The sequence below is a fragment of the Pecten maximus genome, chromosome 12, assembly GCF_902652985.1.
Source record: "Pecten maximus chromosome 12, xPecMax1.1, whole genome shotgun sequence".
Classification (NCBI taxonomy): Eukaryota; Metazoa; Mollusca; class Bivalvia; order Pectinida; family Pectinidae; genus Pecten; species Pecten maximus.
In genome coordinates this window covers 8,321,556-8,393,644 of record NC_047026.1, presented here as the reverse complement: position 1 = coordinate 8,393,644, position 72,089 = coordinate 8,321,556, and the positions used below count along the sequence as shown (strand labels likewise).

Below are 72,089 nucleotides of genomic sequence, written 5' to 3'. Positions count from 1 at the left end.
GTGATGGACACTTACAATACTCTAAAGGTAGGTTATACTCGAACTCTGATGTGATGGACACTTACAATACTCTAAAGGTAGGTTATACTCGAACTCTGATGTTCTAAAGGTAGGTTATACTCGAACTCTGATGTGATGGACACTTACAATACTCTAAAGGTAGGTTATACTCGAACTCTGATGTGATGGACACTTACAATACTCTAAAGGTAGGTTATACTCGAACTCTGATGTTCTAAAGGTAGGTTATACTCGAACTCTGATGTGATGGACACTTACAATACTCTAAAGGTAGGTTATACTCGAACTCTGATGTGATGGACACTTACAATACTCTAAAGGTAGGTTATACTCGAACTCTGATGTGATGGACACTTACAATACTCTAAAGGTAGGTTATACTCGAACTCTGATGTGATGGACACTTACAATACTCTAAAGGTAGGTTATACTCGAACTCTGATGTGATGGACACTTACAATACTCTAAAGGTAGGTTATACTCGAACTCTGATGTGATGGACACTTACAATACTCTAAAGGTAGGTTATACTCGAACTCTGATGTGATGGACACTTACAATACTCTAAAGGTAGGTTATACTCGAACTCTGATGTGATGGACACTTACAATACTCTAAAGGTAGGTTATACTCGAACTCTGATGTGATGGATATGTACACTTACTATACTTTAAGGTTGGTTATACTCGAACTCTGATGTTCTAAAGGTAGGTTATAACACTCTGATGAGGTGGACATGAAGGTTTAATGACCATGATTTATTTGATGATAGATGCAGGATAAGGACTGGGGTTTCTCACATGCTTCACAGGGTTATCCGGTGGTTTCTAGGGAAAAGATAAATCTATCTTTCATGGGGGTAAAGACAGCCAGCAAGCGCTATATGACGCTGCTCACAATGATGTAACCATGGCATGATGAAAAACTTCCATTAAAATTAACGTATGCAAATATTGATCTCTTCCGTGGACAGGGATATCTCAACCCTCGTGTAAGAGTTTGGCTGGCCAGCACTCTGCAAGCCTCGTGCTGACTTGCCAAACTCTTACACTTGGGTTGAGATATCCCTGTCCACGGAACAGACCCATGTTAGATTCTATTAATCTTCGAACATTTGGTCATATGGTCAAATATACACATTCTATTCCGAATTTCCTCAAATTGAGGTTAATAACATGTTCATCAAAGTATGATGGCGATGATCTTATACAATGTAAGATAAATGTTTGCTTCCTATCATCATAACAATGACAGAATGCGAGAATACAAAAAAACAATATTTAGGAAGTGAAAATATTATGGCTTTAAAAAACAATTACATGTATTGTTGACATTCAGGGCTTTGTCTCACTGGTTTGGTATGGGGCATTTTTTGCCTCATTATTAGGAGCAAATTGGTGAATTTAGAAAGATTTTCTCAGGAGTAAACTACAAACTTTGTGAAATTGGTTTAAATATTGAATAATTTTAATTTGGAATAGGGCCCATTTATGCCCCCCAAAAGCCCTGTACAATGTATATATGTACATTTCCTCGCCATGAAATGGAGGAGGCATATAGCCCATTCCATCACGTCACATCGCCTCTAGATCTCATCCTGTCCCAATGCAATGTAACTATGGCTTATCTCACAAACTGCTGATGCGATCCTCATGAAACACTGTTTCGGGGTGTCAAGTGGCAGCGGGGGCATTTATGTCTTACAGACGTTTTTAAGTTTATAATGTTTCAAGGTATACATGTATTTATACTTATAGTAGGTAGAACTGAAGGCATCTGAATCACAGTAATTCTGTATTATTTTTAAAACCTATGAAATGAGTTTTATGTAGGTAAAAAAAACCTATAAAGTGTGTTTAATGTATAGGTAATGTATTTCTGTACTTGCTTGTCCACAGCTAAAAGCCATGTTCCACTGAGGATCAGAGTTAAGTTACCGGAGAAAGAATTCGGCAGTCTGTCTCCCGAGAGTATGAAAGAGCTAGAGAAGCTACCTAGTCATATAGAGGAACTACGAGGCCTCTATCTACAACTTGCCATCGAACTCACAGCAGATACGGAGAAATATCTGATGATGATGCTCTGTTTGAAGGACACGACAGTCAAACACTGAAAGTTCCCTTGTTATCGATACTACACAGGCTACCCAGAAAACACACGAAGAACAGCTACAAAACAATTATTTACTACCGAATGGCATAGGCTGTCAAGAAAGTATGTGAAGAACAGCCAATCTGCGATTACTAGTCATTGATTTCACTCTGGTTAGGACATGCATGATTGTTGGTCGATGACGACAAATTTGCAGTCGTTGATGACGGATTTGCAGTCTAGAGGACATCAGTCGATGACCTGATATTTGTAATCTAGAGGACCATGTACCACTGTCAGCCGATGACCACGGAATTGTAGTCTAGAGGTCGACGTACCACTGTCAGCCGATGACCTGGGATTTGTAGTCTAGAGGACCACGTACCACTGTCAGCCGATGACCTGATATTTGTAGTCTAGAGGATGTACCACTGTCAGCCGATGACCTGGGATTTGTAGTCTAGAGGACTGCGTACCACTGTCAGTCGATGACCATGGAATTGTAGTCTGGAGGTCGACGTACCACTGTCAGCCGATGACCTGGGATTTGTAGTCTAGAGGACGTACCACTGTCAGTCGATGACCTGGGATTTGTAGTCTAGAGGAACGCCATTGATAGTACATCTGTACCGACATCATTGTCTTGTTACACCCAGATTCTAGTAATATTTCATACCTACATATGTATACATATACATATAACCTCCTTGGTCATATTTGTACCTATTGTACCAACATGTTAAATAGCGACCCCGATAGAGAGAGGTTTCGTGGACTAGTCACTGAATACAGAGCTTGTGATTATTTGACTGTTATGTATGTTACGGTTTAATTTATAAATTTCATTTTAAGTTATTGGAGAAGTGGGAGATTTCACATTTCATTCATATTCATTTTTTCTAATTAATATGTGTTGTATATGTAGAGATAATGCAGTGTGTGGATTGTCATGGTGAGGAGAGTATGTAGTGCGTTAGTTGTCATGGTAACAAGAATCATAACAGGATGTGGGTTGTCATGGTAATGCGACTCGTATTAGTATGTGGGTTGTCATGGTAATGATAATCATATATTAGTGTGTGGGATGTCATGGTAATGATCGAGAATCATATATTAGTGTGTGGGTTGTCATGGTAATGAGAATCATATATTAGTGTGTGGGTTGTCATGGTAATGAGAATCATATATTAGTGTGTGGGTTGTCATGGTAATGAGAATCATATATTAGTGTGTGGGTTGTCATTGTGAAGAGAATCATATATTAGTGTGTGGGTTGTCATGGTAATGATAATCATATATTAGTGTGTGGGTTGTCATTGTGAAGAGAATCATATATTAGTGTGTGGGATGTCATGGTAATGATCGAGAATCATATATTAGTATGTGGGTTGTCATGGTAATGAGAATCATATATTAGTGTGTGGGTTGTCATGGTAATGAGAATCATATATTAGTGTGTGGGTTGTCATGGTAATAAGAATCATATATTAGTGTGTGGGTTGTCATTGTGAAGAGAATCATATATTAGTGTGTGGGTTGTCATGGTAATGAGAATCATATATTAGTGTGTGGGTTGTCATGGTAATGAAAATCATATATTAGTGTGTGGGTTGTCATGGTAATGAAAATCATATATTAGTGTGTGGGTTGTCATGGTAATGATCGAGAATCATATATTAGTGTGTGGGTTGTCATTGTGAAGAGAATCATATATTAGTGTGTGGGTTGTCATGGTAATGATTGAGAATCATATATTAGTGTGTGGGTTGTCATGGTTAAGAGAATCATATATTAGTGTGTGGGTTGTCATGGTAATGAAAATCATATATTATGTGTGGGTTGTCATGGTTAAGAGAATCATATATTAGTGTGTGGGTTGTCATGGTAATGATCGAGAATCATATATTAGTGTGTGGGTTGTCATTGTGAAGAGAATCATATATTAGTGTGTGGGTTGTCATGGTAATGATAATCATATATTAGTGTGTGGGATGTCATGGTAATGATCGAGAATCATATATTAGTGTGTGGGTTGTCATGGTAATGAGAATCATATGTTAGTGTGTGGGTTGTCATTGTGAAGAGAATCATATATTAGTGTGTGGGTTGTCATGGTAATGAGAATCATATATTAGTGTGTGGGTTGTCATTGTTAAGAGAATCATATATTAGTGTGTGGGTTGTCATGGTAATGAAAATCATATATTATGTGTGGGTTGTCATGGTTAAGAGAATCATATATTAGTATGTGGGTTGTCATGGTAATGAGACTCAACTGTTGATGGGTTGTCATGGTAACGAAAATTATATTGTGTAACATGAACTGTTTGTGTGTTTTTTCCTCCATAGTTCAGAGCAATCAAACTATTTCATGGTACAAACCTTTGTGGTTAGCCCATTAGAAATATTTGTTGTTTTATATTCGTAGCAACCATAAAAACAACGAAAGGTCAAACACAACAAACGTTTCATGTTACACAGTAAAAGTGTGAGTTGTCATCTTAGCTTAAGTCATAATATTGAGTGGGTTGTCATGGTAAGAAGAATATAGAGTTTTGCTTGTTGTGATAAGGGGACTATTTTGTGTGGGTTGTCATAGTAACGAGTCATGGTAGTGTGCCGGTTGTCATAGTAACGAGAATTGGGATACTGTGTTTGATCTGTTCCCTGGATGAAGCTTTATAGCTGTCATGTGATTAAGAGATGCTGTACTGTGATCCATACCTATGTTGTATACTTTCGTATTTCAGGCAAAGTAACATTTTCTACACCCCCATTCCATCTAGATTGATTCCATTTAGAATGTACCACATCAAGTGGCACATACAGAAGGGTTTTTATAAACTTTTTTTTTCTATGTGCGTCAGTTGAATGTATATTTTTGGAGAAATTTAATATTTTGTTTATTTTATTGGCCTCATAACATAACTTACAAGTTCCTAAAATGTCTAAACTTAATTGCTGACAGTACTCGAATTTGCGTTGTGCTGATTGTGTTCGTAGTCACGTGTTGGTAAATAGCTTTTGTTAACAGTACTCAAGTTTGCGTTATGCTGATTGTGTTCATAGTCACATGTCGTTTAGCTTTCGTTAACAGTACTCAAGTTTGCGTTACGTTGATTGTGATTATAGTCATATGTCAGTTAGCTTTCGTTGACAGTTCATGTGTTTGCGGTATGCTGATTGTGTTCGTATAATCACATCTTGGTAAGCTTTCGTTGGCAGTACTGGAGTTTGCGGTACGCTGATTGTGTTCATAATCACATGTTAGTAAGCTTTCATTGACAGTTCTTGTGTTTACGGTATGCTAATTGTGTTCGTATAGTCACATCTTGGTAAGCTTTCGTTGACAGTACTTGAGTTTGCAGTATGTTGATATTGTTCGTAGTCATGTGGTGGTAACGTTTTGTTGACAGTACTCGAGTTTGCAATATGCTTATTTTGTTCATAGTCACATGTTGTAAATTGCACTTTGTACTCTTTTCTTGCTTTCCTTGTAATTTTTGCAGTGTTAACATGTTGTTATACCCTGCCTGACACGTAGTCCCACTTTTACATAACGGCAGACAAGTTGTCTCCCAGGTTGATGTATGAATTGTACCTGTTTCCTTTGTTTACCTGTTGATTTCTCACCGGTTTTCTCACATGTCTAATTTATGACAAAGTTAAAAAAACAATGGTTTTATGTTGTTATTGAACAAAGCCACTCGCCATATTCATCTGTCAATTAACCCGTGCTTGGTAATTGTATAATAGCTTGAATTGTCATGTCTACATTTCAGTAAAACACTTTGTCTGGCAAAGCCATGTTGAGTCGATATGTTTGGTATAAAAAATAGATATGGTACATTTGTTTTAAAGGTTTATTAGATAAGTACGGTACACTGGTGTTAGAGGTTTACAGGATAAGTACGGTACACTGGTGTTACAGGTTTACGGGATAAGTACGGTACACTGGTGTTAGAGGTTTACAGGATAAGTACGGTACACTGGTGTTAGAGGTTTACAGGATAAGTACGGTACACTGATGATACAGGTTTACGGGATAAGTACGGTACACTGGTGTTAGAGGTTTACAGGATAAGTACGGTACACTGGTGTTAGAGGTTTACAGGATAAGTACGGTACACTGATGATACAGGTTTACAGGATAAGTACGGTACACTGGTGTTAGAGGTTTACAGGATAAGTACGGTACACTGATGATACAGGTTTACGGGATAAGTACGGTACACTGGTGTTAGAGGTTTACAGGATAAGTACGGTACACTGGTGTTAGAGGTTTACAGGATAAGTACGGTACACTGGTGTTAGAGGTTTACAGGATAAGTACGGTACACTGGTGTCAGAGGTTTACGGCATTAGTACGGTACACTGATGTTAGAGGTTTACAGGATAAGTACGGTACACTGATGATACAGGTTTACGGGATAAGTATGGTACACTGATGATACAGGTTTACGGGATAAGTACGGTACACTGGTGTTAGAGGTTACAGGATAAGTACGGTACACTGGTGTTAGAGGTTTACAGGATAAGTACGGTACACTGGTGTTAGACGTTTACAGGATAAGTACGGTACACTGGTGTTAGAGGTTACAGGATAAGTACGGTACACTGGTGTAAGAGGTTTACGGCATTAGTACGGTACACTGATGATACAGGTTGATGAGATAAGTACGGTACACTGATGATACAGGTTTACGGGATAAGTATGGTACACTGATGATACAGGTTTACAGGATAAGTACGGTACACTGATGTTAGAGGTTTACGGGATAAGTACGGTACACTGGTGTTAGAGGTTTACAGGATAAGTACGGTACACTGGTGTAAGAGGTTTACGGCATTAGTACGGTACACTGATGATACAGGTTGATGAGATAAGTACGGTACACTGGTGTTAAAGGTTTTATGGGATAAGTACGGTACACTAATTGTACAGGTTTACAGAATAATTACGGTACACTGGTGTTAGAGGTTTACAGGATAAGTACGATACACTGATGATACAGGTTTATGGGATAAGTACGGTACACTGATGATACAGGTTTATGGGATAAGTACGGTACACTGATGATACAGGTTTACAGGATAAGTACGATACACTGATGATACAGGTTTATGGGATAAGTATGGTACACTGATGATACAGGTTTATGGGATAAGTACGGTACACTGATGATACAGGTTTATGGGATAAGTACGGTACACTGATGATACAGGTTTATGGGATAAGTACGGTACACTGATTGTACAGGTTTACAGGATAATTACGGTACACTGGTGTAAGAGGTTTACAGGATAAGTACGGTACCACCTTGAGAAATATACAGACAGTTTTGCCCTGTTGACAGTTGTCAGTTCCTGTCTTCATTTATAAAAGGTGTATGTGATTATTTTTTTTTTACTTTTGTATATATGTTGACAGTCACAGTGTTCATGTATGATGAAGTATGCTATGATGTTGTTCAGTTTCATTAGTGTTTTAATAATTTGAATTATTGAAGTTGTCCTATACATATGTACATAGACCAAAAAGATATGTTGATTTTGTGCAAAATTTTCATATTGATATCATGCAGCTGAGATGGGTAGGTCCTGACAAAGAAATATTATCAAGACTCTTGTTGAAGTTGGGGTCAAGTTTTGTTTTAAATGATTACATACTTGCTAAAGTTAACATCTGAAGATGTAATTATGGAACTAACAACAAGCATGAAAATGGATGAGGTATAGAGAAATTAACAAGTTTGATGTAATTTTTATCTTTCTTGGGGGATGAGATAGGTGACCTCCACCTCACAACATTTTCCAAGGGGGCTAAGGGGCTTGGCCTGATGGGGAAAGAGAAATGGCGTGGCTTCCACTTTTCCAAGGGGGCTGAGGGGCTTGGCCTGATGGGGGAAGAGAAATGGCGTGGCTTTCCCTTTTCCAAGGGGGCTAAGGGGCTTGGCCTTATGAGGGAAGAGAAATGGCGTGGCTTCCCCTTTTCCAAGGGGGCTGAGGGGCTGGGCCTTATGAGGGAAGAGAAATGGCGTGGCTTCCCCTTTTCCAAGGGGGCTGAGGGGCTTGGCCTGATGGGGGAAGAGAAATGGCGTGGCTTCCCCTTTTTCAAGGGGGCTAAGGGGCTTGGCCTGATGGGGGAAGAGAAATGGCGTAGCTTCCCCTTTTCCAAGGGGGCTGAGGGGCTGGGCCTTATGAGGGAAGAGAAATGGCGTGGCTTCCCCTTTTCCAAGGGGGCTGAGGGGCTTGGCCTGATGGGGGAAGAGAAATGGCGTGGCTTCCCTTTTTCCAAGGGGGCTGAGGGGCTGGGCCTTATGAGAGAAGAGAAATGGCGTGGCTTCCCCTTTCCATGGAGGCTGAAGGGCTTGGCCTTATGAGGGAAGCATAGCAAATTCTTTAAAATCATTTTTCTTCTGAAGATCGGAAAACATTTAGTCCATATTTGATCTGAAAGTCCTTGAATAAAGGGGAACGAATTGGGTATAAATGAGGTTCCCATCCCGCCATCTTTGAAAGGAAGTTCTTTAAAATCCCTTTGTAAAAATAATGGGATTTTGTGCAAATATGGTAAAGCACCCTTGGAGGAAAGAAATAGAGGGGTAGGCATCTATGAGGAAAGAAATAGAGGGGTAGGCATAGCAAATTCTGTGAAATCCTTATTTTATGATGTATTCTCTGGTATCAGAATATTTATCGGGTTTCATAGCATGTTCTCACGGCAGTATTGGCTATAAACGATCCTGGACTCTACATACTAATGTTTATATAAATCTTATTTAGGTTTCTGGATTCATGTTTAATTTGTAACAGTGCTTTTTGTTGATTTTCAGTGAAATACTTAAATGTTGTTTTTTGTGGTCGAATGTTTTATGTGGACGTTAATTATCACTGATTTCTTGACTCTGCAGTGACATAACTAATGATTTTGTTTGAGGGTTAATTTCCAGGTTGGACAGTGACATAACTTACTGTTGAATGATTTAGTTTGAGGATTTATTTCAAGGTCAGATACGGCTATTATATATTGCTTAACTTGAACTTAAACACGAAATTATATTGTTGTTGAATCATGAAGAAAATTATATGAATGTTAAAATTGATTATAATCTTGTTTTGTAATCTATAATATAGATGACATATTTTGAAAGCTCTGGTTTGTATTTATAATACATTGATTATGTTTGTATCGTTATACTAAAATGCCTGTGTTGACTTAAGTCCAATTGCACTTCATGAGAAGCTCAACAAATGGCTGAAAAGCTTAATTTTCAAAATGGAATGTTTGAGTGGTACTCCCGGACATTTGCTTTTTTGCCTATAAATGCGTGCCCATTTTAAAGCAATATTGTCTAGATTAAGATTTAATTGTATATGGAATTTAAAAAAAATTTAAAATGAAAGAACGGTTTATATCATGCAGTTGTCAATTTAAAGTACATGTAGGGCCCAGCTTTGGGTTATACAGATATGATTGACAGCTCCTTTATCAACAGAGAATACTAGCTCAACCCACCTATTGTTAATAAGTGTGAAAAATGTCGTACATTTACCGACCATGTTACAGAAGTATGGAATGGAAATGCTAGTTTTATAGAAAGTTTGGACTATTGAACTACACATCTGGAGTTGTGAAATTACGTCAGTTTGAACAAAACTACCACCATGACCTTGTCGAAAATGTTCGCCTTAAAGTATTTTAAATCGATGAAAAACGGTATGATTAAGTCTTAAAACAAGTATCTATGTGATCAGGGATTGAGCATGTTCTATTAAATACATATACCATTTCAACAGTTTTACTGGAATTGGAATCAAAATTCGCCCCGTATTGATTTTACCAGACATATAAATGTCTCTGATTTTACTCTCAGTGGCAAGCACGAGTTACGTGGTGGTCCTACAAAGTGTTAATTGATTTTTGAGGTAGTTACGTAGTTTACATCAAATAAAAACTCAATCCTTTGTTATCGTATGCATCTTTTGTTTACATTGTAAACATTATAAAAGGCTTATAGGACGTATCCCGTATATATTCAGGAAACTTTTACACAGGTGAGGATTTTCATTGGTTAAATCTCGAATTCTGCTGATAAGTCCGAAATGGTTGAAATGATGATTTGGTGCAGTAAAAAGATTTACTTATCCTTTAAGTATCAACGAATGAGATAAAAATGTCCACTTACATTTCATTTTGAATTATTTCCGCTTGTTGAGGTGCAAGTCTTGATTCTATAGTCGCTCAATTTTGTAATTTTACCACTGATTTATAGATATATTCATATATTTCCTTTAATAATTATCATACAGAACTTTTCTGGCAGCGAAAAATTAACATTTGCTTCTTGTTATCCAATTATATTAAAACTGATAAGATAATCACTACTTTATTTTTACATTTTTGTATGCTTAATCAATCAAACGTATTCTGGAAATGTATACATTTGTAGAATATTGATGTGTAAAGGTACTCATAAGTAGAATGTATAGATGGATGAAGCTATTTTGTTTTTTCATATCTTGGAAATTGTTATACATGTTTGAATATTGGATATTAAATTTTTTATCTAAGTGTTGAAAGAGATATTTGTTCTTTTTCTATTTATTGAACTTTAAACAATTTCTACATAAACTTACCTATGTTGGTAATGAACATCAAACCAATGTCCAGTGATCACGACATATTCACCTGCCGGTATTCATCACACTTGTGACACAGATCGCCACCTTTCAATGGCCATCGCACATATTACCAGCTTCTTGTGATCATCACAAACCTCTTCCAGATTGCCAGCTTCATGTGGTCATCACAAACTTCTGACACAGATTGCCATCTTCCTGTGATCATCACAAACTTCTGACACAGATTGTCAGCTTCCTGTGGCCATCACAAACTTCTGACACAGATTGCCACGCGAAATATAAGTGATTTACAGTAGAAAGAAGGACCTTTTAAAGTAAAATTGTTAAACTGATGAGTTTGTGGCCTTTTTCTGAAAAAGGCATATTTTATCCCAAACTTAAAAGTTTCACACTTAATTCTAAAAGCAGTCTTCTTGTCGTGTCTAGAGTTCTTTATAGTGTCTAATAAGACCATTTTTGAAATACCTCCTTATATTGCTATATTTGTGTGATATTCACAACCGCCATTTGCATTTCAAGGTCAAAATAGAAACAGTATTTATACAAATCATAAAACAAAATCTGGTCAAACCAATGCTCCCGTTTTGTACTTTAGACACTTGTGAACATAACGGCATGACTATTCTGTGCAATATATGCGATACAAATGAGCTAAGTTTGTCCCCTTGAATCATGCAGTCCTACGGTTTGCCATGATACAAACTAAAAGTTCATGAAGTTATTTCTGTTAAATTGCATCATAATAGGAATTTATAGGCTTATATTTACATTTACACTGCAGCCCCGCTATATAACTTTACCAAGCTCACTTGAAGTTCACGAGTCCATAAGTTCCTAATCTTTATTATGACGTCATTATTATAGTGATGCTATAATTGTCACTTCGGCGATAACGAAAGATGGCTGTTGAAAAGGCTGTTCCGTCTTTGACGAAAATAATTTGTTTATTCATCGTCGGAGCAAAATTCCTGGATATAGTCTTTAAAAATCGTTGTCAAATGTAAAATTAAGCATTGAACTGCTTTCATTTGGAAGTTATGGGTTGATGAATGCCAACTAGATAAAGACAAATTCAACATGAAGCGCTAGCAACACGCTTCATTAAATTTGCATTTGTCCAGTTGGCATTCATCAGCTCATAACTTCCAACTGAAAGCAGTTTAATGCTTAAGTAAAATATCACTGTTTTGACTGGATTTGCTGTTTAGATGCCCCTTAAACAATCAATTTCAGTCCGTGATGACACCATTAGCCTGAACAACTCTACACTGGAACACCTAATGCAGATTTATATCCCGGCGACCGATAATATTACATCTAATGGAATTAATAGACATCCATAAATAATCTTGATATCTCTGGAGCGCCTGGCCCAGACCACATAAAACCCAAAATACTTTAGGATCTGGAAAGAGAAACTCCCCACTTTCTTTGCCCTATCTTTCGAAGGTAGCTAGCCTCCGGTGATGTTCCGACTGGACAATAGGTATTATTGCCCCAGTTTGCAAACTTACCGTACTATGTAACTTGCCTATGTTTGTCGTAAGGTCCTGGAACATATTTTAGTATGTAACATCATGAACTATGCTGATAATAATCCCCTTTCCCTAACAACATGGTTTCAGACAGTTAATGTCATGTGGGAGTCATTTGATATAATTCTTTAATGGCATCTCGAGCAACTTAGAAGAAGGTAAATAGACAAATATATTAATCATGTACTTTAGCAAGGCGTTTGATAAGGTGGACCATTCCCTCCTATATCCATAAACACTGTTCTTGTCAGGGAGAGTTCATTAAGTGTGTATTTCGTTGTTAATTAAGGGGAGGTTTTGATGCTTAATTCAATACAAGATGGTGGCCCCCATATAAAAAAGGTTGAAATGGGTAGAATGCTTAAACATTCTATTTACAAGTTTCCGAGATGACATTCTTCAAAATTATGGCTAGTGGACCAGTGTTGAAAGCTCCATTTAAGCAGGACAGCGGTAAACGTTAACATTATCGTCTTTGGGAAATCATTTGGTTCCGTGGTTCCTACAGGCTTGGGTTTCAGTCCCTAAATATATATAGAAGAGGCGCTTTTCAGGAAGAAGCTGAAATCACGGATAATCCCGACTGAGTCCATGGCACTTGGCCCTAATTATCATTGATAGCATATGGCTGACTACCCCCACTTTGTTCACTGAAAATGCTCAGATTACCCTAACAAAAAGTATTCTCAATACTGACAAATCGACCTTACACACACTCTATTACTGTTGGTCGGAAATTTGTGTTTACATCAGAACTAAGTAGATCCTGTCAGATTTTGAATATGCTTGATGGTCTCTTTTAGGCGTTGTTTTTTCTTTTCGTGTGTTTCTTCTGACACTAAGCTTTTTCTGATGCTTATATTGTTCCGTTCCTTTGTTGATCAAACATGGAGGTCTTGGTAGATGTCTGTTCCATATTGTTGTCTTCTTTAACATTTTCAGGTAATTTGAAAATCGGCTACATAGTTTGTTTCATCATTCTCAGTCTAGTCCGTAATGCAAAGGACCTGAAGTGTCGATGTCTACAGGAATTGACGAGGAAAGCCAAGATAGGAGGAATGAAGTGATGGGACTATTTGACAAAGTACATGTTTGAATTTCGCATTTTACTACCACCTATGTTTAACAATAGTTATTGACTTTCTTTTTGTTGCAGTTGTATTTACAGGTATTTACATCAGAAGAATGAAATGAATGAATCAAGTGTAAAGAAAGCATATCCCATATATAGAGGTTTGGCAAGCTTAACACTGCTTGAAAGTGTAAAACGCCTGGAATGATCTAGACCGGTGTTATCCAAATATACTAATGATAGACGCTTGACCTTTGACCGGAATACTGAGCAAAAAAAAAAATGTTCCATGGAAATTTTCAAGAAATTTAAGTAATCCTTAATAAACATGGACTTGCTAGCTACTTCAAAGTAGGTAATATTCGATGGGGTTTAGCTTCGCTATATATTCGCGGTCATTAAATATAGCGCAAAAGAAATCAAGTGAAGATATAAAGAATCATTTAAAGAAGATACTAATGCCTAGAAGTGATTACTGTAGAATGTTTGTGAGGCGTGGTCGTACTTGATTTATTATCCGCAAACTGTCTGATGGGACAACCGCGAAATATTAGGCCCGCGAAAATTCACAACTCATGAATTATAACTACGTGCTGTGTATTACAACCCTGTCATCGTAATACTTCACAGAGCCTTGTTATCATCAGACACACTACTCAGATACTACCAGTCATCGGGGCAAAGAAAACCGTTTAATTCATCATAAGCATTAAAAGATGACAGCAAACATCAGGAGAAGTCTCGATATCAGTGCAAACTGATAACACTCCATCATGTCAAGATATCGGTCGCCCATCCTAAATTTCGAAGTCGGTGGAATTTATCGTACTTTTGCAGATATTTCGTCTATCTAGCACTTATAACGAATCCACTTTTGAATGGGTGATATTTTTCTTTCTTTTGTTTTGTTTGTTCGTTTTTGTTGTTGTTGTTGTTGTTTTTTGTTTTTTGTTTTTCTGATTTTGTGAACTTGTGTGAACTTTATGATTATAAGATATGTATGTTCTCTTACCCTGGACAGGGATATCCGCAGTTTTACCGGGGTGTGATTTTCTTATCTCACGTGCTCTTTGAACGTGCTCTTGTTCTCGATAGGGTGACGTCACTATGACCTAACCCGGAACGTTTGAATGTTAAATATCAGTTTTATTCACAAACGACGTACGAAATTAAAATAAGTATTAATCATCAGAGTTAACTGAGCGTTTGGTGTTTTTTTGACAAGCTTATCGGAACTATATTTTGTATGAAATCAACATCGTAAGGTGTAAAGCGTCTGCTGCAGCCTTATCACAATGGTCATCCACCGTCCACGTGTTGTTGTTTACTTTGTTCACAATTCAATTGGAAAACAGGATAAGGGAAAAATAATCATTCACCCCATTTTGGGATGATATATGGGGATCTCAACCCTCGTGGGGGGATTGCTAAGTTCCCAAACACTCGACAAGCCTCGTGTTTGGGAATTTAACAATCTCCCCCTTAGGATGAGATCCCCTATCTCACCCCAAAAGGGGTGACAGCTTATATTAATCTGTACCAGTGCCAATATAATTAAGAATTGAGGTACGTGCGTGTACTAAATCTAATGTATCTTGAGACAAACTTTGGAATATAGTACATGTGTAGCGAAAATAGGATTTTATGAGTTATGATAAGAGTGTATTTGTGTATGTGTGACAGTATATTGTTTAATTATAATTGAATAATTGATTGTTAGTGTTTAGAATGTAAGGCATATATAGTATGAGAATATGTACTTAGTTTGAGAGTGTTTATGTATTTGTATATTGGTATTGTAATTTTATGCTAATTCATGTGCATCATTGTGAATGCAACAGTGTGGTACTTTATATGTGTGATTGTAGCAAGAATATTGATGGAGGTATTTGGATGACAGTGTAGAAACCATTGGCTGGCACTTCCTTTGTAATGTCATATGTAATCTTGTACTTTCTTGTAATACGTTTCTTACCTAAGCATTTACTACTTGTTGTTATATTAAGTTAAACTGGTCATCTGTTTGTATTTTGATTTTACTTGTAAATACATGGATGTATGTAAATATTATTTTATAAAAAAAAGTCATTGAAAGACGATTTAGTTACACTTGTCTAATAGTGTTATAGAATATTTTTTTTACTCTGTGGTGCTTTCTATTATGTATATGCTTTCATTTAATATATTTTCAATACATGGTGTCTTTCAAGTCAAATGAACCTGGGTTGTACGTAAAATCAACTCTTACACATGTAAGACAATGAATTGATGTATCGCAAGGAGCCTTGCAGATAGCAGACAGACAGGTGCAGGTGTAAGGCTTATGTTGAGTTACCTGGGAACTGTCATTGCTAACGGGCATATGATAAGTGAGGCGGGGTGGAGAAGAGGGAACAACGTGAGCTTCATGTCAAGAAGGTCTTGACGCGAGATCAGACGTGACCATTTTTCCCGTGGTGCTCTTTCCTCCAGAGATAACCTACATTTATCTACATACTTTAAAGTTCAACAGTAACCTGTATGAGCCAATCATTCCTGGCTGTTCTCTGTGCAGCGTTCAATAGATTGACTCGTGAAGACTCGCACAACAAGTGTCACAGATAGTAGGCATGTTGTGTCCTTTTCCAGCTTGGCTAATATCCTTATTTAGTATTTTGAAAGAGCAACCAAATGTCCATGGTTTGATAGAAAACCACATAACGTAAACACGTTGGTAATTGGGCAATACATGGCGATGAACCAATGAAATTTGTCGTTACATCAACGGCAAGGTTAAAAATACCTTTAATAATGAACAAATAAACATGTGAATAGAAAAATATCTTTATTCAGAAACGTATACACAGTCTGCATAACAGCATGATAAAACATCTTCATCCATGGGTGCGGTTTATTTTGAAATAATTCATTATGATTCTGTTTGGTTACGTCTCATTTCTTTGAAAATATGCTACATTGGGTTAAGTTTTAACTCTATGACATGAAAATGAATGAATCCTGTTTAATGAAGGAGTAAGGAAATCTTAAACATGCTTGACAGTTTTATGGGTGTAGAATGTATTCAGTAGAGCATTTCATTCATATTACATCGTGTAATTTTTACTAAAACATGTAATTCATATTACATCGTGTAATTCTTACTAAAACATGTAATTCATATTACAACGTAAAATTAATATTGAAATACGTAATTCATATTACAATGTGTAATTGATATTACAACGTGTAATTAATATTAAAATACGTAATTCATATTACAATGTGTAATTAATATTACAACGTGTAATTAATATTAAAATACGTAATTCATATTACAATGTGTAATTAATATTACAACGTGTAATTAATATTAAAATACGTAATTCATATTACAATGTGTAATTAATATTACAACGTGTAATTAGTATTACAACGTGTAATTAATATTACATGTAATTCATATTACAATGTGTAATTAATATTGAAATACGTAATTCATATTACAATGTGTAATTAATATAAAAACACGTAATTCATATAACAACGTGTAATTCGTATAACAACATAATATTCATATTATAACGTGTAATTACTTACATGTAATTCATATTACAACGTGTAATTGATATTACAGCCTGTAGCGTGTGATTCGTATAACAACATTTTGTTCGGAACACACAACAAATCAGTGTTCATGAGCAAAGGTTACATGTATGTTGCTATGACGACATCAACCAGTATACTGGTGTGAGGATTCCTGTGTGTCGTTAATTATTATGAACTCTTATATGGTTAGACGTACGGATGCTTGGAGTGTAAATTGAAATAGTTAAAGATAGAACTTATTGCTAACAAACCAATTATAGTATCCTAGATCTGTGCCATATCATCTCACTACGACTTTAAACTGATATCATTATCAAATTAAACGTATGACCTTTCTCATGTTTGTTGGAAAATGTCGATATTTGCATAGAAATGATAAAGTTTTCGATGATCACAATAAATTCGTAAAACCGAAAGAAATCAGAAATTTTACAATTTTACCAAAAACGTACATAATAGATAGTTGGATTTTATTGGGAATTTGTCCGTATTTTTTTTATCAAGAGTGTTAAATCAATTACCAATTTGTAACAGATTTATTTTATTGATAATAAGGATTGCTTTTTGTTTTCTATTATTCGTAAATATATTTCTCGCTTATCGTTTGCGTTTTTGTTTATATTATCATTTAAATGTTGGTATCATTATGCAAAACTTTCTATCGCCACCTCTGGGTATATTTTTTTCTAGTGGATTTTCTGGATCAAGCGTGCGCTTGTTTTGATTTGAGAAACAAGTTTAAAAGCGTCTCGGCAAAGAATAAACAAATCAAAGATTGCTGTCATCTGCAGGATATGGATATGAAGATTTCTTCGACACAACAGAATAATAACGTGTAAAAATAAAAAAAAAAACCCGTTAAAATGTATCTATTACTGTTCTCAGCATGGAATAAAAACATTTCAACATACTTGACTTATACTGTGTCATTCTAATTTTTCTCTCTTTTTTATTTTTAAATATTTCCTTTAAAACAAATTACTATAGATTTATTGATATAATTTTCAACGCATCATTATCCTACCTACAAAATTCTTTGTAGAGAACATAATAAAATTTATCCAAATTTAAAAAATTGTGGAACTTGCTGTGCTTTCAAAATAGACTCAATCAGGGATTCACCAGACTTATTGGTAAACATTATAAAAATTCAATATAAAATGTACGCATGGTAGATCTGATACATACTCATTTAGACATCGTGGAATGATTGTGTCAACACAAAAAAAATGTAATAAGTATGTATATCATTCTCGATATGTGTGTACACACGTTGGGACATTTTGAAGTACCGAAAGTACATTGACTGCATTAATATGTGGAGTGATATTGTAAATATTAATATAATGAGTACGTAAGATATACAAAACGAAAGATTCTGAGATAATTTGAAATGATTGGCAACACTTACAATGCAAAATATAACACACAGTAAACAAGAAAAACAAGTGCTGGTTCTTAGGGACTTAGTTAAATGGCCGGATTGCATACAATTGTACAATCAACACTTTATAACATAAACAAACATGTAATAGTATATAGTCTCTTAATAAATGTTCAATATTAATTCTGAAACCGGGAGCTTTATGTCCTATTGAGAGAGAGAGAGAGAGAGAGAGAGAGAGAGAGAGAGAGAGAGAGAGAGCTCAATATCTAATAGGCTTAAGGATGTTATAAAAGCAAGATACATCATAAGTATCAATGAAATGGACTCTGTTATCACTCAATTAAAACAAGGATATAAATGTTGATTTTCTGTCCATTTCCGTTATTGATGTCTATCTTGTAAACTTGTGCACTTACCGATCTCTATTACTCAGTATGCTTGGACGGAGTACGATAACAAACAATGTATGTAAAATACTATAGATAACTATAAATATTGTTATACTCATTTAACATTGCTACAGTTTTGAGGATAACGTTAACATTGAAACATGTAATTGTATAAGTTGTGAAAATATTGAATAAATAATATTTAAGTGTGAAACACAGCAAGAAATAATACATTGAAAGTTGAAGGGGAAACAAATATATATTTTCTTTTGCAGATAAAATTTTCAAACGTTTGGTAAGGCCGGTGAATTAACACATACGATAAGGATAGAACATATATTTTAACACATGAAGCTATCTTATCACAAATCAATTTCTAACCACATAGAAATATAATATCACAGATGACCACAAGGCATATAAATATAGGGAGCAACACGATCGATTATAACTGACCATCGTAGGGACACCACAATGATAACGAGTTGGGAGCTGACCATTCCTACATTGCTTAGGTACACGTTCAAATGCATAGTCAGATATATATATATATAAACTACGGACACGATCGGACAGTTAACATCGCGCCGTACTTCATTACCATGCCAATTCTGCTAATGATACACACACAAACATTAAATTTCATCGTTAATGTATAAAGGTCACAACAAAATATTGATTTGTACAAATTTCTGATCGAATAGGTGTACAGTTAGCAATAGTTTGTCATACAGAGCAAGTCATATGGCGTTCATGAATAGGTTAGAGGTGCATTGATGTACCAACAATGTAAGTCATGTGACGTCTATTAATAGGTTAGAGGTACATTGATGTAACAACAATGTAAGTCATATGACGTCTATTAATAGGTTAGAGGTACATTGATGTAACAACAATGTAAGTCATGTGACGTCTATTAATAGGTTAGAGGTACATTGATGTAACAACAATGTAAGTCATGTGACGTCTATTAATAGGTTAGAGGTACATTGATGTAACAACAATGTAAGTCATGTGACGTCTATTAATAGGTTAAAGGTACATTGATGTAACAACAATGTATGTCATATGATGGCGATGAAGGTCTGGGCTTGACTTATGACAACAGTTGAAACAGTTTTAATTCGGAACATACCAGTAAGTTACATAGGGACGGAGTGATGCATGCTTATGTTGAATATGTGCGAAACACGTAATGAATGTCTGTCCAATGGTTGTCGTGTTTAGTATAGATGACTGTCCAATGGTTGTCGTGTTTAGTATAGATGACTGTCCAATAATTGTCGTGTTTAGTACGGATGACTGTCAAATGGTTGTTGTGTTTAGTATAGATGACTGTCCAATGGTTGTCGTGTTTAGTATAGATGACTGTCCAATGGTTGTCGTGTTTAGTATAGATGACTGTCCAATGGTTTTTGTGTTTAGTAGAGATGACTGTCCAATGGTTGTCGTGTTTAGTATAGATGACTGTCCAATGGTTGTCGTGTTTAGTATAGATGACTGTCCAATGGTTGTCGTGTTTAGTATAGATGACTGTCCAATAATTGTCGTGTTTAGTACGGATGACTGTCAAATGGTTGTCGTGTTTAGTATAGATGACTGTCCAATGGTTGTCGTGTTTAGTATAGATGACTGTCCAATGGTTGTCGTGTTTAGTATAGATGACTGTCCAATGGTTGTCGTGTTTAGTATAGATGACTGTCCAAGGGTTGTTGTGTTTAGTATAGATGACTGTCCAATGGTTGTCGTGTTTAGTATAGATGACTGTCCAAGGGTTGTTGTGTTTAGTATAGATGACTGTCCAATGGTTGTCGTGTTTAGTATAGATGACTGTCCAATAATTGTCGTGTTTAGTATAGATGACTGTCTAATGGTTGTCGTGTTTAGTATAGATGACTGTCCAATGGTTGTTGTGTATAGTATAAATGTCTGTCCTATGGGTGACATGTATAGTATAAATGTCTGTCCTATAGGTGTCTTATATTGTACAAATGTCCGTCCTATGATTGTCTCATAACGTCGTCTAATACTGTATAAATGTCTGTCCTATCGTCGTGGTATATTGTATAAATGTCCGTCCTATCGTCGTGGTATATTGTATAAATGTCTGTCATATCGTCAACGTATATTGTATAAATGTCTGTCCTATCATCGACGTATATTGTATAAATGTCTGTCCTATCGTCGACGTATATTGTTTAAATATCCGTCCTATCGTCGTGGTATATTGTATAAATGTCTGTCATATCGTCAACGTATATTGTATAAATATCTGTCCTATCGTCTACGTATATTGTATAAATGTCTGTCCTATCGTCGTGGTATATAGTATAAATGTCTGTCCTATCGTCGACGTATATAGTATAAATGTCTGTCCTATCGTCGACGTATATTGTATAAATGTCTGTCCTATCATCGACGTATATTGTATAAATGTCTGTCCTATCGTCTACGTATATTGTATAGATGTCTGTCCTATCGTCTACGTATATTGTATAGATGTCTGTCCTATCGTCTACGTATATAGTATAAATGTATGTCCTATCGTCGACGTATATTGTATAGATGTCTGTCCTATCGTCGTCGTATATAGTATAAATATCTGTCCTATCGTCATGGTATATTGTATAAATGTCTGTCTTATCGTCGTTCTTCATTGTATAAATGTTTGTCCTATCGTCGTGGTATATTGTATAAATGTCTGTCCTACCGTCGTGATATATTGTAAAAATATTTGTCCTATCGTCGTTCTTCATTGTATAAATGTCTGTCCTATCGTCGTCGTATATAGTATAAATGTATGTCCTATCGTCGTGCTATATTGTATAAATGTCTGTCTTATCGACGTTCTTCATTGTATAAATGTATGTCCTATCGTCGTGGTATATTGTATAAATGTCTGTCCTAACGTCGACGTATATTGTATAAATGTCTGTCCTATCGTCTACGTATATAGTATAAATGTCTGTCCTATCGTCGTGGTACATTGTATAAATGTCCGTCCTATCGTCTACGTATATTGTACATGTCGATATCTCTGTTACAATCACGTGATGTCATGTTATCCTCCACCTGGTTTTGACGCGGGCTCTTTGGAGGTCCGTGACTTTTAGAACAAAACTTCGCCACCAGGATCTGCAATAGAGAATCGTACCAAAAACGTAGTTTATCGTCATATAACATCACGATAGCATCACGATAATATCTTGTCCCTCAAACAACACAAAGATATACGAGAACGTTAATTAATTTGTAAAAATCAGTTGATCATTTTCTGAATGCTCCTAGCAATATGTAATGGTGTTTATGATTTATATCTAAATGTAAATATTTAATTGTAACAGCAATGTATGAGTAGTATAGATAAAACATCATTTACTATAAAAAGAAAAGCCTTGTTCGTGTATACAAGTAAAAATCATAACGACACGGAGCGCAGCTGAAAAATCGCCTATCGTTAATTGAAAACTACATCCAGGCCACAGATATGTGTAGAATAGGAGAACATCTATTTAAAGCCATGCTTTTCATACAATACACGTGCCAATTAAACACATGGCGTGTACAACCACAGATATCATTAATTGCTATAACCGGGGATTCTCACTACACTATGCCTCATGTATAACAAAGGATTATTGGAAGTTCTGCTTTATTATGTACGAGGGAAAATGGTATTGATAAATATTGATCACGGTGCCATACCTACCAGTATAATGACAAAAACTACGGCGGCACATATCCCTATGTACCAGTGTTGTGTTAAAAAGGTTTTCAGGGTCTGGAACACTTCTCCATCCAGAAGAAGTTTCTTCAGGGCCAGCAGGGGTCCCGTGGGGTCAACCTTAACAGAGAACAGAAATGCGACAAAAAACTCAAAATCAATAAAATAATGAAACAGAGCCGCATGGGACCCCAAACCCCATCCCTAAAAAACCCCCCAAAAAAACAACAACCAGAAGCTATAGAATTGCAAGCGTCTTTAATCACATCGACAGTTGCCATGGATTTTTTTCTGTTATTTTTTTTTATTCAATCATATTTCAATCATATATGCAATTGTTACAACAAGTAATAATATATATATGGATATCCAAATCCACTTAGACTAATTTGGTCATACAAGTATGAATAATTAAGTGATTTATATATAAGTAATACATCAATACACATATATAATGTTTATAGTAACTTATATTTCACTTTCTAATTAGTTATCGCATTAGGAAAAGTCGATTTACTTTTGATTATGTCCCTTTTCTTAACATTGTACGCGTATATACCAGTTTCCTCTTCTTTCTTATAATATGATAGATAGATAATATAGGTATACTTTACCACTGAAAAATGATTGAATAGTCTACCTTTGCTTTCAATAGGAAAAGGAAAAATCTTAAGAGAAGCAATAGAAATTATTTCGTATTCTAATCTAGCATCACTTACCCAGACAAGTACTTAGATAGTTGAATGTTACTTCAATACCATGTTTTATTTGTATAATGTTAAAGCGAAAACCAAAAACACTTTATAAAGCAACATTCCCTAAATAAATGTAGCATTGTCTCTCTTCCATCTCCACAAAATGTAACCATGTTTTTTTCAATTAGTTTAACTTGCATTGATTTAACATTAGTGTGTATCATTTTTAAATCGACACATTATTATACCCTCTCAGGACTAGTTTCCAATCTCTTTGTTAAAAAGGTAATCTTATCGTAATTCTTTGTGAACATTTCAAAAGACATAAAACAATTGTTTTCTGTAGAATCATTAATAAAAAAAAGTCCCTTTAAAAACCAATGTCTGTATATAACAGGCCTTCTATCTATTTAGATATCATCATTATACTAAATCGGTTTAGAAACAATTTGTTGTGGGGTTGTGGGTGGTTTATCTTCTACAGTGAATGACCATACACATATCAATTCCTTCCAACAAGTGCTCAAAAAATCTGAAATTCTAACTAACCTTCTTTAGTCATTTTGAACATTTTATCCCTTCCAATTATTCTATCTTATCCAATACTTATGTTTTTCAATGGGAGCATTGAATGGGATTTAAAAGTTTTTTTTATCCGGGAGAATTTTAAAGCATGACAAAGGATTAAACATGAGTGACAGCTAATCCGACTCCATTGTAATTGTCATACATATGTCTTTTAACTTTATTATTCTTTTCTTTCCATATAAAATTAAAGAACATCGCCTGACTATATTTGACAATATTTTCAGGTGTGGCCTAGAAGTAGTTAATGTTTGTATTAAATTGGTAATGCCATGGAAATCTAGATCAAATACGTGCTAACTTAAATCCGAGACGAGACAAACCTTCCAAATACTAGCTAGGCTCGTGACAACGTACGGCATCACCAGGTATATCAACAAATATCCCGACGTCATATCGCACATTTATGTCACAAAGGATTTGATGACATTTGTGTTATTTAACATTCCAATTTCATAAATCTGATGTTTCAACTGATAATCATTTGCGTTTCTATTTATAAACTTTTGCTATTTAATCTTGGCTCTGTAAAGTTATATATTTTAATTACATATGATTATCCTTTGACTTCGACATATTCTATTCCTTTTAGCTATTAGTCGGACTTACTCAGTTGCAATATTATTTAATACGCGTGTCCATTTAGCCTTTGAAGTTACTGACCAGGTATGACCAGGTATGACACGTAAGTCTGTTAACAAATGTGAGCTAGTTATCTCACCGTCTGTTCTGACAAATAATGTTTTGACTAATATTTAATTTATTGTAACAATTGTAATTAAAGACTATGTATGAAATGTTTGTCAGACAGATAGAATCCGGAGCTTGGACTGTACAGGTTGGTTTTCGGATACTCCGGAAATCGCCTGCCGACTCTTTGAACGTTCGACTTATTAACTTTTACATTTGGATTACTATTCACCATCTTTGGATTTTTATACTTTTTCCCAACAAAAACCTGTGAAATTTACATGACGTCTCAAAGCACCCATAAGGAAGTAATTTCACGATCTGATTTGGAAGGGGTTTTCCTGCACTGTTAATGACAGCGGCCATGATAATCACACACGTGCATTTCCATATTCAGAACACATATAAAAGGCTGTAAAAACAAATATACTAAATCGATGATTATCTTTATATTCACACATTATTTTGATGTTGTTGGTTTTGTTTTCCAATAAAAAAAAAAAATAAACGTAGATTGCGGTCGACAATATGTAGATAATAGACTAATCATTAAGTGTTGAAAGAACGATAATATATTCACCGGTTACAGAAGATTTATAATTTCCTTGTCAGTAGGACGTTTGATTAGATATTTTTTAAATATATGCATAATGACTATTGAGTAGATTACTAACAAATCTCAACACGTTTGGGATCATAAACAAAAATTGCAGACAGATTACACACAGACTCTAGGTGTAATGGGTCAGTAACCGCCACGAGTCTAGACAGGGCTAGTCTGGCTGTTTTAATAAATCAGATCTAATTAATTAATCATTCTTTTTTTTAAAGTTCAGAGATTCACAGATACTATTTTAAATTGTAAACGTGTTCACGGACATTTTAAGGTAGATAAAGAAATGTAATTCGATCAGGAGAACAAAAGATTATATAAGATTGACATTCATTATCAATGTCGATCTCCCCGGGCAGGAACGTGTGTCAAGGGAAGCAACTCTGTTTACTCTAACACAAAACTATCTCAATTTTGATTCAGCGCTACGATCACCGATAGCAGCCTGGCACAAATATATAGCAAAGTAAATGTGTCACTCTGTTTTACAGCAATATCATGACACAAAAATCTCTAGTTAAGTAAATGTATACCGATAAGTCGTACAAAAACAGCATGACACAAAAATATCTTTTAAAGTAAATGTGTGCCGATATTTTTCAAAGAACATCATGATACAAAAATCTCTAGTTAAGTAAATGTGTACCGATAATTGGTAAACAACCCCCAACAGAATGACACAAAAATCTTTCGTGACACCAGATATATATTGAATGAAACATAATTTGGGGGCGAAGTGTCATTCGTGGAAATATGTCTAGTATTCCAATAAGGCAGACCAATTCGTCAATGAGATTAACATGACATTACTATATATACTATATACTGTATTGATTTCAATATCTTCGTAAGAAACCGACAATGAAATCTTATCTACACCAAACCCATCAAGCACATATTCATATCAAAACTCGAACATTTGTCACCAAATATTTATGGTTTATTGTGACTATATTGTATATTAATCATTGATCAAATGTAAATAGATAAGTAGATATACTGCCAAAGAAATAAACTTACATTGTGGTATCCCGCCTTTGCTTCTTTGATATTTTAAAACAATCCACTACAAAACCGTATGCAACAAAACCGTATGCAACAACAGAGCTGTCCTTCCATAAATCATGCACCTGTTTACTTTCTAACAACATCTAAGCGTAAAATTCTAAATGATGTTTCATTAAATATATATCTGGTGTTGGACAGATTTTTGTGTCATGATGTTCTTTAAAAATTATCGGCACACATTTACTTTACAAGAGATTTTTGTGTAATGCTGTTTTTGTACGAATTGTAGGTACATATTTACTTAACAAGAGATTTTTGTGTAATGCTGTTTTTGTACGAATTATCGGTACACATTTACTTAACTAGAGATTTTTGTGTCATAATATTACTGTTTAATAGCATGACACATTTACTTCACTATATATTTGTGTCAGGCTGCTATCGGCCATCGCAGTTTTTTAAGTTATGCTTTTAAAATTGTGCCTTTAAAAGATAAAAGAGCTAATCCATTGTTCAAATAATGGTTTACTATTTCGATGCAAAATTCGATATTTCAAACCATGTGCTTTGCTCCTCACAGATTTATTTATTGATTTAACGGGTTTTACGTCCGCTATAACGGCCTCACAAATGTAAAACCTGAATTTTTATATAACATGTAATTGTGCTCATTAGACCTTTCGGAATATGTGTATTACGTCACGATATTTGCTGTACACGTCAAACACGAACCACCTACCTCTTGGCACACGTTGAATACGTCACAATATCCTTTGTAGTCATTACATGGACTTCCAGGGACAGCAGTTGTTTTGGGAATACTGGGTATATTAGTTGATGGCCTGGGAATATATAGATAATGTTTTCTTATTCTATGGTTTATAGTCTACTAACAAAAATGTTGTATCAACACGATAATCTTTCGTAACTATTAAATGGCGAGTTAATGATATGCTCCGAAACTCCTTGCGTTCAGGATATCAAATATTTTAATAAAACAGTATATAGCAAGATAACATAAACACTATAATAATGTGCCATGTCTCACGGATGAGAAAGTACAGACATATTCAGCCGTATGAATAATTTACGTACCTACAGACGGACAGGTTAAGACGTAGCATACATTAAGTACGTACAGACGGACAGACAAAGACGTGTCAATACATTACGTACGTACAGACAGACATATTAAGACGTATCGCTACATAACGTGCGTACAGACAGACATATTAAAACGTATCAATACTTTACGTACGTACAGACGGACATATTAAGACGCAATTCTTAACGTACGGACGGACAGATTATTACGTCATTATTAGACGGACAGACTAAGACGTATCAATACTTTACGTGCGTACAGACGGACAGATTAAGATTTATCAATACATTTCGTACGTACAGACGGACAGACAGACTAAGACGTATCAATACATTACGTACGTACAGACAGACACATTAAGACGTATCAAGACTGTACGTACGTACAGACGGACATATTAAGACGCAATTCTTTACGTACGTACAGACGGACGGACAGATTATTACGTCATTATTAGACGGACAGACTAAGACGTATCAATACTTAACGTGCGTACAGACGGACAGATTAATATTTATCAACACATTACGTACATGTACATACAGACGAACAGACTAAGACGTATCAATACATTACGTACATAGACGGACAGACAGACTAAGACGTATCAATACATTACGTACGTACAGACAGACACATTAAGACGTATCAAGACTTTACGTACGTACGTACAGACGGACATATTAAGGCGCAATTCTTTACGTACTTACAGACGGACAGACTAAGACGTATCAATACTTTACGTGCGTACAGACGGACAAATTAAGATTTATCAATAGCATTACGTACATAGACGGACAGATAGACTAAGATGTATCAATACATTACGTACGTACAGACGGACAGACTAAGACGTATCAATACATTAGTACGCACAGACGGACAGATCAGTCGTATCAATACATTACGTACGAGGGGACTGATATCATTAAGACGTATCGATGCGTTACGTACGTACAGACGGACAGATTAAGACGTATCAATACATTACGTACGTACAGACGGACATATTAAAACGTGTCAATACATTACGTACGTACAGACGGACAGATTAAAACGTATCAACACATCACGTACGCACAGACAGATATACTAAGACGTATCAATACATTACGTACCTACAGACGGACAGATCAGTCGTATCAATACATTAGTACGCACAGACTGATATCATTAAGACATATCGATGCGTTACGTACGTGCAGACGGAGTTGTACACACAGCAGACCTCGCACAGCTTTTCGTCCTTCCAGTCATTGGCCTTGGTTGGACTACATTGGCAGGATTCCAGACTGTGAGCGAGACAAACGGAGCCGGAACATTCCTACAACATCCGGGATAATCCGCGGGAAAAGGAACATTTTAAACTTATACTTCTTACAAGATAGACTCATAGAATACGTAACACCTGTTAATGTACCTACCTGTAGTTAACAATGTATTTATATTATGGTATATGTAACGAAGAGCGAACTCATATATCGGCAAAATATCCGGGAGACCCTCAAGGAAAGATAAAAGAATAAATAAAAGAAGACATCATCGTTTAGAAACAATATAGATTATGTGTCAGTTCTATCATTCGTCGTGTTACAATTGTATAGAGCTGTCAGATGCTACAATAACATAATGAATTATTAATTTTTTCTATTTATTGATCCAATAGAGGATTCTCTGAGACACATATGTATTGTACATTATCAGAATTACAATCTATCGCTGTAGTATAAAAGAATGGCGCGATGTAGCATTACAGCTTGTTCTGGCATACAGGAATGGTACTATTTAACATTACAACTTACACATAGAGGAATGGTAAAATTTAACATTACACCTTACACATACGGGAATGGTACTATATAACATTACAACTTAGATATACAGGAATGGTACTATTTAACATTACAACTTACACATACAGGAATGGTACTATTTAATATAACAACTTACACATACAGGAATGGTACTATTTAACATACAACTAACACATACAGGAATGGTACTATTTAACATACAACTAACACATACAGGAATGGTACTATTTAATATAACAACTTACACATACAGGAATGGTACTATTTAACATAACAACTTACACATACAGGAATGGTACTATTTAACATTACAACTTACACATACAGGAATGGTACTATTTAACATTACAACTTACACATACAGGAATGGTACTATTTAACATTACAACTTACACATACAGGAATGGTACTATTTAACATTACAACTTATACATACATTAATGGTACTATTTAACATAACAACTTACACATACAGGAATGGTACTATTTAACATTACAACTTACACATACAGGAATGGTACTATTTAATATTACAACTTGTTCCGGCATACAGGAATGGTACTATTTAATAGTACAACCTACACATACAGGAATGGTACTATTTAACATTACAACTTATTTTTCGAGTGACCAATAACTAGGCGATTTAGCATTACAGCTTACATACACATACAGGGATGAAGCGATTTAGCATTACAGCTTACATACACATACAGGGATGAAGCGATTTAGCATTACAGCTTACATACACATACAGGGATGAAGCTATATAGCATTACAGCTTACATACACATACAGGGATGAAGCGATTTAGCATTACAGCTTACATACACATACAGGGATGAAGCTGTTTAGCATTAAAGCTTACATACACATACAGGGATGAAGCGATTTAGCATTACAGCTTACATACACATACAGGGAAGAAGCTATTTAGCATTACAGCTTACATACACATACAGGGATGAAGCTGTTTAGCATTACAGCTTACATACACATACAGGGATGCAGCTACATGTATTTAGCATTACAGCTTACATACACATACAGGGATGAAGCTATTTAGCATTACAGCTTACATACACATACAGGGATGAAGCGATTTAGCATTACAGCTTATTTACACATACAGCACTGAAGCGATTTAGCATTACAGCTTATTTAAATAGACGAATGAAGCTATTTAGCGTTACAGCTTACTTAAAGCTACACGAAAGACATGAATTGATGTCGAAGCTCTACAATTAAGAAAAGCATAAGAAAACGGCAGTAAGTTAGCATAACAGCTTAGAGTAACATGCATGAAGGAGGGAATCAGTCCAATAGGCGCGAATATGCATATAATATTCACAGACAGAGGTATACTTACACGAAACATTGCTAGTATATGTGATTTTTGTGCAGGATAATTACCCCCATATAGCAGACCTGTCCTTCAGCACATTGGGTACCGTTGGCAACGGGAGTCGAAGCTGGACAACTTGCCGACGTTCCGGTGACGAAAGTTAAGGAAAGTAGCCTGGGACATAGATTGGCTTTGTTGATATAAAATTAAATTTCATCAAAAGATCGCATTTAAGGAGGAATTTCTCTCATTTTAACTTCTTAGAAGCAAGATTCATCATAAGTAACAATGAAATTGACTCTGTTGTCACCCAATTAAAAAAAATGTTGTTTTTCTGTCCATTTCCGTTATCGATGTCTATCTTTTTAAACTGGTGCAGTTACCGACCTCTATTACTCTGTAAGTTTAGACGGAGTACGATAACAAACAATGTATGTAAAATACTATAGATAACTATAAATATTGTTATATTGAGAGAGAGAGAGAGAGAGAGAGAGAGAGAGAGAGAGAGAGAGAGAGCGATAGAGTGAGAGAGACAGAGCGAGAGAGTGAGAGAGAAAGAGAGAGAGAGAGAACTCGCAATACCATGCCTATGGGGAATATAATTAGACATTTGACCAACATTGTGGGGAATAATCGGTTTTATGGGGATTCCTCTGATTCCCCATAAATCCAAGCACTATTTGAAAAGAATCCGGATGCGAAAATGTGTAAGTTGCCGCTAAAATTTGAAAATGTGCTATTTTTAGAATAAGTAGCAAATTTCATTCTCTCACGCTGCCGTAGAAGTGAGCTTGAATAATTATGGGTACTATTCCCCACAAGACGACTTTATAGAGAGATAATTACGACTTCCCCGCAAACCTAAGAGCAGTGATAATTATTCCCCATAAATAGGCATATTAAGAGAGAAACATAAGTCTACATTCATATTCAAGCAAAGAATGAGAATATTTAACATATCATCTCCCCCCCCCCCCACCCCCACCCCACCCCCTCACCCCCACCCACCCAAACCATCCCCGCCCCCCGCCCCCAACATACACACTCACAGGAATGTGAATATGCCGGGCTGCGAGGGGGGAGGGGGTCGTTCTCTTCCTTCGAGCAGTGATTTGACCTGAACAGTGGGCTGGGAAACCCCAGATGGGGAATCCCTTCCTGTTTGCACCTCGCGCATTAATTACTATACACATTCTATTTTTAATAGGAACGGATGTATTTGTTTTCAGAATCTTTAGCTATAACTCTTCATTCTGGTATCAATGAAGTACCTAATTCAAACGTTAATTTCTCAAATAAATCCACACAAACATCACCAGATTATAACTTTAAGGAACTTGGTTCACGTGAAACACCACCTCATTGGCCGATAAGTTTATTCTTTTCCCGCCAAAATTTAAAATTATAAACAAAAATTGAAATTAAAATGTCTTTTATGTCTTTACCTCATTTATAGGCAGCTACTTAGGAAATGTGTTGAGTGAAACCGTCCAATCTGTCCAAGCATGGAATGAATAAGTGTTATCCTTGAAGCGGTAATGAAGCGGGAAATGCCATTCCCCATAACAACAGAGTTTGCCTAATTCCCCATAAGCATGGTTTTGCGAGTACGAGAGAGAGAGAGAGAGAGAGAGAGAGAGACAGACAGACAGACAGAGACACACAGACAGACAGACAGAGACACACAGACAGAGACACACAGAGACGGAGAGACAGAGACAGACAGGCAGAGATAGACATAAACAGATACGAAGAGACAGACAGAAACAGACATACAGAGACAGGCAGAGAGACAGACAGTGACGGAGTGACAGACGGGGAGACAGACAGAGACAGATAGACACAGACAGATATAAACAGATACGAGGAGACAGACAGAGACAGACAGAGACGGAGAGACAGACAGCGACGGAGACAGAGACGGAGAGACAGGGACAGGAAAGGGGTCTTAGTCGCACGCAGAGTAAGTCAATTTCCGATCCCGGACACTGATTAAAGGATATTCGCACTGAGCCTGTGATAGACAGGAGCTGTTGGTTCGACACACATGGTTTTCTCCGCTTGTATACAATACACACGAAGGACTGCAGCAGGGACCTTCACTTGGACTGGAACAAAATAAAGTTACATTTAAACGTCTTGAGACAGGAGAATAACTTGAATATTTCTCTAAAAGTTTCACCTCGGGACGAGGCATCTAGGAACTTTGATTGAAGTTCTTATTCTAGGTACTGGTAACCTTATGAACATTTCTTGGCCTTGGAAAACACTTCAGAATTTATTAATTTCATAGTGTAAAACTCAAAGCGACATGTAACATCTTATCGTAATCACATTATGACAAATTTCAAGGTCATTGCCCAAGGACAACATATGCCACAGAACTACACATACGGAGGCAACAATATACCACATTGTCAATACATAAGAAGTGAGGTCTTGGTAAGTATGCCTGATTCTGAACGAAATGAAACCAATGCTAAAGAAGAACACAAAAAATGGAGAAAAAAAACTGGTTCGGTAGGTAACAGTTGCTCATCCAAAGTAAGGCGACCTGTAATGCCTATTCTGAGTTAAGCCTATGATTCACCTGCATGACGATGCTGACACGTTGACTTTGGTACAGGGTGTGGCTGAGGGGTTAGAAGACTGTGGGTTACAGCACAATTCAGTACAGGCGTCCGACCAGCCACAGTCACACTCCTCCCCGGTCTCCACCACGTTATTACCACAGATAGGCACTCCAGATGCTGTAAACAGATAGTGTGTATTATCACATTAACTTAACCAACCAAAAAACCGAAACAATAGTTAAATCTTTATTTAATTCTTTATTTAATGAGGATTGCATACAGTCAGAACGATAATAGATGCTTTCCTCAACCTTTTTGAATATTTCTATCTAAACCCAGAGTCGCATAGCATCCCATCCCCCTTGAGGAACATTTCGTTAAAAAAAAAACCCAGAGTCGCATAGCATGACTTCCTTCCTTGATTTCTCGACAAATACATCACCTATTACCTATCATCTACACTACTTAATGTACGGCATTACGCGTAACAACTACAAAACACTGGGAACAATGTAACTGTCCCGGCTTCATCACTGTTTCTCAGATTAAGTATTTCGTTTCCACAGGAAATCCAATCTGATTAAAATCATACCTTACTCTGCGCTCTCATTCTGTAAACTACACTCTTCTCGTAGCACCTATGCCACGTTGTTTTATCAATACAATGGCTGTTTCTCGTTTCCAAAGAATATTTATAGTTCGTTCATTAATCGATATATATATATATTGATTGGTAGCGATGTTTGTTTACCTTTGAAGCACCCTTTTGTTGTGTCACGTGCTTTGGCTGTCAGAATTGGAGACATGTAACCAACGCTACAGGAAGAGAACATCTGGTTGTTTGCCTCGTGCCCGGATGTTGCCATCGGAAACATGATAAAGTTTCCTCCATTTCCGCTTCCCGGAGAACATGTTCCCTGATTTTCTGGATCATGCTACATAAAGCAAAAAACAGAAAAGACCGTATAATGCATTGATAGTACACATGACGTGTTTATTTAGTCAACAAATTGATCATATGATATGTATAACCCGAAATTGATCTCGATCCAATTATTTATTAGTCTTGAGTGTATACATTTCATCAACATCATACATTTACATAGAATATTCTTTATTTATGAATTGAAAAGGCTTATAGGAATATTAAGTAGAGGTGTATAAACTTGATTATTCCAATTTAAATATATACTTCTTTCAAAGCTCACAGGTAATGCAGTTTCAGTATAGCGCCACGTTGATTTATCCTTCTGGGAATACTGTCTGTGATTTATTCATTCGTCATTTGCCGATTACTTTTTTGTCCTATGATATGTGTTATTTAAACTTATTTTGATGTCTAGAGTTATGAAACATGCACTATCGAGGACTGCCCTATAACTAGGGTGTTCATCGCTTTAAAACATCTGTCTTCAACAGTAGATCATCTGTCTCTCCTACGGATGAATTTCAGACGTTTATATGTCACATGTCAAATTAAAGCATGCGAATTTACTTTCTGCACAGAACAAAGAGAACACAACCAGTAGAATACCGAGAACGTGTCTTATAGAGTAGGTGATCATTTATCAAGGAGTTAAATTAATAATTTTCCCATCATTAAATAAGTTTTAAAGCCATGATTTCATTTTAAAATGTTAAGAGTATCCGCAATGTTCAGTTAACATGATAAGTCAATGATTCTCCAAATTATATTTAGGCAAAACACACGTTTATGAAAGATAAACCAGATATCCAGGATGTTTCGCTTCAATAAACACCAGAAAAAAAGCGCCATTTTAGAATATCTAAACTACAATGTGCAATATCGCTTAAGCTGTATACTGTTCTACTTTACCTGAGATCCAAAGTTGTGTCCTACTTCGTGAGCGAAGGTTGCGTGCGAGACGAACGAGGATACATCGCGACCATAGTTCAGTAGTGTCACCAGGGCTGTGTTTAGACTTTTAGTCTCACTATGGTATGTCTGAAATTCAAGTTTTGTTACGTCAAATTTGATCACAACGGCGTAAAAACGAAACAGAATTAGAATACAAATTAGATAAATAGAGGAAATTTATCAAATTCACACAGAAATCTGCAAAAGTAGGATAATGATATTGCCAGGTATGTCGGAATCGTAAGCGTCCTCTGTTTCATCAACGATACACACAAAGTGTTAATGTAAAACATGTTTTGGAATGAATTAAACAACACATCCACCTACCCTAAAATTCCCTCATCATACTCTTGAAAGAACGAAACATCTATATCTACCCAAGACTTCATAATGTTCTTGAATGTATGAACAATAACCATGTACCCCAACATTCTTGAAACATCTTTTGAAATTTAAAAACCATCGCCACTTACCCCAGACTTCTCGTAACATCTTTGTAATGTATGAACCATACCAACTTACCCCAGGTTTCTCGCATCATCTTTATAATGTATGAACCATACCAACTTACCCCAGGTTTCTCGTAACATCTTTATAATGTATGAACCATACCAACTTACCCCAGGTTTCTCATAACACCTTGATAATGTATGAACCATACCAACTTAGCCCAGGTTTCTCGTAACATCTTTATAATGTATGAACCATACCAACTTAGCCCAGGTTTCTCGCATCATCTTCAGAATGGGAGAATCTTTCTACCAACCTCGAACAATATTTCTAGAATAGATCAAACATTTCCATCTATCCCGGATATAACCCATGACTTCTTCTCACATTCGGGCAGACTTCCCAAATTATCTCTAGAATGGATTGAACACATCCACATACCCCCGACTTCTCAAATTATCTCTAGAATTGGTCAAAAATCTCCACAAACTCCCAACTTCTAAAATTATCTCTAGAATTGGTCAAACATCTCCACCAACCCCTGACTTCTCAAAATATCTCTAGAATGGGTCAAACATCTCCACCAACCCCTGACTTCTCAAATTTCCTCTAAAATGGGTCAAACATCTCCAGCACCCCAAACTTCTCAAAATATCTCTAGAATTGGTCAAACACCTCCACCTACCTCGGACTTCCCACATTATCTCTAGAACTGATCAAACATCAACACCTACCCCCGACTTCTCAAATTATCTCTAGAATTGGTCAAACATCTCCACCAACCCCAGACTTCTCAAAATATCTCTAGAATTGGTCAAAAACCTCCACCACCCCAAACTTCTCAAATTATCTCTAGAATTGGTCAAACACCTCCACCTACCTCGGACTTCCCACATTATCTCTAGAACTGATCAAACATCAACACCTACCCCTGACTTCTAAAATTATCTCTAGAATTGGTCAAACATCTCCACCAACCCCTGACTTCTAAAATTATCTCTAGAATTGGTCAAACACCTCCACCACCCCAAACTTCTCAAACTATTTCTAGAATTGGTCAAACATCTCCACCAACCCCCGACTTCTCAAATTATCTCTAGAATTGGTCAAACATCTCCACCAACCCCAGACTTCTCAAAATATCTCTAGAATTGGTCAAAAACCTCCACCACCCCAAACTTCTCAAATTATCTCTAGAATTGGTCAAACACCTCCACCAACTCCCGACTTCTTCTTAAATTATCTCTAGACTTGGTCAAACACCTCCACCAACTCCCGACTTCTCAAATTATCTCTAGAATTGGTCAAACATCTCCACCTACCCCAGACCTCTCATTTTATCTCTAGAATTGGTCAAACACCTCCACCAACCCCCGACTTTTCAAATTATCTCTAGAATTGGTCAAACATCTCCACCAACTCCCGACTTCTCAAATTATCTCTAGAATTGGTCAAATATCTCCACCAACTCCCGACTTCTCAAATTATCTCTAGAATTGGTCAAACATCTCCACCTACCCCCGACTTCCCAAATTATCTCTAGAACTGGTCAAACATCTCCATCAAACCCAAACTTCTCAAATTATCTCTAGAACTGATAAAACATCTCCACCAAACCCAAACTTCTCAAAATATCTCTAGAATTGGTCAAACATCTTCACCAACCCCAGACTTCTCAAATTATCTCTAGAATTGGTCAAACACCTCCACCACCCCAAACTTCTCAAATTATCTCTCTAGAATTGGTCAAATATCTCCACCACCCCAAACTTCTCAAATTATTTCTAGAATTGGTCAAACATCTCCACCAACCCCTGACTTCTCAAATTATCTCTAGACTTGGTCAAATATCTCCACCTACCCCAGACATTTCAAGTTATCTCTGGAATTGGTCAAACACCTCCACCACCCCAAACTTCTCAAACTATTTCTAGAATTGGTCAAACATCTCCATCAACCCCAGACTTCTCAAATTATCTCTAGAATTGGTCAAACACCTCCACCTACCTCGAACTTCTCAAATTATCTTTAGAATTGGTCAAACACCTCCACCACCCCACACTTCTCAAATTATCTCTAGAATTGGTCAAACATCTCCACCTACCCCCGACTTCCCAAATTATCTCTAGAACTGGTCAAACATCTCCATCAAACCCAAACTTCTCAAATTATCTCTAGAACTGATAAAACATCTCCACCAAACCCAAACTTCTCAAAATATCTCTAGAATTGGTCAAACATCTTCACCAACCCCAGACTTCTCAAATTATCTCTAGAATTGGTCAAACACCTCCACCACCCCAAACTTCTCAAATTATCTCTCTAGAATTGGTCAAATATCTCCACCACCCCAAACTTCTCATATTATTTCTAGAATTGGTCAAACATCTCCACCAACCCCTGACTTCTCAAATTATCTCTAGACTTGGTCAAATATCTCCACCTACCCCAGACATTTCAAGTTATCTCTGGAATTGGTCAAACACCTCCACCACCCCAAACTTCTCAAACTATTTCTAGAATTGGTCAAACATCTCCATCAACCCCAGACTTCTCAAATTATCTCTAGAATTGGTCAAACACCTCCACCTACCTCGAACTTCTCAAATTATCTTTAGAATTGGTCAAACACCTCCACCACCCCACACTTCTCAAATTATCTCTAGAATTGGTCAAACATCTCAACCTACCCCACACTTCTCAAATTATCTTTAGAATTGGTCAAAAGTCTCCACCTACCTCGGACTTCCCACATTATGTCTAGAATGGACCAAACATCAACACCTACTCCAGACTTCTCGCATTAACTCTCGAACGGTTCAAACACCTCCCACCTACCCCATAATTCTCGCATTAACTCTCGAATGGTTCAAACACCTCCCACCTTCCCAAGACTTCTCGCATTAACTCTTGAATGGTTCAAACACCTCCATCTACCCCAGACTTCTCGCATTAACTCTTGAATGGTTCAAACACCCTCACCTACCCCAGAATTCTCGCATTAACTCTCGGATGGTTCAAACACCTCCCACCTACCCCATACTTCTCGCTTTAATCTCGAATGGTTCAAACACCTCCACCTACCCCAGACTTCTCGCATTAACTCTCGAATGGTTCAAACACCTCCACCTACCCCAGACTTCTCGCATTAGCTCTCGAACGGTTCAAACACCTCCACCTACCCCAGACTTCTCGCATTAACTCTCGAATGGTTCAAACACCTCCACCTACCCCAGACTTCTCGCATTAACTCTCGAACGGTTCAAACACCTCCACCTACCCCAGAATTCTCGCATTAACTCTCGAATGGTTCAAACACCTTCCACCTACCCCAGACTTCTCGCATTAAATCTCGAATGGTTCAAACACCTCCCACCTATCCCAGACTTCTCGCTTTAATCTCGAATGGTTCAAACACCTCCACCTACCCCAGACTTCTTGCATTAATTCTCGAATGGTTCAAACACCTCCACCTACCCAAGACTTCTCAAATTATCTCTAGAATTGGTCAAACACCTCCACCACCCCAAACTTCTCAAATTATCTCTCTAGAATTGGTCAAATATCTCCACCAAACCCAAACTTCTCAAAATATCTCTAGAATTGGTCAAACATCTCCACCAACCACTGACTTCTCAAATTATCTCTAGACTTGGTCAAATATCTCCACCTACCCCAGACATTTCAAGTTATCTCTAGAATTGGTCAAACACCTCCACCACCCCAAACTTCTGAAATTATCTCTAGAATTGGTCAAATATCTCCACCTACCCCAGACATTTCAAGTTATCTCTAGAATTGGTCAAACACCTCCACCACCCCAAACTTCTCAAATTATCTCTAGAATTGGTCAAACACCTCCACCACCCCAAACTTCTCAAACTATTTCTAGAATTGGTCAAACATCTCCATCAACCTCTGACTTCTCAAATTATCTCTAGAATTGGTCAAACATCTCCACCTACCCCAGACTTCTCAAATTATCTCTAGAATTGGTCAAACACCTCCACCACCCCAAACTTCTCAAATTATCTCTAGAATTGGTCAAACATCTCCACCAAACCCAAACGTCTCAAATTATCTCTAGAATGGGTCAAACATCTCCACCAAACCCAGACTTCTCAAATTTTCTCTAAAATGGATCTAACACCTCCACTTATCCCAGACTTCTCAAATTATCTTTAGAATTGGTCAAACATCTCCACCTACCTCGGACTTCCCACATTATGTCTAGAATGGACCAAACATCAACACCTACCCCAGACTTCTCGCATTAACTCTCGAACGGTTCAAACACCTCCCACCTACCCCAGACTTCTCGCATTAACTCTTGAATGGTTCAAACACCTCCATCTACCCCAGACTTCTCGCATTAACTCTTGAATGGTTCAAACACCTCCCACCTACCCCAGACTTCTCGCTTTAATCTCGAATGGTTCAAACACCTCCACCTACCCCAGACTTCTCTCATTAACTCTCGAACGGTTCAAACACCTCCCACCTACCCCAGACTTCTCGCATTAACTCTCGAATGGTTCAAACACCTCCACCTACCCCAGACTTCTCGCATTAGCTCTCGAACGGTTCAAACACCTCCACCTACCCCAGACTTCTCGCATTAAATCTCGAATGGTTCAAACACCTCCCACTTACCCCAGACTTCTCGCATTAAATCTCGAATGGTTCAAACACCTCCCACCTACCCCAGACTTCTCGCATTAAATCTCGAATGGTTCAAACACCTCCCACCTACCCCAGACTTCTCGCATTAACTCTTGAATGGTTCAAACACCTCCATCTACCCCAGACTTCTCGCATTAAGCTCGAATGGTTCAAACACCTCCCACCTACCCCAGAATTCTCGCATTAACTCTCGGATGGTTCAAACACCTCCCACCTACCCCAGACTTCTCGCTTTAATCTCGAATGGTTCAAACACCTCCACCTACCCCAGACTTCTCGCATTAACTCTCGAACGGTTCAAACACCTCCCACCTACCCCAGACTTCTCGCATTAACTCTCGAACGGTTCAAACACCTCCACCTACCCCAGACTTCTCGCATTAACTCTCGAACGGTTCAAACACCTCCCACCTACCCCAGACTTCTCGCATTAACTCTCGAATAGTTTAAACACCTCCAACTACCCCAGACTTCTCGCATTAACTCTCGAATGGTTCAAACACCTCCCACCTACCCCAGACTTCTCGCTTTAAGCTCGAATGGTTCAAACACCTCCCACCTACCCCAGACTTCTCGCATTAAATCTCGAATGGTTCAAACACCTCCCACCTACCCCAGACTTCTCGCATTAACTCTTGAATGGTTCAAACACCTCCACCTACCCCAGACTTCTCGCATTAACTCTCGAATGGTTCAAACACCTCCCACCTACCCCAGACTTCTCGCTTTAAGCTCGAATGGTTCAAACATCTCCACCTACCCCAGACTTCTCGCATTAACTCTTGAATGGTTCAAACACCTCCACCTACCTCAGACTTCTCGCTTTAATCTCGAATGGTTCAAACACCTCCCACCTACCCCAGACTTCTCGCATTAACTCTCGAATGGTTCAAACACCTCCACCTACCCCAGAATTCTCGCATTAACTCTCGAATGGTTCAAACACCTCCCACCTACCCCAGACTTCTCGCATTAACTCTTGAATGGTTCAAACACCTCCACCTACCCCAGACTTCTCGCATTAACTCTTGAATGGTTCAAACACCTCCCACCTACCCCAGACTTCTCACACACTCCTCCAGCGTATCCCAATTCAGCTGTCCAGGCTAGACCAAGGACACCACTAAAGTCCCTGTAAGTGAAGAGGATGGCGAGACAATAATCATTGTAGTTTTCCCTGGAGTGGAGGTCCAGCATGCTTTCCACACTGTACTGGAGAGGAAAAGGATACCCGGATATGGTGGGATCATTGTATATTGTAACTCGCTTGATCTGGAATGTAATGCCGTCCGCTGACCCATCACCATCAAAGTCTGAAAATATAATATTGATACAGTTTAATGTCAATTTATTAATTATTTTACAATGGTAAAGAGATTTGAAATATTTGATTAACCTTGATATCATTTTATTTATTTAATTTACAATGATAAAGATTTTGCAATTGGCTTTTTACATACCCTTTGATATGAATTTGGAATTGGTATTTGAATATGCGGTCAAATTGGTAGCTTTCCAAGGGTCCATTTTCGCTATTTTCGAGGATAAAGTAAATATTCCTGAAGAGGATTGAACATAAATTTGCTGCAAAATTACTATTGATATTTTGTGCTAAAGGTACATCAGTTTTGCCCCTATGTTGTGTAAAATCTCAACAATTTGAACTATTCAAACTCCTTACATATCCGGGTTTAAGAGGGATATTGATTATTTAGTAGTGAATATCATGTGTGTCCCTAAGTAGGTAAATACATCATCTGGACCACGTGAGGCGTGACAAAATGTGACAATAGAATACCAGGGACAACACAATGTAAACAATAATCTGAATATGTTGAAATCAGCAAATAAAAGCTCGACTTCCCAACATATTGTTTAGTTATCAGATTTCAAGCGTCTCTTGAGGATATCGTTCTGAATGATTAAGTGTTGAAATGCCTCAAGCGGAAACATTCAGCGCGTTCAGATTAAATCTTCATTTTCCGAATATCAATGACATATTGATTACGCCAAAAAATACATAATGAAGTACAAGTTAGCATTTAGTTATAATGCTGGCATGTTTAAATAACACCAAATATATTGTAATGATTTTTACTAATGGTGTTCCTTATTATTATGAATTACGCTATTGTTACATATCTAGTCCATCGCACAATTAACCTATTACATCATAATGGCTACAATGTATACTTCAAAAATATACAAGAAACGTTTAACTATATAAAACAATCAAGGCCCAGATTTCATACCTGAAGTTTTTATTTATCTATTTATATATTTATTTATCTTTTTATATATATTTATTTATCTTTTTATATATCTATTTATCTACCTATATATATTGACCTATTTATATATTTATTTATCTATTTTCAGTTTTGGTGATGCTTCTTTGTTTGCGTCTCCTTAAACCAGTAAAACAGCAAACATTTACTGAAGAGCAGCAACCAAAGATGTAGCTTTGAATCGATATAACATGATTAGTGAGAGAAAGGAGGGACATGTTACTTATAAAAAAACAAAAGCATTTGAAACGGACGTTATCCGTTCTCTGACTCGGACGTTATCCGTTCTCTGACCCGGACGTTATCCGTTCTCATGTGACCCTGGAAGTTGCAAGGAAAATATCGTTATCTTTCTCACCTATGTTTGTGAATATATTATTAGATGCTTGAACATGATTGGTCATTTGGTCTAACACGGCGTCGTTAGTAACGAATTTGTTGAAGAACGTGTGGTCAGCCTTCAGGTACACCTCACAAACTGTCTTTGCTGGGTCAATAGCACGTCGCTGCCGCTTTGACGGTCGATACCGGTCAGACCATTTCTCTGTCGGCTTATGAAGATCTTCGTGCATTTCTTCAGACTTCCGGTGTTTCATCAACTTCTGGTGGAGTTCGTCAGATTTGCAATTCGTGCCTTTGGTATCTACTGATACGTCTGATGACCTGAGAAATAGCCAAAATGATACAGGATCAAGGAACGAATCGAATCGTTGTTTAATGATGTTATATAGCATACATATATGAGTATACTGTAGTGTACTTGTATAATATACCTTTGACTGGTTGATAGTGTCCGTAATCTGTGCGGATTTTAATGTGAAGTCTGTACTGATCCAAATACACCTTGGGTAATTTAAACAAATACAAGTTAACGCCGCCATGAATGTGTCTGCGAAGTTCTTATGACATTTGTAGCACTTTCTGTGACTAGTCGCAGTTGTCTTTAATCATGGTGCACAAAATACCAGCGATTAACACACTATACAATAATTCTATGAACAGGTATTCTTATCCACATGCTCTTCGTTTTGCTTTGTTGGTTGCCTCAATCGCACTATAAACAACCAACGTTACATGAAATTGTATACTTGTTTGATCACTAATTGTAAGAACTGTTGTGTCCCTTTGAAAGCCATTCATAGTTTTATCATTCCGAAAAGAACAAAATGACATGCTGAATAGATTTAGATATAACCACATACTACCTGTATATAATTGAGCTGAAATTTGTGTCTCCATGAAAGTGTCGTCTAGAGCCTTCAATATTATATGTCTCGTTTGGGTAGACGAGTTGACCCTCAAAATGACCCGCCGATGTGACAACTCCATAAATTCTGCTACGTATATCGTCTGTGGATGAATGTGCATACTATCGTTAATACGCATGCGCTAACTACTGTGAAATAAGGCCAAGAGAGGAAAAGGAGCCTTATGAGAGATAATACCATTATAAGGTAGCTTTGAGTTGATAATTGTTAGCATTGATTGACCTAAATAATTACTTCATAAAAGAGGGCTTAAGAATACCCACTTATTAAGAAAAAATATTCTGATTTCTATGTGACATTTGATAAACCAGGGGCAAATGTAACTTTATGTTGCTTACTGGAATTTTGGGGTAATATTCATGAGTGTAATTGTATGTTGATACGACTGGCGATATCTACATATGTATATCAGTTTAATTATGTTTGATCAAAATTTACAGTCGAATTGATGCGTATTTTACAAAAGGTTACATAACCCAAAGGCAGGTCTATCACAACTCTTACACATTCTGATATTTGTTTATGAGCGTAGAACTTTCTTGATAATTCCATTCAATTTAGCCAGCAAAACAAACCTTCATCTGATCCAGTATAAGCACCGGATGTGTCGTAAACAATACTTCCGGTAGAACTTTCCAACACAACATCGGATGTAAACAAATGATTATTAGGTCGAAGGTTGAGACGAAAGTCCCTGTAAATGTAAATTAGGAAATGTATTGAAATAAGACTTACTTCGGTATAAACATACTAGAGTAGCTGTTACCCGAATACCCAGTCATCAGGCAGATGTGGACACATTATGTCTGTATTTGAGATTTTCCACATGTAAGTTACAAATGTTCCTGTGATAATGGATCTCGTTGTCCTGCTGACAAGTTGTACCACAATGATATGTTTTCCAAATATCACACATCAACGATCTAACTGACACCCTCTCCCTTCTGTCTTTCCGATTATTCCATTTTCCATTCCAGACTTACCCAGTTGTCCCACTAGTCAGTAACAAAACAGTTACCCAGAAAAAACTTATCCACTTATCTTAGGTGCCTTTCTATCAACAAATGATGTGCTCGCGAGCGATTCCATTGTCCTACCCACTATAAAAATTACTGTTATTTTGGTTGTAACTTTAGACAGTGCTTCAGATGACAGGACCTACTCTTTCGATAAAAAAGATATCCAGTCAACTCTCACGGGCCTTTGTAATGTTAAATTATCTTGTGCTCCATTCGTTTGTTCTGCTTAATCAATGACATATGTTTAAACAAATTCAGCATACTTACAACCCACCAAGTAGAAATAAATGTGACAATGAAATATACATAGAAAGCATTTATACTTACATAATTATCGAACACATGATTATTTTACACGAAGAATGACATAACAACCTTGTCATTGTTTATCTAGTTATTCTAACTCGACATACTTGTCAAAAGCTCGGAAGGTTAACTTCAGTTCATCGTCCGTTCCTCTCCTTACTCGGTGATGGTCTGATAATATGGCGTGGCTGTCAAAATGCACCTGTTCATAATGTCGGATCACATCATTCAGGGGCAAGGCTGGAATGCAATATGCGATAAAATGATATATGGCTACACGAATCTAACCACAAATTGGATTTAAAAAAAAAAATGGTTCTATTCATTGTCACATTTATTGTCCACACTGCTAGAATTTTGCCTCCGAGTAATTTGCATCCTGACCACACTGTAAGAATTACTCCTTTGTCCCATTTTGTTTTTCATTTTAAGTTATTTGCATCCTGCAGACATGCCTTTGCAAGGTTCCAGTGCTATCTGGATAATTACCGTTTACATTCACTTCCCGTTTTAATCAATATGCAGTAATCAAGGAAAAATGAGCAATATGAAATTACAGAAGACCAATACACTCAGACATGTTGAGGTTTTTTTAACACAATTAAAGCTTTTATTAGAAACCAACAAAGGAATACCAGATGCCTATCCGTGTATGTGGATAATCAAACAAGTTCATGGATTTATTAATACAACATTTCAGGCATAAATCTTGGCGGCCACACATATGTTGATACAGGCCTTGAAAGACTTTCTCAAGGTTCGACCGAAAGCAGCATATAATAACAAGACACTTTGTTATCTTATAAACGAACAACTCAACGTTATTCGATATATTAAAACGGTATTAGCGAATACATCCCTGTCAAAAATCGTAATACATGTATGAAATCAGAATTTCCAAGAATAAAAAAAATTGAACCTTAAAAAAAAATTAAAAAAAAGAAGATATGAAATCATAATTGATGAAATCAAATCAATTCCTGTACCTAAATTCAGAGGGTATCTGGATAAAGCGTTTGTCATTAAATACCATGCGCTTCAGTAGACATCAGAGATATATAATTTGTATCGTTACTAGTGCACGTTTCAGTTGCCGCACATTTGTAAAGTCAAACATATAATTTGAACCAGTTTAAGGCAATATATCTTATCAAAGTATGTCATCAGTGCCATAACATCCATGTCATTTATTTATATGATGAAAACACGTATATCAGTTCCCAAAGGGACAATGAAAGGTTGTCGTTTTCGGAATTCCATGCGTGACCTTATGACCTGATGGTATCAGATATTGTGACACCACACACGAAAGACAAATTGAGCAAGAATATAAATATTTGCAAATCAGTATGATAAATTTGATTTATTTATTTACCTTTTATTTATTCATTTTTTCGAATGTTTGCAAAATGATACGACCATTTTATCAAAAGAATATTCAATATCAATTCCAAACATACGAAATTCATGAAGCCAAGTAAAATGAAATAAATTAAGTCTCGTTCCATAAATCTAATATGAAATAGAATCGAATGAAAGAGGTGAGTTATAGTGTTTGTTTAACAGATAACACAGATCGAGTTTAATATTTGTCCCACTTTACGTGTGTAACCAAAATATGGAGTTTAAAACGCGGATCTGATCATTATACCTTGCTTGGGTTTCAATTCTGTTTTACACATAAAGGAAGAAAACAAGGACAAGCTTATGTCGTCTGTACATGTATAACTAACAACAGTTACTGTCTTTAAAGACAAATCGAAATAAAAGATATTTGAATCGATAAAAGCGTGCCTGGTTTTCAGTTCGTTTGACTTGACTGTAACAACTGACCAATTGAAAAAAATAGGAGAGAGAGAGAGAGAGAGAGAGAGAGAGAGAGAGAGAGAGATATTGTAAATATTAATATAATGAGTACGTAAGATATACAAAACGAAAGATTCTGAGATAGTTTGAAATGATTGGCAACACTTACAATGCAAAATATAACACACAGTAAACAAGAAAAACAAGTGCTGGTTCTTAGGGACTTGGTTAAATGGACGGATTGCATACAATTGTACAATCAACACTTTATAACAGTCTCTTAATAAATGTTCAATATTAATTCTGAAACTGGGAGCTTTATGTCCTATTGAGAGAGAGAGAGAGAGAGAGAGAGAGAGAGAGAGAGAGAGAGAGAGAGAGCTCAATATAAAAGAAAGCTTTAAGATGTTAGTGGATTTTAAATACAAGATACAACATAAGGGTCGATAAAATGTACTATAGATTTTTTAATTTGATTTGAAAGATTATTTGATTTGAGTTTTTTGTTTAATTTTCAAAATTGATGACAAGCGACTTAATACTTAAATGATGTCTATCCCCATTGCAATATATCATACAATATACAAATCAATATACACGAATGTCACGACCTGTTATTATGTTATTATTAAGACAACACACTTTATGTGTTTTTCTAGCTTCCAAATATAAATCACTAAACATTTGTCGATAAAGAAAATAAAACTATAACTTCCCTTTAGCACGTCACATCAAATAGCGTGTTTGCGTTTATAAATATATCTCCTATCGACTTATTTATGTATTGTCATGGTAACATTATAAACAAAATTTATAAAAATAAGTGAATAATTAATAAAAGAAACACGCCATTGTATCGATCAATACTATCAGTGTTAGGTCCAATGGCCACAAGGCCGCAGGGTACTATATATATTTTGTTTGCTCAACAGAGATGTGAATGATTTAGGTATACGTATTTAGGTGTATAATAGTCTGACAAATCAAATGAATATCTAATCACACAAGTGTTATGTTTAGAACAGACCCAACCCGAAGTCCCTCATTTCTCTTTCCAACCATTGCAGTCCATACCGTCTGGGACAGAGTTTATATAACTAGTCCGTCCCAAGGTGTCTCGGAAACAATTGATTAAAAAAGTTGTCCCCTGGTTTCTGGGACAGAGTTTGCTCTAAAACCAAACTGTCCCTGGATGTCTTGGAAACAATGGATCAGATCAAGTCGTCCCCTGATGTCTCAAACAAAGTTGGTTATAAGACCAAGTCGTCCCCTTGTGTCCGGGATAGAGTTTGTTATAAGACCAAGTTGTCCCATTGTGTCCGGGAGAGTGTTTGTTATAAGATCATGTTGTCCCCTGCTTTATTGAACGGAGTTTGTTATAAGACCAAGTCGTCCCCTGAAGTTTGGGACAGAGTTTGTTCTAAGACCGGTTAGACGATTTACAGGATCGGGCAGGATCGGGCAGAAACGGGCAGAATCGGGCAGGATCGGGCAGGATCGGGCAGAATCGGGCAGGATCGGAGTAGAATCGGACCAGTTTAAAACCAAAATAAATGCATTGGCATAGCATAAACGGTCCGATTCTACTCCGATCCTGCCCGATTCTGCCCGATCCTGCCCGATCCTGTAAATCGTCTAACCCTTCTAAGACCGATTCGTCCCCTGCCGTCTGGGACACGAGTTATAAACCAGACTTTCCTCCGTTGTCCATGCCTCTAGCACATGTCTTTGACTCAGGTTTTACCGCACCGTTCGGAAAGGAATAAACAGACAGTCTTTAAATTATATATGTACACAATTGTTTTGTAGGCTATGGGCGACAGAGGGTAGAGGTCATTGAAGTGTGACCGTCACAGTTGTGATGAAGATCTGTTATATATATTTAATGAACTCTTAAAAGCAAACGAATAAACACAACTATAGGTTATTGATCACAGTTTGTCCATAAAGCATATATATTTCACATTGCTTTGCAAACCTCTATCGATAATAGCTAAAACAATAGTAATCCTTCATATCTGACTCCATGTACAAAGAAAAAATAAATACGTATTGATTACTTCTTTCCCAAAAACAACAGAGACTAATGACATAACAAGCAATGTTATTCTCATTTAAAAATGAAAGAAAGGGAAGGGGGGAAATACGAGTAAAAATATAGATTTGCAGGAATACCCTTTAATAAGGCCAGGTGTTTACATTTCAGGACGAGAAATATATTGATCGAATCTGCCTCTAGGTTCACTGACATGAAAAACAAATGACAACTAACTCTCTGTAAACGTGTCTTACGTATAGATCAAAAGGACTCTTGTTTTACATTTCCTCGAACGTATCCTTTTAATAGCATACACTCAAAGAATACTGCAACAGGAGAAAACGGAACGTAATCAACAATCAACGGAGCTAGTGTCTAAAATGATCAAAAGAAATAATGACAAGGAGACCAATTAGAAAGTAAAATAATACCAGGTGCTTCGGAAGAGAATGCGTCTTCCTCTGCACCGTCGATAATCGTCCGTGTACATGTAGGTAATATCCGTATGACATATCGTTCTTACAGGATTGCTGAAAGAGTCACTAAAACATGAACTGGGGACAAGATAACTATCAGGGTACCGCTTCACAAATCCTAGTAACTTACGAATTTTGCATAAGTCAGAGTTACGAAACACTAAGCATTTCACAAAAACTTCGTAACTTAAGAACGTTCGTAAGTTACGCAAAAACCTTGCTTAACTTTACGCCATATCCACCCTGTTGTAACTTCCGAAACAATTTCAAATCGTGCGCAAGCAATCAATTACCAATTAGCATAATAGAACGACTATGCCTTGTGAGCGATTGTTCGAAAAAAGTAACGAACACTTTTGTGAAACGTACTTACGAATTTCGTAAATATATTCGAACGTTCGTAAGTCACGAAGCTTTTGAAACGATACCCAGAATCAAAGACAAATTATGTCGGGAGCGTGGTATGCTGTATTATACGTATTTACTAGGCATTTCAAAAATATCTAAAACGACAACAATATCCCGATCCCGTGTCAAGGCCTTTACTACTTACCGACAGACCGTCTGTCTGCTACCTGTAATACCTATATAGTTGATATAAGGAATAATTATACTATAAACGTACTCAATTTGACGCACTTCATTTTAACTTCAAAACCAAACTTAAAACAAATTAGCAGAATGATGAAAATTAAAACAGATTAGCGGAATGATGAAAATCAAGCAGATTAGCGGAATGATGAAAATTAAAACAGATTAGCGGAATGATAAAAATTAAAACAGATTAGCGGAATGATGAAAATTAAAACAGATTAGCGGAATGATGAATATTAAAACAGATTAGCGGAACGATGATTATTAAACAGATTAGCGGAATGATGAAAATTAAAACAGATTAGCGGAATGATGAATATTAAAATAGATTAGCGGAATGATGAATAAGCGCACCAACAATGTTTACAAAACAAACCAGGGCAGAGAAACTACAATTAGCACTGCAGAAAACTTCCGGCGCAAAAACCGCGAAAATCGTATTAATGCTAAAATAGGAAAGCTTATAGTAGTATGTATGGTCACAAAAATAGTTGTTTGAATTAACATGATAATTCTGTAGATGGATAAAGAAGACTATGTCTTCATCATTTGGCCGATGTAAACAGAAATCAAATATATATAATGTATGTAAATATTTATTAACCTTAAAACTATAATCATATAGAAATGTCACTTTAGCCCTACGGCGTTATAACATGCAGTGTTAATCTGATTTATCTACCCACGGGACCGTAAACAAATACTAAAATATACTTTGGTCGTATTAAAAGCAAATTGATGTTCCTCCGAGTTAAAAAGGTGTATACAAATTTTTGTGTGGTTGTGGATTTAAAAAACCTAATTATCTAGGGACTCTATTCGTATATACGAAGTATGATATGAATGCAGTTGTGTTTGTCAGTTTCATTAGAGCTAGAGTATTTTATAAACTAGATGAGTAAACACTATATAATGGAAATTAGGGCTCCTTTAAAATACAACAATGAGAATTTAATTTAGCTTTTTACCGCAGCGCTAACATAGGATTAAATCAACATTTCCTGGTGTGAATTTCTAATTAAAATGTATTATTTTTTACTAAGAGGATCACGATATAATGGAAATCAATTAAAGCTTTTGTAAACTTATTAAATGTTTCTTTAATGTTGATAAGTTATATGTTTATTGCCGATTATATTACACTATATTGGATACACTTGTATTTTGACATGTCACCTTAGCTTCTTTTGGCTTTAGTGCCATGGAAACTCATTACAAATCTTTGTTATCTGAAATCACTTTGCCGCATAGGACCATGAATATCAAAACCTCAAATAATATACAAATACCCTAATTCAATTTATATCAAATAAGCAATACACCGAACAGAAATAACTCGTCATTTCAAAAGGTCAAAAGTATTGAAATCCTGATGTGAATTTTTGAAAACCGAAACTGTCCTAAATGAACCTATAGATTTAGCACATTTTGCAGCAGTTTCAAACCAAGTCATATCAAGTTAAATACATTGCTCTTGCTGAACCTGGTTGACGCACATAAGTTGACTTGCTGTTGGAGGGAGCCTGAGTTTCAAGATAAAGCCCACTTATCTGGAGAGTAACATCATACATTTTTCACGCCCAATTGGAATGAAACCCTGGTCGCCACGGAGAAAAGTAAATGTGGTATTACTGCGCCACAAGACCACAGAGTTATAGTATAGCGGTACCATCACTATGAATGAATCATTTGTTTTATTTCTTTGAAATTGGATATGATGAAAGAACATCAATTGTATATATGAATCTATAACAGAACTTTAACAAAAGATCCACCAGCTAATCTTACCAGCAAGCGATACATCGGGAAATATAACAATACATCGGGAAATATAACAAAGTAGAAAATGGGTCAAACACAGTTGTTCTGATTATCCGTTACATATACCTGTACAAATCGATGGTGACTGCAGCTACGACACTGTACAAACGCCATCAAATCAATATTGATCTACGGTCAACTAGGTGTAAATTAAGCATTGTATTTCGATTTTGTGTGTGTAAAGTTCATATTTACACTTATTGTTACGTAAACTTCTTTAGACAAAAACATTCGATTTTCGGATATTGTAGACAAATTTGCTGTCAAATCAATATAATTATCAAACAAACACGTACAAACAGTTTTAATTTTACTACATCAGTGAATATGTTTAAACTATTGTATGGTCAAACCTTATTTCAAATCCGTCATAGGTCATTAAAAATCCTGTAATTTATCTGGGATAGGGAGATATGAAGACAAATTTGCTGTCTAATCAATATAATTATCAAACAAACACGTACAAACAGTTTTAATTCTACTGCATCAATGAATAGGTTTAAACAATAGCACGGTGAAAACATATTTCAAATCCGTCATACAAATGTATGTAATTAAAAATCCCGCAATTTATCTGGGAGAGGAAATATGTGCCTACAATAAAGTACGAGACGTTTGCTCTCTGGAACACCTGGTCTTATTCCCATTGTTTCAATGTAAATCTATAATTGGTTCATATTTTGCCCTCATTTTAAGTTGAAATTTAGATTTTGTTTGCATGTTTGTGGCATACTCTGCCTGTTTAGATTTCTTTTAACATGATGTGAACAAATAACTGAATTATAAATATGATACCGATATAACAATCAAAGTTAAAATATAGCCACTGGTTTGCTTTGTTGGCTGTATGTTTAAACAAATACTGGGAATATTTATAATCCCTAATAACTCAAACAAGAGCCCAGTTTACAACAGAATCATATAAACTGCAGAGGATGTAATTTATTACTGGAATAAATTTTCGAAACTCAAGTTAACGGAGGCGTTATGATATTAAACAGTGATCCAATACCAGATTGTCAACGAAATGTAGATTTCAGATTATAGACAGGTGTTGATTGGCTATTGAATATTATTACTGTCCAATGGTAATGTCCCTTTTATGACCCTTACAAAGGATCAGCTGTAAGTTTTATATTGGTAGCCATATACTGATCTCCATTAAAATAGCATTACATTGTAAATACTGCTATATTATGTTCAGTCAGCCACATAAATCAAACAGTTACAATACAAATGTAGTCACGACTGCTATAGTATGTTTCCCTGTTGCCCTGAGTTCACCTATGATTCTACATATAGAGTGGTTTCATCTGCCCCATATGTTCGAGTTTAAATTGTATAAATATATTCAGTTTTTGATACAACGCACACATTATATGAAAAGATGCTTTCACAACTTGTAAAAACACCACATTATATGTACTGTTATGTTAAGATGAACTTGGCATATTTTTTCACTTCTTTATCTCATTTGTGTCGGATGTATCTGGTCACACCTCAATAAAATGATAGTAAATTAGAATCCAGTATGAAATATGGCTATTTGATAATGTTACAATTCATATATTTGGCTAGGTCTTACATTTCACAAAGCTCGTGTTGTCGTATCAAACGCCTATCTCCCCAGAAACTTACTCTTATTTTCCTTCTATAAGAGGGTTTATATTAACCTGAGCTTAATTCATATTTTACTCTCAATATAAAATTAAAATCACGGGTTTGTTTACGGTATTTGATGTTAATATGTTTCTATTTCCGAGTCATGGTAGTGTGTATTTAAAACAACCATTACATCCCTTTAATGGTTAAAGAACTTACAACTACATGGGTTTTGATTAAAATAGTTTTCGGTATTTGATATTAATCTGTTTTCTATATCCGTGTCATGGTAGCGTGTCGTGTATTTACAACAAGGAATGTTTAAAACAGTCACTCAATCTTGTAAATGGTTAACGAACTTACAACTACACTGGTTAAAATAGTTTTCAGTATTTGATATTAATCAGTATTCTATATCCGTTTTGATAAAAATAGAAATTTCCATTTTCCTTTTAATTACCCTTTACCCGACAGTATGTTAATGGTAATATCACGGTGCAGTTGCACATACTATTTTTACGTTAGTTTATGACGATTTAGATTTTACTTTCTCCTGGAGTTTAGGATGGTTCTATCGTAGCATTATGAAAGAGTACTAGAAGAAATAAGTCCAAAATGACGAAATAAATTTATGATTATATTTATGTTTTTTTACCAGTACTTACCAACTATTCCGTATGAACAGAAGACAATCACCAAACACAGTAGATCCATTGTTTTCTTGGTGTTTGATGTCCAACACTCCATGTTTTTACAGGTATGACAATAACATGTTACCTAACGTATTCACAGGTATACTTTAGAGTAGGTCGATAGAAATATACTTATTAAGAGGATTCCATCAACTCGTGTCTTCTTCGATAGCTGATGAATTGCTCTGGTATCTGCAGAACACACCTGTATAATACACACTGACACCGTATTTATCGGGTTCGGGTCCAGACTTGGTTCAAGTACACAATGATTTGTTAATTATATATCCTCCTCGTAAAAACGCGAGGTCGATGACAACTGAATCATATGCCACTGCCCAACCTTCCAGTATATGGGCAGGGAGTGAAAAGATATATATAGTAGAGAGACTAGATAGTATACTTCCGGTTGTGACGCTGTTTAGATGCACGCGGATACCTTCATGTTCAGTTGCCGGGAAGGCCAATGTCTTCTCTCTTCATAACGATCCATATAATGTCAATAACTTGTAAATATAATGACACGGACGGTCAAAGCAATTGGTCTTCTCCATGTACGAATATCGATACATAGTACGCTATAAATCATTGGTGTTAGGGACATTTAATTATACCACGGCTACATTATCTAACACCGCGGACAGGTAAAGCTACACACCTGTCCTTGTTGTATACTTTCCTTGGCATCGCAGGTAAAAAAATCAATACATTGAACCAGTAAACTAAACCCTCTGTTAGGGTAAGGCAAATGAAGAATATAATCAGTCGATGCAATTAAGTCTTGCATGTTAAGTTTATGTGCCTACAAAGATATCATTGGGGGAGTATTGAGGGTCATTGTTTTGTTTTCTGTTCATTAACATAGATGCTATAGAGCCCCCTATCTCCCCCCTCCCCCACTGTTTACATAGCAAATATGATGGCACGACAACGTTTGTCAGCCATATAATAAGATCTGTCAGTGACCTAGAATTCAAATAATCAATTCTATTCGACCGGTATTGCAATAGCATTATGCAAATTAGAAATAACCTTTTACGCATCCTATAATAGGACATCACAGTAATGTTGCAGACAATACTGATGACGTCAGAAAAGAGAACATGACTAGAACTCAGGTAAAGATGCTTTAGAGTTTACATTTTATTGTATTTTTTCAAAGATTAATGAAGCCATAAATCGTACTCACAAAACACGGTGCAAAATGTAAGGATGCTATAAATTTACACGGAGACCATTCAAAAGAATAAACCTATGATATCCAGAGTGTGAGCGTTTATGGGCAATCCAAGATGTCATGATCTCAAACTAGGAACCAGGGTAGTAACAACAAACAACCAGGTATTAGTTATTATGATAATCAATTACTGGCACAAAGTAGCCCGATGTTTACATATTGTTACACTTGCCTTTCACCTAGGCGGCAAGGGGTTCGATAGGTATGGGTCACCTGCCTGATCAAGTGGGTTTTCTTCAGGTATTCCGTTTTTTCTCACAGAACTACCCTTCGCACTTTTTAATCCGGGTCAATAAGCGTTATAAATATAAGTTTAGATAACATGTTTCGCAATTGTTGTAAATAAATAGAGTTTATCTTAAGGGGTAAATTTTTAAAAATGTATACAATGATATATTAATTTATCTACATTAAAAAATTACGAACAATTAACACAAACTTATAACAATATATTTTATTGCCTCAGATGGTAGTGCGCAGGTTCCTTCGTTCCATGTTATCTGGCAACTTATTTGTAAGCGTTGCTGTTTGATTTTCAATATTACCCTACTACATGGGCCGGGAAAGACTATAGTTATTTCATATTCCTTTGGAACTACCCAATCTATAAAAAAAAAAGTCCCATCTAGTTATTAAACAATGTGGTCAGTACATCTCATATGCATGTTTTTTTTTAATTTTGTTGTTGTTTTTTGTTGTTTTTTTGTGTGCTTTTTTTTTTTATCAAATATGCTCCTAGAATCATTGATTGGTCCTAGAATGACCAAAACTATTCTTCTATCGCCAACTTGTTAAAGACAATTATACTGAATTATATAAATTGTACAGTTATTGTAATTGTGTGCATGTATGAATACTGGTGTATTACTGATTATAATAATAACAACACAATTGTTTATTTGTCCGTTTATTAACACAGGTATATAAAAAAAATACTAAAATAAAATACATGCAAGCACCACCAGGACGCAGATGCCCGTTTATCACGTGAATATATGACGTCATCGCCATGGAGGTTATTGTGGTTCACGGAAATTTCGTCACAAACTCGGCTGCTTCACCGCCGCTGAGAATTTTAATCAATTATGTCTTAAATATTGATCAGCACAACATTAATAATTCTCGATCAAATGAGGACAGAATTGATGTTAAAGTTGGGGACGATGGAGAAATTGAACTGGCTAAATGTATTCTATCAAAATCTGGAAAATGACGCAGTTCACCATCAATTAAAGAAAATTTAAGAAATTAAAGCACAATTAAACAAACAGAGTTACTTATATTCAATGTGCTAATTGTTTAATTATTACCATGATTACTTACTTCAACAATGCATGAAAGGGTCATTAAAAAGAGAGGCGAACCAAAACAACAAAAACAACAAACTTGAGTGTGTGTCAAAAGAATAATGATGTAAGAAGAACAGTATTGATAGATATTAAAGTGACACGTGAACAAAGATAAGTATACCACATACAGCCTTTATAATAAACACAAGCCATGTACTTACACTACGTGCGCGTTCTTCCAAATCACGTGACCTCCTTTTCCAGTGATTGTTTGACTATTGACGGCCGCTGAGCAGACGGGGAGACTCTGAAAAGAATAATGATAGCATAAAATGCATGCGTAAATAATTTGTTAATAATTCAAAAAATAATAGAAATTTACATCAAAGGGGACACAACTCTAGATGACCGTTACCAGTGAGAATCGGTGCGCGTGGAGCTGGTGTGTAGCGTCCAAATCCGTACATCCGGCGGGACAGTCGCCACTGTAACATTAAAAAAGCATAAAAGTATTGGCTGGTATTTCAATTCCTTTTATCACAAGAAACGATTTGTTTTGATATCGAACATCACTGTTTTGAATATATATATTAGCATTTAATCACAGATTACAATCAAAATTTCCGCCACATAATTATAAAAATAAGGTCGCATAATGTAATCTATATTGTCTTCGTGTTTCGGATACGACTGTTTACACAATATTTGAAAAAAAGAACAAACAACAACAAAAAAAAAAAACAACAAAAAAACAACAGGGTTGAGCACAGGCACAGACTTCATGAGGAGCCATATACCTTTTCTTGATGTTGTTAAGTCTCTGTCAGTATTGATATATTCTGTGTTGAGTATGAATTACCGATTTGTTCCTACACATGGTAATATGTTGGTTGTTAATCACACTTACCCACACATAGCCCTATCGCTGGAGGTACAGTCAGCGAACGTTGTCGTACACGTTAGCCTATCTATCCGCTGGTAAACTGGAGAAAATAATGTTACAAACTGAAAATTTATATGACGACATTATAACCATTACCCGAATACAGACTAAACTGATCAATGATATATCTAAGTATAGATTGATTACTGCTTAACATTATCGGATAAAACGTAGTTTCACAAGCTATTTTTTGATACACAAGACAACTAAGTAAGTTATTTCTTCCTTCCAGGACTCGTCAGTGATGCTAGGGACATCATACAGCTGTGTCGTCCTTCTAGGACTCGTCAGTGATGCTAGGGACATTATACAGCTGTGTCGTCCTTCTAGGACTTGTCAGTGATGTTAGGGAAAGCATACAGCTGTGCTATCCTTCTAGGACTTGTCAGTGATGGTAGGGACACCATACAACTGTTTCCTCCTTCTTGGACTCGTCATTGATGTTAGGGACATCATACAGCTGTTTTGTCCTTCGTAGAACTCGTCAGTGTTTCTAGAGATATACAACAGCTGTGTCGTCCTTCTGGATCTCGTCAGTGATTGATGGGACATCGTATAGTTGTCCTGTTCTTCCAGGACTCGTCAATGATGATAGGTATATCCTACATCTGTATCGTCCTTCTAGGACTCGTCAGCGCTGCCACTGACAACATACAGCTGTTCCGTCATTTTGGGGCTCGTCAATGATTCTTGGGATATCATACAACTGTTTCGTCCATTTACTGTAGGACTCGTCTGTGATACTAGTAACATCATGCAACTGTCGTCCTGACATAAATCTTTTGATTTAGCTTTTAATGGGATGCAGTCATCATAAAATGGTAATTCTTAACACATTCCCTGGATACGTTGCATTATCAGGCGTTACATTCCACGGTAAAAACTATAACATGATATAAGTGTCCATAGTTTTAATGATATCATCAAAAGTAATTGATCGGTAAAACAAAGAACAAAACCAAAAACAAAACAAATAAAATATAATATTAATTCCATAGTTCATTATCTCGTACTATTATTGAAATATTCATCATCACTATTAAATGTGTGCACAATATAGAAACAACCTTCACGTACCATAGAACTGTGTGGAGACTGTTCCCTTACTGGTGATGGCCTCACATCTGTACTCTCCTGTGTTGGAGGCGGACCGGAAGTAGAACACTATATTTCCGGCCGGAAGGATGTTATGTGTGGGGAGTAATCCGTTGACCTTTGAGTAGGTCAACGTCACATTGTTGGCATGCGTCACGTCACAGACGTTGTTAACAGACTCACCGATTGCAACGCCTATGACCTTCTGATTGGCGGTTATATGAGGAGCATCGTCTAGGTGAGACAATATTCAAATTACACAAATCACGAGCATTCGACAATGAAATATATATTATATCAGGCATGCGTAATCATATATATAATCGGAAACAATAGTAGTGAAGTGTTCAGGTGAAGAAAATCTTCATATCCTATATACTACATCATTTTGGTAACGTTGACCGGAAGAAAACATATCAATTGTCGTAATTAAATACCGTACATGATTGACATGTTTTTCTTTATCATTGGAATATGAATACGCACGCACTGCTGATCTAATTGTATAAAGAGGAAAGTAAGAAGATGGAAAGAAGAAAAACAGCGATGAAGGGTTTATACTAGGAATCTGGAATTGTATACCTTCAACGGTGACGATGACCGTCTTTTCAACGGAGCCCAGAGCGTTCTCGGCATGACATTTGTAGATACCGCTATCCTGTGTCTTGATGTCCCGTAAGATGAGTCCTGATGACGTCGGTGTACCTTGTGACGTAACCAGCGTCTTATTACCCGCGTCCTTGACCCAGCTTATAGATGGCGTAGGGTAACCGCCATTGGTTCGGCAAGGCAACAGGATTGTCGCCCCAACTCTGGCACGTACAGTAAAAGTATCCCCACCTTGGAAGTGAGGTACCGCTGAAGAAAATACATATACAATATAAATTAGTGAATGTTAAATTGTCATTTACATCAATAGAACACCCATTTAGAAAAGAAATGCATTTAGATTATTTCAGTACGATTCATCAGTTTGGGAATATGTGATATCAAAATTAATGGTAATTTCTACACAAACAATGTACGTGTTAAAAGTGTCGCGATATTTAAAGACCAATTGGTGTCTTTGTCAAGCTATGACTGAGTGAGAGACTGTATCATTTACCTGTATAACAATATGACGGATATATATCTTTTCATGTCACTAAACCTGGGACGCGTCAAAGGAACCAGTTGGTCTTTATACGCTGCGACACGTTGATCACGTGCGTAGAAAGGTAACATTCATTTTGATGTTAATATTCAAATCATATGTGATTATTATTTAACTGCAAATGTAATTGAAAAATATGTAAACATTAAGTATTATACATATGTTTGAAAAAGTAAACTCACAGAGCATGTTGCAACAGTTGCTAGAGAGACCTGTGGCCCCTTTCTCGCCCTGAGCCCCAGTGGCTCCCTTAGGACCCATAACACCGTCTCTCCCAGACAGCCCAGGTACCCCCATATCACCCTTTGGTCCAAGGTCGCCCTATGAAAGAAAGGGGATACTTACATAAATGATATAGAGAAATTATTTTCTGTAAATAACGGAAAGCTGTCCATTCCAAATCAAATGTTAAAACACGACAATACGTTATATCACAAGGTGTTGTTACCTTTAGCCCGCCCAGACCCGGAGAACCAGGAGCTCCAGCTGACCCCTGTTCGCCCTTTAAACCTCTTGGACCAAAGGGACCATCCCTTCCGGCTTCACCTTTCATCCCCTGAGGTCCCATGTCACCTTTTGGTCCACTGGCTCCTTGAGGACCTAAATTTTGAAAATTGCCCCATAGAACTACACAACAAATAGTGGAAAATAGCTATCTTTATCCTAGCTTAAGGAAATTATATTAAATAGTCTCTTGTTGGAAATAAAATATGGGAAAATAGAGCGATACTTAGTCATACGAGTGCCATGCATTTGGTTGCTACTATGATTCAATCTATTGCATGTTTAAATTACACATTTACCTACAATGAGTACAATGTCGACACGCGAATACGTGGCAGAATAAATTTCGTTATCATGATAATTTAAATAAAATTACATTTGCTATTGTTTGTAAACTATTGTTTGTAAAATTGCCATACAGATATACTCTACGACATTATAAACAAACGTAATATCTTATCATGTGCGACGTGAATATACAGCCAACAGTACAGACTTTATTGCTTACAAAATGTTGATTAATAAGAGTATTATATAATATGCAAATATATCATGGGTGTATGTGCATTATTACATAATCACTAACACACACGTAGAAAGTCACCATGACTGTCGTTTGGCCGTGTTGACATCTGAGTGACATAGATGGTTTAAAGGGTAGGGCTAAATTCCGAAACGTCACAGGTGTTCAATAGTTCGCACGTGACCAAGGTCCCAAACGTCACAGATGTTCAATATTTCGCACGTGACCGTGCAATAGTCATTTTAGCCGTGCAATAGTTCGAAATATAGCTTATGAGTATAGTTAAGGAAAATTAAACACAATATATAATAAAATCGATTATGGCCCAAAGTGCAATGAAAGGTTTTGCTGTTTTTCGTAATAACTGCTAAATTTAAAACCATATTCCGTGTATGTGACGATATATTACCCTGTGGTCCAGGCGATCCCTGGTCTCCCTTGATTCCTGCTGGTCCTGCTGGACCAAAAGGCCCACTCTCTCCCTTATCACCTTTGAACCCTGTCATTCCGCTGGCTCCTGTAGGGCCACTATCGCCTTTGATACCCGCGGGACCTATCGCCCCCGGTGCACCCATTTCACCCTGTTCATTGAAAAATTGCAACACATGAATTTCGTAATTGTGTGATACTTTAAGCGAAACAGAAACAACTGATTCAATTGATACATATCTAAAGGGGTTTAATTTAATAGACGTTTATTTATTTATTCATTATTTATTTAAATGTAGTCTTGTATACATGCACGCTCATCGATCTCTTTTTCTTTGTTTTAACCGTGGAGAACGAAACCCACCTTTGAGCCCTGTTGGCCGGCATCTCCTTTCATTCCAGTCAGGCCTACCGGTCCTGTCGGCCCTTGTTGTCCTTTAACCCCCATGGGACCCTGTGCACCTGTGTCCCCCTTTTCACCCATACCGCCTTTAGGACCCATCGCACCTGTGTCTCCCTTTGCTCCATCAAAACCACTTTAAATATAGAGTTGTAAAGCATCATCTATATTTAGAAGGATATTCCTCGTGCATGCTTTGTATATAGTGTTTCAGGTCATTTTCTTATATAAATCAAAGTTAATTGTAATTTGAAAAAAAGACGTTCTGTTTGATGAACAAATACTACTGAAAGATATATATTTGATGGCATACACCTCAAGAATGTATAGACTTTGTTACAATATACACATACTTCAATATCAAATAAATTCATTAAACTTTTCACCTAAAACCGAACGAATCAGGACAGTTCTCCTCAAATGATTCGGATGTCATTTAATAACAATATTTTTGATGGTCATCTTTAAAGCTGTTTCTATAATTTCTGGTGAGTGTTAAGAACATTAACGGATATTTTTTTTGACTTACTTTGTACCTGAATCGCCCTTGATTCCTGCGGGGCCAAATGGTCCTCCAGGCCCGATTTCGCCCTTAGGTCCAGCGGGACCAGGGATTCCCTGTGGTCCCTGTAGACCTTGAGGGCCTGTAAGACCTATAGCACCTGGGGAAGTTATATAAATAGCACATAGTTAGTAATAGGACAAGTACTACATTATTTAATGACAACAATGGACACAATAGTACAACAAACGAATTAAAATCCAGAAGCAGACACATTTATAGTACAAGTTTATTCATTATTTCAATGTGTTCCACTTGTTTACATTGATGCTTAAATGTGCCAAATATATTTTTCCATTTTTCTGTTTTGCTTTTGTTTCTTGTAAATACACCCACATGGAAAAATGAAATTATTATCACTCACTGACCTTCAAACAAATACCTTGATCGTATTAAAAACATTAACTCGCTTGGAACATACCCTTTTCTCCTACTGGTCCTTGAGTTCCATTTACACCATTGTCGCCCTTTGGCCCCTGTATTCCTTGGAATCCTTGGAGTCCGGGTACCCCTTGATCCCCCTTGACTCCTTGAGGTCCAGTCGCCCCTGTCAGACCGACCTCCCCTTTGTCACCTTGTGGACCGACATCACCTTTGAACCCATTAACCCCTTGAAGGCCATCAAATCCTTGCTCTCCTTTCACCCCGGGTTCACCTTTTTGACCTGGAATTCAAGACGTCACGTGACATTGACGAGGCAACTGTAAAATATTCCATGTTTGCTTTCCTCTAAATCCAGTCTAATTGACTAATACAGAATATTTTCTGAAATAGATATTGCTTCAGCTAGGTTAGGATAATTTTACATACATTGCATATACACAGCATTATGGTTTTCATTGTCATACTTACGTACCTATCGAAACTCCAGCGACACCCTTTTCTCCCTTCTGTCCAATGCCACCCTGGATCCCTGTGTCTCCTTTCTGACCCGTCACTCCGGCGTCACCTGCCAAAATATAAAGAACAACAATATCTTTTTTAAATTTCAATATGTGTTAATACATCTGTTTTGTAGTTTGTCCTCTTTCCATATCAACTGTAAGTTTTGTAACAGTTTAATTCAAAATTAATGAAGTCAAACTATAAATTTACACAAACACTCACCCTTCTGGCCTTGTTGTCCTGGATACCCCTGTGGACCAGGTACTGTTACAAAATTAAATCATTCAAAATAAAACGTGTTTTATGGTCATATTAAAAAAAAACAACTTTGGGGAAATCAACGTTCCTTTCCAAGCACTTTTTTGCTGTGTATGCGAATAGAAATCGTAGCTACATATTATCCTATGTAATTTTAAATTTTGTTTTTGTAAGCGCTGTTTTAGTGTCTCAGTCATTTTTGTTCAATTACACAGCTATATCAACTTTAATCCCGTTTTGTTGAAATTATAACATTTGTGTTATTGAATAAAATAAAGGTACCAAAACATCTGCATTTATTCAAGTTGAGAAATCTTGTAAAAAGCCAGTGTGGAATCTGGCATATCGTTATGACTGTACGTGGCGAGCTGTCTTCTCTAAGCGAGGATTTTGTGTTAGTTCGTCCCGAAGATGATATTCGGTTGTGCCTTACCACAATCGGTGTTGTCACCTGGCCAAACTTGTATACGGACGTCCTAACGTACCTGCACTAGCGTGATTGTAGACTACATTTGCAATTGTTGAGTTATTACAACCTCCTCTATATAGAATGTCAATCGTTCTTCAAAAAGATATCATTATAATTAATATCGGTGAAAGTTTTAAGATGTTACTTACCTGCTATACATAAGGATTGGTTGTTTACGCATCTTTGCTGAAACAACGTATCCTAAGGAGGGAAAAGTGTCGCACCACATTGTTAGAGCTTCGTGACAATTTTCAGAAATCATATTTCATTTTACTGCATTAGATAAAACATTTCGACATATACTCGAACACCTCTTGCTATACAAAAATTAATGTAAGTATCAAGCTTTATTAAACGATTTGAATGGTCTTTCACCTATTTTTTTCTCTTGCTATACAAAAGATAATGTAAAAGTGTCAAGCATTATTAAAATATTTGAATGGTCTTTCGCCTATTGTTTTCGTTTAAACATTCATTTGACCTCTTTATTTGTTTTTAATTTTTGTATATTATGATCAAATGGGTAGCGGAAAGGTTTGTTTGAAATCAATTTGGACGACAACCCTGCTGAAATGAGGAAAACCACTTCTGGGATTGTGATGGCAGTGGGACCACACTGTACCTACTACATAGGGCAACAGAGCAGAGACGACCGTCTGGTTGAGGCTAACAACAGGTGGGACTTGTCTTCGATGTCTGTCCTGACCCTCTGAATCCACTCCCTGAAAAAAATAATAGTCTCTGGATATTAATTGAAAAGGACAAGATTCACAGCATTGATCACCAGATCAACATGACAACGCTTTATCAATGAAATGAGAAAATTTATATTTCAAAAATGTTTAATTTTTGATGTTAAAAAATCGACTTAATGCTCACGTTTTCCCTTTGACAAAATATTATTTTGTTGAATACGTTCAATCAGTACCTAATCACCGCTGTCTCTCTCCTTAAGGTAAGAAAAGTGGACATAATGTCAAATAGTTGTATTTGGCATGATCTAAGCGATCCCTTTTTTACCTTAAGGTCAAAAGATTTGACCTTCAGGTGAACTAGTTCGACCTTAAGTATTTTGTGTATTTTATAACAGAATGGCGTGCCATAGGTTACCGACGAAACTAGGTCTACCTGCTCAGGAATAACATCACACGGGCATTGTTCTTGTAACAGATGAAGGTGATTTTTGATGCTGACGATTTGTACCATCTGGTAGGTTACCATGACAACGAGGCCGAGACTGATGGTAGACAAGAAGATGATTGGTAGATTGCTTCCCTCATCTTTTCGGTCTTGTTTAGAAGTCATGGTGCTCGGACCTGGGGCTGACAGACTCTCCACCAAGGTAAGTGGATATGACGTATCGGGATTAAGGTTGCCTTATCATCACCATGAAAGTACTATTATGCATATAACCCTTATCTCAATATATGAACTTTTAGGTATAGAGGAACATATACAAATATAGCAATTTTGATAATTCGTTCACATAGATATATATTTAGATCATGTCAACAAGATGTTTCCCTGAACGATTTATTACCTTAGAGCATATAGAAAGATATTGTTTACTCTAAATCAATTAGATTTTACGAATACTTTATTTCGCGAACTTAACTTCTCGGACACAATCTCGAATATGGTTTCGCGAATGTTGATTTTGAATTCGCGATTGGTGAGCTAATATGTTGATGGACTTTGCAAGAATCTTATATCTTATACCAACAGCTTGACCGCCCAGGCAACGTGTTATTTTCGTACAAACAATCGCAAAGGATTTGAAATCCCCAGTGTATTATCGCAAAAATACATCTCAAGTGAAATATACCTGCGGTGTTAATGGGTCGTAGTTCTAGCTCAAGATTGGAGAAAGGAGAGCATGACATCAAAACAAAACTTTACAAAGGCGATAATTGTCTTAAGTGCGATGTCCATATTGGTATATACTGTTTATTATGCTAATTTGTCCTCAAACAGAAGAGTATTACGTCATGCTTTGGAACTCTGCCACGTGACAATGACAGAGGAATTGTAAATAATGGAGCCAGATACGAATTCATATACGAAACAAAGATCCCTGTAAAGCAACATTGTATCTCAAAAAATTCAAAAATATTTAATGACGGGGCTTCTCATATTTCAAGCATTTATTTTGGCCTTTTTTATTCTCCTGTCTGTCTCTTCTCTTTAAGATTTACATACTTTGTCCCCTAACATCACTGGGGAGTATTATATAAATAGCTGAATGCTATAATTCTTTACATTCATTATACATGTTCGGGTCCTCCCTACCGGTGCTATCCAATTGTGTCCCGTGTACAGTTTGTTCTGCAATACAAGGTCAGAACGACCGTTCTATGGAATCTTTTATATGGACACTTAATACACTTAAAGCCAAAATGCCACAGACATGACTTATCTATGATCACATCTAGAGAATCTGTGTGAACTGGTCAGAAATCATACCGAGTTAAGAACGCCCTTCTTATCTCTCAGCACTGTTAAATAACTCAGAAGGCTTGTCTATGTCTGTCAGGGTATTTAATGCGTGATCATCGCTATGGAGACGCTTTAGGCAGCCAGGGTACTCAACGGCAGTGCTTGTCACAAAAATAAAGCACTAGTACTTAAATTAACCGTTTACGACTCACTTCAAGTCCGTCTGATAGGACTTAAATTGATGTCCCTTGTGAGAATGTCTAACTTGCACGATAAAGATCCCCCTGCGGTCTCTTGGTGTGATAACGCCGGTCCAGAGGGTATTTTAGGCCAAAATTTAATATTTCGAAATATGTTTTAGGTGTTAAGATGGGCGTCAAAAACCTTGATAAACCAAATTCACAGGGTAGTGTCTTCTCTCTTCTCCCTTCATCTTCGCTAGGGTAAGCGTAACTGCTACTTAATAGTGCTAGGTTAGGACCCATTCGAATCTGGGGGTCGCTTTCAAAAATTAATCACACCATCAATTAGACAGGCGACTCTCTTCCATCCCACTTTCCTTCTTTTTACATTCTATACTGTTCCCATTCTACTCAATTTCATTACGTATTCTCGTCCGCTGAAATGCCACAAGGCCGATATAGTCTTTTTTTTTTAAAGACATACAGATACAAAAATGTCCTCATACGTGAGGGCTAGCATTCGCCATGCTTCTTTCTTCATATTGCGATAAATTATTCCTGTGCGTTGTTTTCACACCGATGAGAATGAGACACTAAGGCCTTTGTAACGTCTAATATTTTCTATTTATTTGTTTTTAAAATTTGTTTTCAATGTTTTCATTTTTCGTTTCGTTTGATTTCGTTTCGTTTCGTTTCGTTTTGCTTTCGTTTCGCACTTTACAGGTACCCAAATATACCGACCCACGATTCGAGTCTTCAACAAACTGCTGATTGTAAATATCACCTCTTATTGGATTTTATTTTCTGGCAAAGACAAACTAGATGTGATAAAAAGTATACCCACCGATGACCCAAGTCTCTAACTGATGATTTTAAATATCACTTCTTATTTAACCTTATTTTCAGGTAAGGACAAAGAAGTTGTGATAAAAATATACCGACCAACGTCCCAAATCTCTAACTGATGGTTGTTAATATCACTGCTTATTGAATTTATTTTTAAAGAATGAGAAAACTGTGTGTTACATATTTATCCACCCACGACCCAAGTTTCTGATTTAATACAAAAACCGTGTGTAAATATCACTGCTTATTGAATTTTATTTTAAAAAGAAGGCAAAATATGTTACAGGTATATAAATCGATGTTCGCACTGCTTTGCCTCGTGATGTGGTTACCTGTTGCGACAGCTGCTGGACGCTAGGCCACGCCAAACTATAAAATAGTTGTAGGCACTGACTGACACTGGTAGCCACCTTGATATGTCAATGTATTACTGTGATTCAGACCATCCTTACAAAGAACGAAAAAATATCAATGGCTACATTCTTTTGATTCACTCTCCTTAAAACAAAACAAAAACATCGCATGTAATCTGAACTCTAACCCTTAGTACTGGTGCCCGAGTTTCCTCGGTAGATGATCAAGGCTGTCCGACCTGTTGATAAGCAAGGCCCTCCTGTCAAACAGACCACTACGCCAAAATTACGACTTATTGACGAACAGGCCACTGTGACAAAGTTACGACTGATGTTAGCCACTCTCGTGAAATATGTTTGGCATTACTGAAGATACTGTTAGATATTCTGTTTTTCTTTTACATTTTATAGCAAAATATGCGAAGTAGGTAAATCTCTCCCAAAATGAATTGTGGTCCCCCGTCAACAGGCCAAATCGTGACGTTATGTATTCTATCTCGCATTATGACGTCATATAACATAATGGAGAGCTATATGCAAATCTTGAATTTATTCATTGTTGGTTGTAATCAGTGTTCTGATTGGTCAAATCAGAAAAAGTGATATTTTTCACTAGAGAAAAATATCAAAAAAGTGAAAGATATCACTTTTATAGAATAATGTTCGATATTTCACTGGTAAAAATGTAATAAATACATACAATTTATTACACCAAACATACAACTTATTGTCGAATAGGCCTCTTCAACAAAGCTACAACCTATTGACAAACACGCAAATTCTTCAGTATCTGAAGTAACATGTGGTATTCATCTTAATACATAGATCGTATATTATGTGCATATTAGTGATGTATCTTATGCTATGCGTGTACACTTGTTCATTCAAAGCGTCAGAGAGAGCATAAAACATAGATATAGTTTGGCTTATCCTTCATTTACCTGTTTGGGTATGAATAACATCAGCTGTATAGCTATCTAATTCGTCCAATAACTTGTCATTTTTATACAAGTTGGTGATCTTCGAAGATGACTTAGAAAACAGTCTGTTTATAACCTATGTGAGGAGTATTGTACGGATCAACACCTACAGGTGAGTTGTTTATCTGTAGAATTACCTATCAGTAATACTGTAACTTAATTTAATTTTCTGATCAGAAATATAAAGGTAAGTTTATTTTACAATATGTATACAACACTTCGATATCGTTTCATTTTTTCAAGAAATAAGTTTTATCACAGACACAAAGAACATATTGAATGTATTATTGTCTTTGTGTTGTACAGAACCTAGAAATATATATACTATGAACATGATCACCCTTTGTTTCAAATCATTAGGCCTGTCTTTTGTATCGGTTTTTAAGCACAGCTGTGTATTACCTTGTCCTCCATGCCTGCCTTACATATATTATCAGGAGACAGAACAAAAGTATACATAGAGTATATGTTTAGACACCATGAACTGGATACAAAAGTGTTAAGACATAATCATACATTTACTTTATCAAAGGAGACTTAAACTAGACACAACGGATATGTATATTTATGTGCAACATACCGGTAGTTAATGACGATTTTAAGCAATATTTAAAAAGAAGTTATATTGATTTATTATGATATTGTAGCGAAATAACCGGGGAACTATAATCAAAGTCCCGCAGCCCTCGGTAGGTGTCCTCGAGGTAGCGTCAGACACCCGCCACAATACCCGAGTTTAGAAATAAGTAGTGTGGGTCGTCGAGAAACACAATTCAACACCGCTGTAAAGTTTCCGTCTATGCATATTCAGCAAAATCAGCGGTTAACAGAGCATTATATAACTAGCAACACCGCTCTCGCTTTCATCAAAACACGTAGTAACATCCAACAAAGTACAACACCTAGGCACGCAAAATTCGAACTCGAACTCCCTTCCCGCTCTCGCTTTCACCGCTTTTATACCAAAACCTGCGGGAGCGCCGGAGCCCTGCCGGAGCGGTGCAGGAGCGCCGGAGCGGTGCAGGAGCGCCGGAGCGGTGCAGGAGCGCCGGAGCGGTGCGCACCTGTGCCGGAGCCCTCCGCTACGGTGACTTAAATGTGTAAATAACAATGTACATAACACTTAGAAAAACAATTAGCCGCGAGTAAATGTTGACCATGTGTAATATAGATGGGGCATCGCTGGAGCTGCCAGACAGGTCCAGCCATTTGTAGTGGGTAATAGGGATGAGAGGCGATTAATACCTCTCTGGGGCAATTAACATGAACGGGAGCCGGACAGACGATTACTGCCACGGGCGTGATGAATTGATTACTTCACGGATTATCATCCCGGCGTGTCTAATTACCAACGGTCAACAGATAGACGGTTATTAAAATTCCTAAAGCGAAGATGGTATAACAGAAAATAGAAAAATGCTACAATATAATCAAATGAAGCACCTACATAATTATATTTCATTTCGACTATTACCTTAAAAACATATAAAACATCAGAGACAAAAAAAACATGATTAAAACCACAGGGGTCCGCTTTTGGTTATTAATAATAGAAAACAAATATCGGCCCCTATTCCTGATATATAACCGATATAGTATGAGCAGCGTCTGATATGTTTTCTGTTAATACTAACCAGAAGCATGCGCCTGTGAAAAAAACAAAAAATCGATAATACCTTGGCAAAATACGAAAAAAAGAGAGAAAAAAAAAGATATCTAAATCGATTTGCGTGGAGGCTGTTCATAAAGAATAAGGCCAGGCTCCGGGAACAAGAAGCGATTTTATTAAGACTTATGTTTTGCGAAGCCAAACACATTTGACGTCACTTTTAAAGGCGATATCTGTAATTGGCTAAATCAAAGCTTAAGACAATTTTAGGTTCGTTTGTTTCTTGATCCAGGGGTCAGATATCCTGGAAAGTGAAGCGTCCACTTATATAAATAAATAAATAAAATGATAATAAAAGAATAATATATAATTGATTAATCTATTGTGATGCAATATATCACGTCATATCTAATTCAATTCTTGCAATAATTTTGTTGTCCTATCATTCGTTCAAGAAATACAAAGCGTGATAACTGTATGGGTTGTCATGTTGCACGTTGATAACGTATTCACCTGGCCGTAAAACGTTACGGGATGACCTGCAAAACCATTTTGATTTTTTTCGGGCACTCTAGTCTTAGTTTCCTACCATAATAAGACTCCTTGCGAGCTTAAATAGGGGGCAAAGTGGGTCATTGCATTCGTTGCAAAATGAATATTCATATTCAGAAAAGTGCTTATATTTATATTAAGCATTTTTCTTTATCAATTTACTGTTTCAATTACTTATAGACAGACAGGTTTACAGTTAATGTTCACATGTGTCATCAAATTTAATACTGTATAAATATATTAATTTATCATATAATCGGCATGTTATTTGATGAATTCGTCCCTGTAATTTGTATAAGTCATAAGGTAAAATACCCGTTATGCGTTTTCCATTGGCTGTGCCAGTCAGAAATTGATTGTGACGTCATAATATAAACAATGACGCAACATCATGAATTGTGATTGGCACAAAAAGTGGCTGTCTCTGTTCAATTTTAATTGAACAGAGACAGCCACTTTTTGTGCCAATCACAATTCATGATGTTGCGTCATTGTTTATATTAAAACTTAAACTTAAAAGTTCTCCACATTTTAACCTTAAAACCTGTCAAAACGTATTTCTGATTTTTTGTAAAAAGAAATAACTTAATTTTGTTTTCATTCCATATGAGATTTTGATCCATCTCGTTTTGAAGTTCCTATATTTCCCTGCCAAGACTCGGAAAAAAGAAGAAAAAATGAGACTCGTTTCATGAAATCTTTTAAAAAGTAAAAACAATTTTAAGATTCTATATCTATCAAAAATGTCTTTTAATTTAAGAAAAATAAACAATAGAGATATATCTACAAGTCTAAACAATTCACACACATCCAGTACGTTACAATAAATCTTCAATAAAAAAAATCTTTCTTACCTTTTCCAGGCCGAGGAGAGAAACAGATGAATAACACCACGGATATGGACCCTGAAAAGGCCTTCTGGGTCGAACCGTAAGTTTGTCAGCATTTCGTTTGTCACCATAATGTATTAGTAGACATGCGAGTACATGTAAATGATGTAGACTCCAATAAAGAATATGTCGGCACCCTTTATATCCCCTATACAGTTCTCGGTGTTGATTTTGCGTGATCAAACACGATGGTTTCATTTTCACGACAGCTTTCTCAGATATTTAAGATTTTCATTCGATAATTTAGGAAATAAGAATGCTACATTTCTCACTGCTCTTTCTTAGACTAGGCCTAGCCATTTATATTATTGTAATGTTTCGTGTATCTTTGTTTGATTGTGACCGTAATGTGGTTGCAATTACTGTTAATTGCTTATATTTCGCGTTGAATTTATTTTCGCATTAATATGCGAGGAGAGTCCATCGCGACTTTCAAATCCTTCGAAATGACTTCTAGGAAAATAGCACCTTTGGACGGCGGCCTAACTATCAATACCAATATAGGGGCCTTATGAAGTCCATTGCTCTAATTGTTCATCATAAGCGAATTTAAAGTCATTTCTAGATCAGCGTTCGCAAAATCACATATTCGCGAATATTTTTGAAGAGGTAAGTTCGCGAAATAAAGTATTCGCGAAATCTTAATGATTTACAGTAAGTGCTTATAGAAAGTTCAAAGCAATAAACATAC

At 36.5% G+C, this 72,089-nt stretch overlaps 4 protein-coding genes across 7 annotated transcripts in view; 2 read left to right on the top strand and 2 right to left on the bottom strand.

The window, feature by feature from the left end:
• Positions 1–10,695, top strand: part of LOC117339132 — a 19,770-nt gene extending 9,075 nt beyond the window's left edge. For 2 of the 3 annotated variants that reach the window (XM_033900546.1, XM_033900545.1), the window contains exon 4: positions 1,920–6,773. In XM_033900546.1, the coding sequence (XP_033756437.1) occupies positions 1,920–2,134 (215 nt within the window). In that variant the 3' untranslated portion in view covers positions 2,135–6,773. Of the gene's footprint in view, positions 1–1,919; positions 6,774–6,846 lie in introns of those variants that run through there. The other variant, XR_004535092.1, reaches the window with a different exon arrangement.
• A 10,248-nt stretch (positions 10,696–20,943) lies between these two features.
• Positions 20,944–54,325, bottom strand: LOC117339763 (disintegrin and metalloproteinase domain-containing protein 10-like). Its single transcript, XM_033901478.1, has 15 exons — positions 53,777–54,325; positions 44,882–45,014; positions 44,025–44,143; positions 43,387–43,531; positions 42,540–42,844; positions 40,950–41,206; positions 34,719–34,847; positions 33,633–33,816; positions 32,899–33,058; positions 32,259–32,416; positions 30,374–30,495; positions 28,346–28,470; positions 26,781–26,883; positions 22,436–22,570; positions 20,944–21,861 (listed from the first exon to the last, which is right to left on the bottom strand). The coding sequence occupies exons 1-15, from the start codon at positions 53,856–53,858 to the stop codon at positions 21,730–21,732; spliced, it is 2,289 nt and encodes a 762-aa protein (XP_033757369.1). The 5' UTR covers positions 53,859–54,325; the 3' UTR covers positions 20,944–21,729.
• A 1,606-nt stretch (positions 54,326–55,931) lies between these two features.
• Positions 55,932–64,910, bottom strand: LOC117339834 (collagen alpha-1(XXIII) chain-like). Of its 2 annotated transcripts, none has more exons than XM_033901542.1 (17): positions 64,679–64,910; positions 64,177–64,272; positions 63,700–63,751; positions 63,046–63,087; positions 62,795–62,887; positions 62,360–62,602; positions 61,906–62,038; positions 61,341–61,512; positions 60,957–61,128; positions 59,969–60,120; positions 59,703–59,841; positions 58,950–59,225; positions 58,350–58,601; positions 57,237–57,312; positions 56,745–56,814; positions 56,551–56,636; positions 55,932–56,106 (listed from the first exon to the last, which is right to left on the bottom strand). In XM_033901542.1, exons 1-17 carry the CDS (start codon positions 64,853–64,855, stop codon positions 56,067–56,069), a joined length of 2,271 nt encoding a protein of 756 aa, XP_033757433.1. In that variant the 5' UTR covers positions 64,856–64,910; the 3' UTR covers positions 55,932–56,066. The 2 variants fall into 2 exon arrangements, with proteins under 2 accessions (XP_033757433.1, XP_033757432.1); XM_033901541.1 differs by having other exon boundaries at positions 64,177–64,267; positions 64,674–64,909.
• A 3,323-nt stretch (positions 64,911–68,233) lies between these two features.
• The window catches only part of LOC117339352, a 6,055-nt gene continuing 2,199 nt past the window's right edge, over positions 68,234–72,089 (top strand). The window contains exons 1-2 of the mRNA XM_033900892.1: positions 68,234–68,459; positions 71,372–71,438. Of these exons, the coding sequence (XP_033756783.1) occupies positions 71,389–71,438 (50 nt within the window). The 5' untranslated portion in view covers positions 68,234–68,459; positions 71,372–71,388. The remainder of the gene's footprint in view (positions 68,460–71,371; positions 71,439–72,089) is intronic.

What these genes read in the sequence shown, in the direction of transcription:
- LOC117339763 (XM_033901478.1), bottom strand. Translation starts at nt 53,858, where the DNA reads ATGGAGTGTTGGACATCAAACACCAAGAAAACAATGGATCTACTGTGT. An exon ending in AACAAAAGGGTGCTTCAAAG is followed by an intron (nt 33,059 to 33,632) that starts GTAAACAAACAT and finishes ATCTGTTTACAG; the next exon opens with CATCTGGAGTGCCTATCTGT. An exon ending in GACAGGTCTGCTATATGGGG is followed by an intron (nt 28,471 to 30,373) that starts GTAATTATCCTG and finishes CGGATGTTGTAG; the next exon opens with GAATGTTCCGGCTCCGTTTG.
- LOC117339834 (XM_033901542.1), bottom strand. Translation starts at nt 64,855, where the DNA reads ATGACTTCTAAACAAGACCGAAAAGATGAGGGAAGCAATCTACCAATC. An exon ending in AGGACCAGTAGGAGAAAAGG is followed by an intron (nt 62,039 to 62,359) that starts GTATGTTCCAAG and finishes TAACTTCCCCAG; the next exon opens with GTGCTATAGGTCTTACAGGC. An exon ending in AGCGATAGGGCTATGTGTGG is followed by an intron (nt 56,815 to 57,236) that starts GTAAGTGTGATT and finishes TTAATGTTACAG; the next exon opens with TGGCGACTGTCCCGCCGGAT.